The sequence below is a fragment of the Dermacentor silvarum genome, chromosome 5 (assembly GCF_013339745.2).
Source record: "Dermacentor silvarum isolate Dsil-2018 chromosome 5, BIME_Dsil_1.4, whole genome shotgun sequence".
NCBI lineage: Eukaryota > Metazoa > Arthropoda > Arachnida > Ixodida > Ixodidae > Dermacentor > Dermacentor silvarum.
In genome coordinates this window covers 128877852-128939166 of record NC_051158.1, presented here as the reverse complement: position 1 = coordinate 128939166, position 61315 = coordinate 128877852, and the positions used below count along the sequence as shown (strand labels likewise).

Genomic DNA, 61315 nt, shown 5'->3' with positions numbered 1-61315 from the left:
TCGCTCTAACGAGAACTGTCTGCAGAGGTGAAGCTTGCACCTTCGTTGTTGGACGAGGAAGGCCCAGCATTACGCGGCGCGAGTCCTAGCTCATTCATTATCTTGTTGTATTCTTTTCTTACGGCTCGACATTTCCTCCACTTGGACGGCATGATGAGCGAGAGGGATGAGTCAGATGCCGAAACCGCAACGCTGTAGCCCGTTCCGAAAAACGCAAGACGACGGCGAGGCGAAAGCGTGGACAGCAGCAGAGCAGTGGGACAGTCAGTCACAGCAAGGGGCAGCCGACCAGCGAAAGCATGAGCCGAATCGAATCGAACGGATTTTTTTAAAGGCCCGCTCGAATGCCAAGGTGCAGATCCGGTGCAGGCGTTGTGTTTTGTCCGACTAATGTGCACGGTGTGCGTTAAATAGGTCTTGAACTGCCGGTGTAATCGACTTCAGAGACGTTAATATACCCGCATTTGCAGATACCCGGCAAATACCCGTAAGCTGGGTTTAACGGCGCTTGCGCATGTGTGCTGTGTCGTCTGCTGCACTGCTGCTTCGCACCTGTACCGCAGTGTATTAGTATATAAGGTACATTCAAGGACACTGTAACTGCACGACTGCACCAAGTCGGCATCGACAGTAGAAAGGGTGCAGCAAAATCGCGAACCAGCCCTGCAGCTTTCCTGTACATTTTGAAACGAACGGTGTGTTTCACATAGAGTGTTCAGAAGGCGCCATTGCTGCACCGCTGAAACTAATGAACTGTTAATGCAGGTGAATCGAACGTGTCAAAGTGCGTTCGATTCACCTGTACCACCTGCCACTAGTACACTCTACAGCCATAGAAAGCTGGATTGCGGATCGGATTAATACAAACATTAATATACAATTTATTTTTCGTTTTTGTCATTCAGTGATTCTGGTGCGACCCGCGCAACTTGAACGCGCTTCCCGGTACGCTTGTTTTTATTGCGTATCATGTGCCGTAATTCATGAAATAATAATGTACTTTTGCACTGGTGATTTGAGAGGTGGCGCACAGTGATGCTTAAGGAATTTCGGGACTATAAAAGAGCGTCGGTTCCTCCAAATCCTCTCTCCTATCGCCCCGGAATTTGCGCCATCGCCATCGACGACAGCCTTGCTTGCCACCTGTAACCGAAGAGACCGAAGTCAACGTGTGCGTGAGTATGCATCTTTTTTTTTATCATACGAGAGTTTGCTTGTCGGGATTGTATCTTATGTGCATTCTCATCTACGGGTCAACGTCTTGTGCGAGTATTTGTGTAGTTAATGGAGTGTGCCAAATATGCAGCCAGCGCACGTGTGGCTAGGCATAGCTATGGGCTAGGCGATCGATCGCGTACTACGTGCGCTCGAGATGAGTTAAATCATGCGCACTCTGGAATGGCATTGAATAGACCGCTCTTTTGATGCACAGAAAGACGCTGGGCGTAGATTTTATGCACGACTTGCGCGATATAGCTACACTATAGATGTTGAATGAGGTGTGTCGGGGATCTATGCGCGTGATACCCGGCCACATGCACTTCATCTCCTGCATCGTTTAGAGCAGCGGAATCTACACGCAACCGTGCCGGCCAGGAAATAAATTAGCCGTTTTCGCGAGAAATTCCGACGTTGCTGCTGCGGTGGTGCCTGCGATAGAGCGAACAGGCAGCATTCCAACAAGCAAAAGGATGACCGTTTATTTCACAGTGCACTTATATAGACACGGATCACCTGATCCATAACACAAGGAATGCGCGCACTGGGTGCGCACTGATATGCGACGTCACGCTATAACACTTCTTCCCCCTTAGATTAACTTCGAAGTCACTGGGTTGGTATCTGTTCGGGGGATGTCGCACACGGGCACTACGACGAAGAATTGGCAGCTCGGCTGTAGGTGCAGGGTCTGGCTGGTTCGAAGAGCCGGGGGCAGCTGTTCCGGGCGTGGGCGATTCAGGTAGCGGAAGCTGCTGATTTGCAGACTCTTTCGCGCCTGGAACCCCGAGAGGTGGCACGGCGACTGGCCCACTAGACATCGGAGCAGACGGATGAGCTGTGTCTTCCGAGGCTGTAGGAGCAGTTTGTACTGGCGGAAAGCTTGAGGAACCCGAGCTTGCGTAGCGGGCTCTGATGTGGTCCACATGCGTAAATCGCACAGCCTGCGACACTTTCACCAGATAGGTAACGGGACTAACAACTTGCGTCACGACACCATCGTCCCACGACACGCTTTCACCTCGCACAGTTTTGACCCACACAGCGTCCCCCACAGAAAAACATCGAGGAACCCCACGCGACACATCATGGGTTTCTTTCATGCGCTGTTGCTGCTCCCGCATGGAACGCGTAAAATCTGGTTTAAGCAAAGAGAGCTTCACCCGTGGCTGTCTTTTCAAAAACAATTCTGCCGGGGTCTGGCCAGTGGTACTGTGTGGAGTATTCCGATAACTCATAAGATAGCTGTCCAAACACTCCAGGAAGGAATGATTCTTGTGGCTAAGTCCGTCATGTAAGACCTGCTTCAACAGAGCTTGTTTGGTTGTCTGCACTAAACGCTCGGCCGCTCCGTTAGAAGCGGCATGATACGGCGGCGTCTTAACATGCCTTACACCATTCACACTCAAGAACGTTGAGAACTCTTCCGAAATGAATTGCGGTCCATTATCACTCACCAGTACCTCGGGTAGACCGTAAGCTGCAAACACACAACGTAACTTTTCAATGGTTTTGTTAGCAGTAGTGGATGACACAGGCCAGACCTCGATCCATTTCGAGAACACGTCGACGAGGACTCACAACGCCTGGGAGCCCTTTACAGCATAGTCCACGTGCACGCGTTGCCAGGGTCTTGTGGGATAATTCCATGGCTGCAAGGGAACAGGTGAAGCCGCGTTATGAACGGCCTGACACACCCGACACTGTCGAACGTAGCTCTCAATCGAAAGGTCGAGACCCGGCCACCAAACAAAGCTTCTTGCGAGCGCTTTCATGCGGCTAGCTCCCGGGTGGTCTTCATGCAATTGATGCAAAACCATTAGCCGAAGCTTATCAGGTATGATCACCCGTGATCCCCATGTTATGCATTCTTGCTCTACTGATAGCTCATCGCGACGTGAATAAAATGGTCTCAACTCTTCGGAGCACTGCGAAGGCCAGCCATTTAGAATGAAGTGTGTCACGCGAGATAAGGTGGGATCACGTCTGGTAGCTTTAGCCACGTCATCAGATTTTAGTGGCATGCTGTCAAAAAGCAAGAGACACTCGGGAGGCTCGTCGGCCGCTACAATAGGCCGTGGTAGCCTGGACAGAGCATCAGCCACTTCAACGTTTCTTCCTTTTCGATATTTTAGTTTATACCTATATGCTGCCAACGTCATTGCCCATCTTTGCATTCGAGCTGCCGCAAGGGTAGGCACAGATTTGTCTTGGCCTAATATTCCGAGCAGTGGCTGATGGTCTGTGTAAAGAGTGAACTCTCTTCCATACAAGTAGCGGTGAAATTTTTTAGCCCAACATCAGTGCTAATGCTTCCCGCTCACCCTGAGCATAGTTCTCAGCTGATGTAAGTGTTCTAGACGCAAACGCCACTGGCCTCTCTTGTCCCTCTGCAGTCTCATGAAAAAGAACAGCACCCAAACCATAGGGCGAAGCATCACATGACAGCGCAATTGGTTTCGCTACGTCGTAAAAGGTGAGCACAGTACTCTTCACAAGCAACTGCTTCGTAGCAGCAAAAGCTTCGCTACACTCCCGTGTCCACGACCACTTTTCGCCCTTGCGCAACAGACGATACAATGGTTCTGCCACGCAGGCAATGTTGCTTAAAAACTTTGCGTAAAAGTTTAACATGCCTAGATAAGCCTTTAGCTCTGTTTGACAAGTGGGCTCTGGCGCTTCCGTGACCGCTTTTATCTTTTCATCCGTGGGATAGATACCATCAGCGCACACAGTGTGACCTAGATAAGTCACGGTGTCCTGAAAAAAACGACACTTTTCTTCTTTCAGAGTCACGTTGTAATCATTAAGCCGCCGCAGAACTAGTTCCAACGTCTTTTGGCAGTCGGTGAAGTTTTTTCCGGACACAATGACGTCATCTATGTAGCAACCTACGTGCGGTATGCCCTTGAGCACCTCATCCATGAATGACTGAAAAATGGCTGGCGCGCTGGCTACCCCAAACGGTAACCGCTGGAACTCGAAAAGTCCCATGTGCGTGTTAATGGTTAGCAGTGGTCGGGACTCGGTAGCGAGCGGAATCTGCTGATACGCGGCTGAAAGATCCAGCACATAAAACACCTTGCCACCCGCTATTGCAGAGTACAAGTCTTCCGGACGAGGCAATGGGTAGTGGTCGGTCTTTAGCGCGGGATTTATTGTTACTTTGTAGTCCCCGCACAATCTCAGTGAGCCATCTTTTTTCTGAATCACAACCACTGGCGTTGCCCAATCGCTTTGCATCACGCGGCGTATAACTCCGCTTTTTTGCAGCCTTTCCAGCTCCTTTTCTACGTTATCTCGTAGCGCATATGGAACGTTTCTGGCCTTGCCAAAGACTGGCGTACAGTTCTGTTTAAGAACTATCCTTGCTTGGTAGTTCTTTACTACTCCGGGTTGCTTAGAAAACACCCCTGGGAACTTTTGTTTCACTGCTTCCACCTTGCTAGCGTCGCTTACATTTACGGACAACACACTTTTGCAGTCAAGCCCTAGCATCTCGAGCCAATTTCGCCCCATCAGCAGTGGAAGCTGTTTGCCGTGATCTTTGACAATGATAACTGGCAGTCGTAAAGACTGCTTTCCTGTCGTAACGATAACGTTGCATTGCCCCTTCACCGGAATGGGTTCCCCAGTGTATGTTCTTAGGATGACTCGTGATGGCTCGCACTTGACATGAGGAAATGCGTTCAGCTTAACACTCTCAGGAATTAGGGTTACAACAGCTCCCGTGTCAATCTGCATGCAGATGTCTTTCCCTTCTACGTTTACTTGCACTTCGTATCCAGAACGAACGGTGTTAATAACATGGTACACATCTAATTCAGAGTCACTATCAGAGCAGTCCACCACGTTCGCAGTTTTTAGTTCTCTGCACTTGCTGGGACACATCTTCTGTAAATGGCCGATTTGTGAACAGCTGTGACACTGGACATTCTTATACCAGCAAACACTAGCGGCATGCGCCTTGCCACATCTTTCGCAGATTCGCTTGACGTCCTTGAATTTCCGAAGCTTCAATTTCTTTCAGTTCCCTGAACTCTTATCGCCATGGCATGCAGCGTCGCTTCCTTGCCTTCTGCATGCAGTAACGCTGTTTGTCGCGCAGCCTGCTCCCGGTCCAAGGCTATCTTGCACGCCTTTTCAAAGGTTAAACTGTCTTCAGCAAACAAGGCGAGTTGCGTTTCTTCGCGTCTTATGCCTGCCACTACTCTGTCTCGCAGTGCGTCTTGCAGGAACAGACCGAAATCGCACTTCCTTGCTAAATGCTTTAAGGCCACTATGAAATCCTCGACGCTTTCTTGTTCCTCTTGTGCCCGCTTGTTAAATTTGCAGCGCTCGGCGATCACAGAACAGCTTGGGCTATAGTGCTTCGTCAACAGCACTGTCACCTCTTCGAAGCATTTGTCCCCAGGAACGGCGGGTACTACCAAACATTTGAGCACCTCGTACGTTCGTGGTCCTATCACGCTCAGAAATACGGACAGCTTCTTTTCCTCTTTGATATCGTTTGCAGTGACGAAATGCTCAAAGCGTTCTAAATAGGATTCAAAATTCTGCTCCTTCTCGTCGTACTCGTCTAGCTTCCCCAGTCGCGCCATTTCCAGTGCAGTGACGGTATACTTATCGGTTCGCTCTCCCGATGACTGCGTTGACTCGTTGCTGTGGTACCGACGATTTCAACCGTTCCGGGCCAGGGCTGCCGCCGCCTTCCTTTCCGTGGCTGTCGACCGCCGACTGTCTACGATACTGCTTCAGCACTGAGCTAGTGGAAGCGGGCACATCCCATCCTCGTCGCCAGTGCGATAGAGCGAACAGGCAGCATTCCAACAAGCAAAAGGATGACCGTTTATTTCACAGTGCACTTATATAGACACGGATCACCTTATCCATAACACAAGGAATGCGCGCACTGGGTGCGCAGTGATATGCGACGTCACGCTATAACAGTGCCAAACAAAGCCACGTGGATTCTATGCGAACAGTGAAGCACCTGAAAAATAATCAGAGACTTCTTTAGTGCTCGGCGTGGCCTAATGGATCCCTGTTCGTCCCGTACGAGTGGTGCGTGTTAGTGCCACAATATGAGATCAGCATGTAACTCTTCGCTTCAGCCACGTGTTGTTCACAACTTAGCGTAAACTTTCACCGCCTTCCGCTAGCTTTGCTCTCCATGGGAGGCGAGCTTAATTGCACCTCGTGCGAAAGGATACGTGCTCTAATAAAACCGCCGATTTCGCATGCTTGCACAGAAAGCTCCAGCCTTAGGCAGTGGATCGACCACATGCATCAAACGGCGCATGTAAATAGCTGAACGCTTGTGACACACGAAGGACCTTTAGCAAAACCTCTGAAACAGATTCAGTGCATGGGGGTGGGGGGGGGGGGGGACTGAATTGCAGCGTGCCTCGTACTCGACGCGGAGATTAGGTGCAGAATGGCTCCTTATAGCGCGGCTATTCTTTGCAAACACTGGCACGCTATATAAGCTGCTGATGGCTTGCCAGCTTCCTTAGGCAGAAATTATGAGATAATGGGCAGGCAGTGTCAACCCGCTTCTCGGCAAGTCATGAGGTGGTTTATGTCAGTAGTAATAGCTCTGCACCTAACTTTTGCACCAATTGCTTATTCGTGACAGTCGCGCTTCCACACAGACGATTTTGTTTTTCGTGAGACCGACATTTCATTACATATACAAAATTCACGTGTGTTAAGTTGCATTAGAAGTATGGGCATACAATGGAAATTCATTTGCAGGACCAGCTGGCAGAGTGTAGCTAATACACCATGAGCACTATGCAAAACTGGCAAGTTGGCTTTCCTGCACAACAAAAAATTTCTTCCACCACCAAAAGCTCATTTGCAAAGCAGATTTTTGGATAGAGTGTGGATTGTTCAAATGTGGTGCTGGCTATTGTTCTGTAATTGGAGCCTTACTTGCTTCTGGATTTCATTATTTCATAAATCTTTTTCCCATAGTCTAATTCAGAAATTGGGTTCTCTCCCAAATCTAGCTTGGCTGCACTTGTCTGTCAGAATGACAGGGATTGTCTGTCGCGCTTTTATACCTCCTCCTACCTTCATGTTAACACTCAATAACAAACCATTAAAGATCTTGAATAAGTCAAAATTCAAAAGAGTAACCTATTTATGCAGACAGTGATGCATTCTGTCTTTTGCTTTCATAAAAGAAATGCAAAGATTGGTCAGTCAACAGGTTTATTTTGGTTAGAGGACAGTGTTGTAGTGTAGCTGCCTTCCAATTTTTTCAAATCGCCTATTGCAATGAGGATACGGTGTTACCCCATCTTCTAGCCAGAGTCAAGCTTTTTTCGCACATTTTTTAGTTGCCCATTAATTTGCTGCTGCTGTGATAATACTTGTCATCCACTACAACATATACAAACTGGATAGTATGTTAGGTCTGCTTTGAGGACTCACCCAGGGTAAGGGGTCTGCAGTAAAGGGGATCTCTAGGGGCTCATGGGTCAATATATGGAGATGCTGTTCACTATTTCTCCAACAAGGGATTACAAAGAGCCTCCTACAAATATTGCTCCCAGGATTTATACCTACATAGTATGTTTCCTCACAGAACATTATGAAGCCAACAGACAAATGGCTGTGGTTTTTAATTTAGATGAATAAATAAGTATAACGAGAAATTAATGTGGATGAAAAGGCAACTTGCTGCAGATGAGAGCCGAACCCACATCTGCATTACCAGCTGCCTACACCTAAGTTTCTGTTACTAAATGATGCCTGTTGTAAAAAAGCATGTGCTTCATCTGCCGCCATGACCTCAAGTGGTGCTGGTGCTGGCTAAAATTCTTCATTTCCAGATTTTGTACTCGCACAAATACCCAAAATAAGCGGATGGGAGGATAAGCGCCACAGCACAATTGTTGGAGCAGCGTATATGGAAGGTGTTGGGTTAGTTTCCAACAGGGGCAAATTGTTTTCTTGTCCACATTCATTTCCCTTTTCCATATTATTTGTAAAATGAAATTTAAAGAGACAATTTTCTCTAAGCTTTCACTCTTTTCTTCCTTTTTTATGCTTTATTGTCTGTTGGCTTTGTATGGTTGTAACAAAAAAGTGGGCCCTTTGGTTCCCCTTCTCATTATCTTAGAACATTGAAGTTTTGCTGGAAAGTGTTAGCCTGTCTGCTTTTGCAGCAGCATTCTCATCCTGGATTTTGACTAAACGGTGCATGATGAGTAAATGAAGTCGGTGCAACCTTTTGGCAACCTCCTCAGCTGCTTTATTTATGCAGGATGCCGAAGCCATACAGGGTCGTCAAATTTCCAATGGAGGACGACACCATTGCTGTGGTGCCATCCTCTTGGATGTCAGAGGACGAGCGTTATTGTTTCTGGCCCCTGCATACGAGGGGGTCTGAAGTAAAATCCTGGGTCCAGAAACAACGTCCCCCAAGTGAAAACTGGGGGACGTACCCAGCGGTAGTCCTGGCGAGGTGCAGTAAGTGACTACATTGTTAACATACTGTGCTTTTTTGCTTGTTTTAGTATTTTTTGGTATCATACTTTTTATCTTTGGACATATGTGACTGTACTCTAGACTGAAATCATGTAATAGCAGACACACTTCTAAATTGTTGACATATTGAAATTAAACATTACTAAGTGTACATTTGTGTGTGTGTGCAGATTGACTAGCACAATGCCTGTTTACCTTCTAAATAACACAACATGGGAACATGTCTCTTCATACAGGGTGCTGAATATTTCGCTATGCCTGTTCGAAAAAAGATTTTGCACTCATCACTGCACTGTTCTTGCTCAAATTTTGCAGAACTATCACATTTTGGGGTCGCCTTCGTTGAGTATGACACTTAACACAGTTAACTGCCTGGTTCTTAAGAAAAAAAGAAAATTTGCCTTTACTTGTGGGGATGTGACCTGCTGCAACAACAGTGCTAGCATAAACTTGTGTCGCTGCCTGCTGGCAGCGACACAAGTTTATGCTAGCGCTGTTGTTACAGCAGGTCACATCCCCATAAGGGAAGGCAAATTTTTTGTGCACGATACACTCTGTATAACTTAAAAATGTTGCAATTATTGTTGACAAGTACCATTGTTGCACATGCAGAAAAGTAATCAAGCCTTCTCTGTTTATTATTATGCTCAATTTTCCCCCACCTAGCTTGCAATGCCTGCATCTGTAAAATTAGCAATGGCTTGAATATTAACAGCACTCTTGTCATTTTATGGCCGCTATCTTGCAGGTGTAAAACTACCTTAGAAGTTTGCATAGTTCTAACTCTAACATCTAACTTTAAAAACTGTGCACCAAGAGGCTTGCACCTTTTGGTCAGTTTGAATGTTGCCATCCCAAGTTATACCAAATGCAATCTGCATTTTTGCATTGAAAGGGGCTTGTAACAATGACAAACTAAATCTTTAGTGCCATTCTACAGTTCCTGAGTTATGTTAACTTGTACCACTGATAGTTTGACGTCATCAAAGCTGTGCCAACTTGTTCACAATGTCTGTGCAGTTTGCTGTGGGCATTCACAGCAGTCACAAATATCTTCATTACATTTGTCTGTTGCAGAATGTAGCCTGCACAGCTTAACAGGTTGCTTGTCGTCCTAGTGTCTATTATAATCTGTTTTTAATATTATTACTTTGTTCAAAGGCACTTATGAAAAGGCGCAGAAGAGGGCCAAGAAGGCGGAATGCCATTCTGCTGTCGACACCACGGAGCTGTCGGGTAATTGCTTGTGTTTATTGTTTTTTTTTATACTTGTGCTTATGTGAAAGGGGAAGGCGAACTTGGAGCAAGTGGCAAGTCGAAGTGCATGCAACAAAGGTTACCAGGATACTGCACAGCCACTTCCAGATTAATATAAACTTGTGTTGACATGTGCTTGCCTCCTGCATAGCTCTCTATCTGTCCCCCAAAAATGGTGGTGTATAGTTGAGTATTTTAGACCAAAGTGTTCTTTCTTTTACTGCCGAACTTTTTTTTAAAGAAGCTGCATTCTTTTCTCTCTCTCTTTTTTATCTCCATGCTACCTAAACAGCCCACTTTTTCATTCATGACTATACCTTTGCCTTGAAAATTTCTGAATTGTTGATTTAGTATATAGTGGCTCAAAAATAAATGTACACGCATAAATGTTCTATTTAGGCATTGAAGCTGGCCATGGTGAAGAGGGGCGTGCTGCTTCACCTCGACTGGAGCTACCTGCACCCCGTAAGCTTTCCATAAAATAACCATGCTGTGTGTTTAACTGACCAGCTCTGGTCTTTTTATTAGGGTTCTCGAAACTGATGTGGTCACCATTAGGGCCAAACACGTGTGCAATGACCAGCCAAGTTTGAATTCATTTTAGGATTGGTATAACAAAAGTTGGTCCCATAGAAATCTATAGGCTTCAGCAGGAACCTTTGAATGGAATCGAATATGCTGGAGTCAACTTAGGGAGTAGGCTGTAGTAGCAATTTTATTTTGCATGTGGCTGGAAAGCTTGTCAATGCGTTGCTGTACTGACCAATATGCACAAGTCAGCATTTGTTGTGGCCTATCAGAATGAATTTCTAAAAGGAGGTGGCACTGAAAAATAAACCGAGACCTTCTTGCTATTTATGCATTAAAGCAGCACTGAACCACCCTTTGATCTTGGCAAGCGAACACATTCTACATGTAGCGGAAACAGCTAACAAGCAGTTTGTAAAGATGGCTTTCCAGAGGGCTGCTCCTCATTTTTTTAAATGCTGGCTAGCTTCCAGTAGGCATTATGTGGTCAGTTCTTTTAACAAATTACTTGTGTTCATACCCTGTCAGATTTATTATAGAGAATTAGCAAGTGGGTAATTGCCAAAGCATTGCCACTCTGTTATCATTCTTGAAAGTTCTGTCTGATACCCATCTTGAAAAGTTACCATAAGTTTGCTTCGAAAAAATAAAGGTGAGGTGTGATAGGCCTCTCATTGCCACTGGCACTGTTCCGGCTTAAGAGAACAAATGAGTTGAGGGGTATTAAGGAAAGTAAATATTATGCTCCGAATGCCTTCGCTTATGAGGCGTTTTCAAACATTTAAAAAAATTGTATTCCTTGGAACAACGCTGCACTCAACAGCAGAATGTGTTTCTCAAATCTTGGAAAAGGGTTCTCCAGGGCCCCTTTAAAAGTAATTATCAAAGAGGCTATGTGCTTTCGAATGACTAGAACTCTTCCAGGAAGGCAAGTTCAAGTTTGAAATGTTCGCAAGAAGTTTAGGGATATTTTAAAAAGTTTCTATTATCTGAAAAGTGGCCCATCGTATGCTGAGCTGTGATCCTTAGACACAGGCAAGTTAGGAAAGTGAATTTAATAGTGTGTTTTAGAAGGAGCATCCCCAAAAACACAAACTCCTTTGTACGCCTTTTGGGTTCTATTGTACTGATAGAATGGTGATAGACTACCCTAACTGAGTCCCCTGTTTTTATAACTCCCGGGTCTCCATCACTGTACAGAACTTGAAAGTTCTCAAGTAACTTTCCTTTAATATCTCACCATATTGGGTGTAATGCCATTTCTAGAGTAGTTAGTGTTCTCAATGTTCCATTTAGTGGAAAATTTGAACTTGATAAATTTATCGAGTTTTCAAGAACTGCACTGGGACACCACTGTATAGCCCCATTTGCTATCTGTGCATCGTGTTTCCTATCTGCACTCGGCCACTGTGATGTTTATACAAAACTTTTAAGGAGGGAAATAGCACTTCTATTGCAGCGTGTATTATGCATGGTCATTGTGTGGGGAATTGCACTTCTATTGGTATATTTCAAACTGGTTGCATGCTTCATTTATTAGGCTAAAGTTGCAAGGGCCACTGCACTACTATTACATTATGCCAAAACTACGCATAATGTCTGTAATTGTACAAAATTTAAGTGCTATAGAAATGGAGGAAATGTGTGTCTGTATGGTTTCTTGCAACCAATCTTGGCTGGGGTCTTGTTTATATAATGGTGGATGAGAAATGGGGGTTTGTTGCTCTGTTATCCTGGCACTAATTGTGGATTGCTGCTACTCTACCCTAGCTTCACCATGCCCTGCAAGGGCACCAGCAGGGGAAAGCGCCACCGGCACATCCCCTTTGGAGCCACCACAAAGGGAAGGTTCCGAGGAGATGATGTGTGAGTCTCTTTACATTTTTACATGGCCCATAAAAGTCTAGTAACTTCGAGGTTGCTTTCATTCTGCAGTTCATTCTTGACACCTAACGTATGACAGAAATGTTATCTGTATCATTCTGCAACAAAAAGCTCTAGGCTTTGAAATTGCTACGTTATTTGAAATGTCTCTCTGGCATCATTTAGTTTATGAAGAGAACGTGTTCAATTGCTATCATAAGTGGCACAGATATGGTGCAATGTTTCTACTGGCAGATTTTTTCCAATCCTGAAATGCTTAATCAAAAATGATGACGCAAAGATATACAAGGTCTGTCTCAAAAGTTCTTGCCATATGTTTTAAAGAAATAATTTCGCTAACTTTCAGACATATTGTGGTCTCCTTCAAAGTACTCCCGATTAGACACAATACATTGGTTCCACCTCCTTCTATTGCTGGAAGCACCCTTGCACTTAAGCAGCAATGTTCTTTCCTTTTGAATTGTAGTCCCAGCCCCGAAACCCCTGAGCGCCAGTTTGCATACGGGGAACAGAATAAGTCGCATGGTGCCACATCTAGCAAGCAGGGAAAGTTTTCCAGCAGTTTGCACACTAGGCAGTGGACACAGCCACATGCAAATGTAGCTCATTTGCTATGCGCACAGCAGGACTGGATTGCAGACTCGCACTCGTGTGCTCTATCTAGTCTGGCCATGCTACATGGTGCGGACTGGCTGTCCTGCAGTGATAGTACAGAAATCCAAACTACATTTTGAAGCTTTATCAAAACCTCATTACGAAGCAATGTCTGCCAAGGTGTCTAGCCAGGAGGGGCTGGAAGCAGTGTTTGCAGAGCCTAAGCGCATGCATCCACTCTAGATGCGAATTGCCATTTCATGTGAGGTGTGGCCGGTGTAGTGTACATGTAGTGTGGGCAAAAGTTCTGTCTTTCGAGGCTAGTTTAGTGTTCAAAACTGACCGAAATTAGCGAGATCGGACTGCGACACTCATAAGCAGTGTGGCTTGACTTTCCTTTGTACGAATGTGGGTGCAGCTGAGCTAAGCAGATAATAGTCTGCTTCTTCTGGAAGTACAGATTTTCGTGTATTTCAGCCTGTTATTTAAACTGTGTCAATAAATATACACAGTAGCAGCCGGGAAGTTCACTGAACCAAGCACCATTTTTTTTATTCATGTCGGATCGGCCAATGGCAGCGCTGTCTGGGAATGTTCCGACTGACGTCAAGGGGCAGCCGCCAGCAGCCCCAAGGGGTTGAGGAGAAGGCCTCTGTTGAAAAAAGGGCTTGAGAAAAAAGTGACTCCACACTCCACTTGCAAGCTGCACGTGCTGCTCACAAGTGCAAAATTCGGCTGAGATACAGTAGTACAGTGTAGACCGCTTATAACGTAAGCCACCGGAGTCTCGAATATCTGCACTATAAGCGGTACCGCACTATAACCAAAAACGATTTTCAAGCCCTGCACGTATGCAAACATGTAGACCAAGCATGTAGACACGCTTTGTACTATCGCGCGCACATCGCGATTACGTTTTCGCCAGTGAGCTGGCGCAAACATAATCGCGATGTAGCCGGTGCTCTTCAAGTTCGACAGCTTTGCACCGAGTCAAATCGAAACAACTGTTTGCCGCAACCGCTGCGAAAAAAAACCGTGACCGCTATCGATGCGATTATGAACGGCGACTTTGTGGTGCTGCATGAAGGCACGCGCCCGACGCATGCACCGAGTCGTCCAGTCGCAGCAACAACTGGCCGTCGAAACCGCGCTCGCTATCTATGCGATCATCGATGGTGACTACACAGTTTTCGAGGCACGCGCCCGACGTGCGTACCGAGTAAAAACGAAACTACTGTTCGCCGCTACCGCTGCGGAGAAAACCGTGGCCGCTATCGACACGATCGTCGATGACGACTACGCAGTTACGAAAGCCCACGGCCAACACGGTGTTATGCGCAGCCGTAAAAGCAAGAATACAGGATTTAAAGACACAAATAGGTCCGAATTAACCGATGTTTGATTGCATTGAATAATGCACACGCCAGTCGAGAGCATGCTTCTTGTTGAGAAGCGTGCTCGCTGCGGCCCTTGTCGGCGAGATTTTCCCGCGGAAGCCGCATTATAACCGGTATTTCGTCTCATGCGGCTGCACTGTAAGCGGTATGCATATACATGGAGTGCTATGGGAAAATTAACATGAGTCTGAAAAGACCGTACTATATCCAGTCCTGCACTATAAACAGTTACGTTATAAGTGGTCTATACTGTATATGTTAACTGCAGAATGTGTTTTTCACCAAGCCCAAGGTGTGGTGAAGGAAAATCTTCACTTTGAATTTTGATTGATTCAATTACTTCTGGAAGAAGTTGACCATTGTCTAGCCACACTGCTTATTGATGTATCTGTCGCGTCTTGCTAATTTCGATTAATTGTGAACACTCTACTTTCAAAAGTACATGTACACTTGCTAGCTCATTCTCACTCCTGGCCGCTTCTGGTTAGATGGCTAGATTGATTTCGCTTCTTAATGAACTATAGACAGTGCTTATAAATGCGCAATTTGGATGTGGCTACTACAGTAGGACCCCGCTGTTACGTTCCCGGGTGCTGCGTTTTCCCGGCTGTTACGTCGTTTTCGGCCGGTCCCGGCACAGCTCCCATAGAACCCAATGCATTGGTAACCCCGCTGTTACGTCGCAACGTCCCGTGAAAAACGTAACAGCGGGGTTCTACTGTATATCTGTTGGTCAGGTTGTTGCAGTTCAAAGCCTATTCGGATTACTTAGCACGGCCAGAATTGAGCGCAGGCACGCGCTCCAGCCCTGTCGTGCAGGGTAGCAAAAGGAATACATTTGTGTGTAGCTGTGTCTGTTATGGAACATTGGTACCGCAGTCGTCGTGATGAGCCCACTCGCTGAGCTCATTGTAGCTCGCTGAGGTGCTCCAAGTGGTTTCCTGGCAATGTGACTCCAGGTGCGTAGCAAGCCTGCCCGAATGCCAATATCCGACTGGAACACATAATCTGCTTTCGAAGTTGAACACCTTTGAAGTGTGTCACCATTATGGTCGGAGCTCATTACAAGTAAACATAAAGGCGACGTTTCATTCAACTGTCAGAAATTGTACCATTGTCATATAAATAAGTGAAAAGTTGCATCTAGCAGACCAGCACAGCAAAGGGATGGGACACTGGGCCTCTTCGATTATCAGTTCCTGGCAGTCCCAGACTGCTTGGGACTGCTGTGCCGCATTCGATTTTGCTCGGACAGCTTCCGAAGCTCCGCCCACTAGTCAGAGTTGTCGGAACCGTGTAAATTTTTTCACGGACCGGAAGTTCCGGACTGTCCGCAAACTGTTGGAACTGTCAGCAGATGTTTGGTCGGGCAAGCGCAAGTAGCTAGCAGACGACGGATGTCTTAAAAAAGATGCGCGCGGTGTTAGATGACGTGTGCGTCTGTGTACTTTGCACGCTCCAGGCAGCAACTACTGTGCATTGAGTTATTGCTTCTGTTACATCAGTGCTTTGTGTGCCATTATGCAAGTTTTTCACGAGCCGTCTAATTGCTGTAGTTTTAGTCTTCGTGTTTTTTAAAAGAAGCGCAGCAATCAGGCGCACATGCTTGCTTTTCGTAATGTGTTTCGTGAAAACTTTCATGCTCATTGCTGTAAGCAAGGAAATTTTTCTTTTCAGGTAAATAAAATTAGCGTGTGAAGAATCTTGTATTGCATGTGGCTATTACACGCCGGTAGCTGGGGTGGGATACAATAGGAGCTTAGGGGATTGCTGTTAGCATATATGCTGATCCCTTCTGTTACCAAGTTCGAGTGTTTGATTTTTGACGTGTACACGTGCTCTCTCCTAGACACGCGTCGGGCCTTTAATTAGCAGATGGTCTCGCGAGCTTTGAGGATGTCGGTGGGTGCTTTCTGCATAAAGACTGACGTGGCACGATCACGATATTGCTTATGTCTGTGTGGGAATTCCGCTTAAGTTTCTCAGGCTCACTAGCTAGCGCAACATAAAGTTCTATGCGCTCGGGCTACGATTCCACTGTGCAAGCTTTATGGTTGTGTTGGCGACGTGGCCTCTGAGACTGCACCATTTCTGAGGCCATGCTTATGAAAACGCTGGGTAGGGGGCTGTCTACGAGTAGCAAATAGCAGACGGCAGCCAGGAGAGACTTCCGGTTGCAGTGCTTGGGTCACGTGACTGTGACGTGCTCTTTTGTTGGGGCTAGTCAGACCGGAAGCCGTGGGCGGTATTCGAAGAGGCCCACTGAACTCCACCACAAGTTGAGAATAGCCTCGGAGCTTGGTGCATTGTAGGTGACAAAATCGGAAGTAGTCGGACTATGTGAACATCCAAAATAAAATTAAAGCTTCCCACCACGGTGATGTTTTATAGGACGAACGTTGTGGGTATGCCCGCCCCACTCTGCCGTAGCCTTCACAGTGCAAGTCATAGAAGGACCAGGAGCCTCGTGAACGGGATCAAGGCGCTCTTCGATTGCCAATAACTCTGCTTCTGTTGAATGCATTGTACTTTTTATGGGAAAGTATTTCTGAAATAGTCACTTTAACTTCAAATGCATTTCTTGACTATGATAAAATGTGGTTCAGAGCTCTTAAGCTGCCATTACTATATGCAACAAGCAAGGAATTTTGGCATAAATGAAGAAAACCTGACATTTGTAAACATGCAGCAGTTTGGCTCGGACAGAATCCTATGATGCATTCAGCCGCACACTTAGTCTTGTGTAGACATTTTGCTAGTATGTTTACCTGTGTTTTAATTCACCAGCTGGCTCGGTACGCTGCATTGTTGCTTTACTATGTCAAGGTCAAGCGCATAGAACTGGTTGTTTCTAAACACTTCGATAATGTAACTTCTTGTCAGGCTATTTTCCACATAAATTGTGGAAAACAACAACTACTTTACTATGAGCATGAAAAGTATAAACTAAGCAATTTCATTACTAGTCCTACTTATTTTCATGACATCTTTAAAGCAGATTTACGCAAATCAGGGTTCGCACACTTTCTTGAAATTGAAACATGTCTTCAAGACCCTTGAAAACATTTGGAATTTCTTGAGTGGGTACAATCTAAAATCGATTTTGTGATCCGCTTTATATGGCGGATCAGTGTGGACCCGGCAAACTTTCCACATTAAGAACAATGGTATAAAAAGCTTAAGCCACGGTGAGTGCCCAGGCAGATCCATTTCGCACGACTGCTGGCTTGGCTTCCAGTGGCCCGCTGTATGGCCTCCAAGATTGGGAGCGCGCACTATCCTCGTTGGCAAAGGCCATGTCTGCATTTCCTTGGCTGATAAAATGCTCCAGGGGACTGCACTTTTTCCGTTTTCTTTCTCTTTCTTTTATTTTTTTTCTCGGTCAGCACTATTGTAATAACCACTTATTGCAGGTCATAGAGGTTCTCGCCATATTAATATATGTGGCGAGTTCCTTTTTCTTTATCACCGCGTGGCAGCGCGCAGTTCAAATTAATGGAGAAGCTGATGCGCATGCGCAGTATTGAGTTGGTTTACCCATAGACGCCTACACTGCGTGGCCGGACCGTGACAGTCAGTTCAATTATCCAAAGGTTCGAATAAATGAGGTACGAATTAACAAGCATTTACTGTATAACTTTTTGTGTTTATAGTGCAATGAGGCTATTTAAAGTGTTTTGGAAGTGTTATAATAGGAAAATGATACACGGGATGCTGCTCTGCACACTGAAAAAAGCTTTGACGCGGCCTTGAAAGCATTTGAATACCTATGAATTTCTGCCACCGAGACCTGTACAAATCCTGATATTTTACATTCACCAGAGTGCTCTGAAACAACCAATCAAATGTGCCCTAAATGTACTGCTTCTGCTATGAAGTAAATATTTTTGTGTTTCAGCGGTGCTGCTGCGGGTGCTGCGGGTGCAGCTGGAGGTGCGGCAGCAGAACAGGGACGTCTTGCATGAGCTCCAGCAGCTGAGGCATGAGGTACGGGTCGTGTCCGAGAGGCTGGATGAAATTGAGCCTCTCGACAGGACCCGTGCAGTGTCTCAGCCTGCCCTGTCGACGGTGCCTCCAGTTCTTCCTCGGCTACCTGCCAACAATATTGAAGAATTGGAGGCAGCAGAGGCAGCCGTGCAGGATGAGGCTGTGGCTGCCACCTTGGTTTGTACTGCCCTTTTATTTTTAATTATAAGGCTATGTGTAACATGTGGAAGTTCTGTGCATGTTTCATGAAACATGCTGTGGGTTTTATGTGAAGGAACTTTGCATCGCACACACAAAAGAGTTCATGGAAATAATTTGTTCCCTGCTGTATAGGTTCTAATGATATATTTCGACTGGACCTTAGTTTCTTTAACATGCATCTTAATCTAAGCATACACTAGTGTTCTTGCAATGAGGCCTCATCGAAATGTGACCATGAATGCCAGAATCAAATCTGTGACCTCGAGCTCAGCACCGCAACGCCATAGCCACTGAGCTAGCATAGTGACTTGCTGAATCGTCGATTTCCAACAGCTCTCCATAGAGATACATTCATGAAGAAAGAGTAAGTCGTTAAGGTAATAAAAATCCATTGCTGATACAAAGTGCAAACTGGCAGCTCTCTGTAGAAGGACACAATGCAGAGCACTTGTGCGTAAATTCTTTTTGTTGGACAAGTTCTAGATACATCGTGAATTATAAATAGCAGTGCAAACAAGTGGGACACAGTACAGGAAAAGGGGTGCAATGATCTTCTGTATATACTGTATTTACCTCATTTTAATCTAGTTTTATTTACCATGAATAAGAGGCCTATCATGTGGCTTTCTATTAGTGTATGAGGTTCATGGTATTGTTATTGAAATGCAGTCCACATTTTTCTGTTATTTTTTTAACTTACAATATGCTGATAAGCCTTCATTTGTAGTGAGCAGGAAAGTGGCGCACAGCCTTTGTTTTTGATGAGTTGGCTTGGTAAGTCTATCGACAGAATGATAACGGGCGCCAGGCAGCCATGATGTAGGCGTGTACTTAGGGGAAAAACGCTGTACAAATGTAAGAAGGTCTGTATGACAATGCAAACTTATTTTACCAACTTGATATTTTCAAAAGTGGTTGAAAAGGCCAAAATGTGAGCAGGTAACTGCAGTTCCCCTCATCCTGTAAAAGCAGAATGATGGGCTGCTTTCGCAGTTTGCGAAGCTGCAGGTGTAAACACTGCTGAGGGCTAGCTTTTGGTTACCACAAAACTAGGTCTTTAAAAACTGGTTGTCAGTCCCTTTAACACAAAATGTGAAGGTCTGAAAATATCGTGTCGGTATGCCTTTAAGCTGTTTTGTGCCACACGTGTGTAGATCCGACTTTTCTGCAGTCTAATGTCACATCTCTTAATTATGCATTGGCAATTTGCATACAAGTAGAATTGGTGCACTTACATTAATTTTAATGCTGGTGAAAGCTTGGAGAGGTAGTTACTATGAAACACAGTTACAGTGCTAAGGGTTACGAAACACAAACATGAAATGCACAGAACAGACGAAGATCTGATGCACTTCGTGTTTGTGTTTCTTCCACAACACCGTTCCAGGTGTTGTGGAGCACATTTACAATTAAAGAGCATTGCGTCACAAACCTCTTGCAGCAAAAAAAGTCTTGCTTTGCACTTGGCTAAAAATTCACTTCTCTTGGCAATAAATTATATTCTAGTAGTATTGGGTAGATTTTTCAACTTGAAAACGTTGTCACGTACCATGCTCATTACCACATTTTTGTCTTTTGCAGCGCAAGCACCTCCTGCAAATAGGAGGGAAGTCGCTGCGCGAGGTGGCATCGAATGCCATGAAGGCTGTAATGGCACACCCCGTCCAAGTGCTTTACAGCCTTCATGGCAGGAAGGGGAAGAGGGCTTTCATAAATCTGAAGTTATGCCGGATAGTCACAGGTAAGGCCTCCTTAGTCATCCTTTTGCATTTGCAAGTATTGTGTATACAGCTGAACTCCTCTACAGCGAAATGGCTTGCCAAAATCCTGTCTTTCATATAAATTGTTAACTTCTACAACGAAGAAATTTAGGTGTCCCTGTTGGCTGATTTCATTTTTTACTATGAAAGCCACACTCGGCCACCAGTGCCCTTGAAGGCGTTGCGAAGGTGTGCTCTGCACTAGTGCCAATGGCAGTGTAGGTGAATTGCTTGACGAGCATGCCGATGAATTGCATCACACCAGGCAGCTTACACGTTTAGCATCAGCGGGTGAGATAGTTGAATATGTCTCGGTTGGTAAAGACATGGTGTGGTCATCACTGATGATGTTAACGCTATGTTAGGGTGGAAAAACAGGAATGTCAACGAAGGCAACAGGGATGAAGATTCTGTAAATGGATCAAGAATTTTCATGGCGGAGAAGGCGATAGCAGTATTTGATTCCCCACAGCATTACTTTGCGTATTCTGCATTTCGTTGCTGAGCATGCTGTGAACCTCGATTCAATATGGTTGGCTGCGGTTGCAAATTCTGTCAGATGAACTGTGTGTAAAGACTATGTTAAGGTTTTCTTTTGTTGAATGTGTTTGCCTGCTCTATTGTGCGTGCATGTTGAATGTACTAATTGTGTTCTTTGTATGTTTGTGTGCAGATGTCATCTGTGCAAAAGGGGGGGCCGACCTGACAGAAGCTCAGGGCTTCATTAAGAGGTGGTTGCCAGGGTCTGTGGACAGGGGTGGTGGCAGGAAGAGGCGTTTTGCAGAAACGTTAGCAGCAGAGCAGCCCGATGATCCCTCCCTTCGGGGCAGGGATCATTGCCTGCCCACTGCTGCCCTCTCCCTGCCCCACCCTTGGCCTCAGGGCCCTGGCCAGTCCACCGTTGGCCCCTCCTGTCCGGCTGCCCATGCTCCTTCCCCTGCTGCAGCCCCTCCTCCTGCCGCTCCTCCTGCCCCTGCTCCTGCCGCTCCTCCTGCCCCTGCTCCTGCTCCTGCCGCTCCTCCTGCCCTTGCTCCCCCTGCCCCTGTATGCATCAATTGAGGCATTGCCTAAAATAGGCAAAATAAATTATATTTTCGTTTATGCTTTGTGTGTTTCCTTCCTGCCCTTTTTTACATCACGTTTCCTTAGCTACTAATTTTATAGGCAGTAAGCCAGCATACAAGCAACAAAATGGCTGAGTACAGGCTATGCTTGCAACACACTGGATAGAAAATGGCTGAGCACTGGATATGCTGGAAACGCGTTGGATAGAAAATGGCTGAGCACTGGATATGCTGGAAACGCGTTGGATACAGAATGGTTGAGCACTGGGATATGCTGGAAACGCGTTGGATAGAAAATGGCTGAGCACTGGATATGCTGGAAACGCGTTGGATAGAAAATGGCTGAGCACTGGATATGCTGGAAACGCGTTGGATACAGAATGGTTGAGCACTGGATTCTTGAAATACAAAGTGGCTGAACACTGGCTCTATGCTCGAACTACATTGGATTCTACAATGGCAAACTGTTAGGCCAATCTTGGCTCGAACAGTGGGTGAACCTTGGATCGGGTTGCACTTTGCCATGATGCCAGGATTGGGCCAAAGTTCGTACCAATTTCTGCGAGCATTGGACCATGCTTGGCCCAGTGCTGTTGTGCTGCCTGGGTTAACTTGTTCTCGAGCCTCTTTGTTAACCTCCAAGTTTCTGCCCCATATGTTAGCACCGGTAGAATGCAATGATTGTACACTTTTCTATTCAACGACAGTGGTAAGCTCCCAGTCAGGATTTGGCAATGCCTGCCGTATGCACTCCAACCCAATTTTATTCTTCTGTAAATTTCTTTCTCATGATCAGGGTCCCCTGTGACTAATTGACCTAGATGAACATATTCCTTTACAGACTCTAGAGGCTGACTCGCGATCCTGAATTCTTGTTCCCTTGCCAGGCTATTGAACATTATCTTTGTCTTCTGCATATTCATCTTCAACCTAATTCTAGCACTTTCTCGATGAAGGTCCTCTATCATTTGTTGTAATTCCTCTCCATTGTTGCTCAATAGGACAATGTCATCTACAAACCGAAGGTTGCTGAGATATTCGCCGTCGATCCTCACTCCTAATCCTTCCCAGTCTAAGAGCTTGAATACTTCTTCTAAGCCTGCAGTGAATAGCATTGGAGAGATTGTGTCTCCTTGCCTGACCCCTTTCTTGATAGGTACCACTGAGCCTTAGAACCAAAATCCTGCAAGTTGACAGCACCAACATTCTGCAAGTTGACTGCCTGGAGCCTTAGGCTTGGCGGTTCCCATTGCAGTAAGTTTCAGGCCGGACAACCACTTTCATGTGCACGGACAGCGTGAAGCTTGCTAACAATATGTACTCTATCCTCATAATTTCTTTGCTCTGATCATCAGTGTATAAAAAATCAATAACTGTTCAGCTTCATTCTGATCAATGAACATCAATTGCTCACTAAGACGTAAATGAAGCTTTGGTCAAGTTGCTGCTCACTGGAGCAGAGGTAGAATACCCGGCCTCAAATCTGAAGGCCGTAAGTTTGAATCCTACTCCAGTCCACCACATTTTCAGGCATGGAGTGGTGCCTGACACCGGCAAGAAATATATGTATATATATCGCCGAGCGCTAGTGGGGCTATACTAGTTCAGGTGCAACCAAACTAGGAAGGCCCACTAAGCTTCATCACAATCACTCCCTCACCAGAACATGAATTGGCCTCCCTGGTGCAGTATTCGGCCAGTACCTCCCTCATGACTGTGACAATTAACCCATGGCCCTCAGTTCCCAGTGGCTGCGGAGCACCTGACCAAGGCGGCGGTCAGACCTACTACGCGGCAGCGGTTGCTAAGAATCTCTGGGCCAAGACAGGCCGCCAATGGAAACCGAACCTGGCAACGTTCAACACGCGCACCATTTCGAGTGAGGCTAGCCTAACAGGACTATTTGAAGAATTATCAGGCATTTCCTGGGATATTATTGGCCTTAGTGAGTTCAGAAGAACTGGTGAGGCTTACACAGTGCTGACAAACGGCCACGTCCTCTGCTACAGAGGTCTTCCAGATAAGAAAGAATCCGGGGTAGGATTTCTAGTGCATAACAACAAAGCAGGCAACATTGATGAATTCTACAGCATTAATGAGAGGGTAGCAGTCGTCGTAATAAAGCTGAATAGGAGGTACAAAATGAAGGTAGTACAAGCCTGTGCCCCAACATATAGTCACGATGATGAAGAAATAGAACAGTTTTATGAAGATGTTGAACTCGCAATGAAAAAAGGTGCAAACACAGTATACTTTAGTCATGGGCGACTTCAACGCAAAAGTGGGGAAAAAGCAGGTTGGTGAGGAAGCAATTGGCAACTACGGCATCGATTCTAGGAATGCAAGAGGAGAGATGTTAGTAGAATTCGCGGAAAGGAATAGGCTCCGAATAATGAATACCTTCTTCAGGAAGCGCAGCAACAGGAAGTGGACCTGGAAAAGCCCTAATGGAGAAACAAGGAATGAAATAGATTTCATACTCTCTGCCGATCCAATCATAGTGCAGGATGTAGAAGTGTTAGGTAAAGTTAAGTGCATTGACCATAGGTTAGTGAGGTCTAGGATTTCCCTCAATTTGAAGAGAGAGAGAGTGAAATTAGTCAAGAGGACGCAGGCCAACCTAGAGGAGTAAGGGTAAAAGCAGACCAATTCAGGCTGGTGCTTGCAAACAAATATGCAGCTTTAGAAAAGGAAGATAAAGACAACATAGAGGTAATGAATGAAACCGTAACTAGGTTGATCTCAGAAGCAGCAATTGAAGTGGAAGGTAGGGCAGCAAGGCAACCAGTAGGTAAGCTCTCCCAAGAAACAAATGACCTAATAAAGAAACGACAGAACATGAAAATGTCCAACTCAAGAGATCAGATAGTATTCGCTGAACTGTCAAAACTAATCAACAAGAAAAAAGTAAGGGATATTCGAAATTATAACGTGGGAAAGATTGAGGAAGCCGTAAAATATGGACGCAGCATTAAATCAGTAAGAGGAAAGCTTGGCATAGGACAAGGCAAGATGTATGCAATGAAAGATAAGCATGGTAATATCATCAGCAATTTCGATGACTTAGTAAAAGCAGCGGAAGAATTCTATACTGACCTGTACAGTGCATAAAACAGCCTAGCTACTTTCATTCAAAATAGTGATGAACCGGATACAGAGGCTCCTTCTATAACTAGCACTGAAGTTGGAAGGGCCTTGAAAGACATGACCAGGGGAAAAGCTGCTGGAGAAATGGAATAACAGTAGATTTAATCAAAGATGGAGGATATATCATGCTTGAAAAGCTTGCAGCCCTTTATACGGAATGCCTCACAACTTCATGTGTACCAGAGAGCTGGAAGAACGCCAACATTATACTAATCCATAAGAAGGGAGACGTTAAAGAACTGAAGAATTATAGACCCATTAGCTTGCTTTCAGTATTCTATAACATATTCACCAAGATAATTTCCAATAGAATCAGGGCAACACTTGACTTCAGCCAACCAAGACAACAGGCTGGCTTCAGGAAGGGATATTCTACGATGGATCATATCCATGTCATAAATCAGGTAATCGAGAAATCTGCGGAGTACAATCAACCTCTCTACATGGCTTTCATAGATTATGAAAAGGCATTTGATTCAGTAGAAATACCAGCAGTCATAGAGGCATTGCGTAATCAAGGAGTGCAGGAGGCATACGTGAATATCTTAGAAAACAGCTACAAGGATTCCACAGCTACCTTGGTTCTCCGCACGAAAAGTAGAAAGTTACCTATCAAGAAAGGCGTCAGGCAAGGAGACACTATCTCTCCAATGCTATTCACTGCATGCTTAGAAGAAGTATTCAAGCTCTTTGACTGGGAAGGCTTAGGAGTGAGGATCAAGGGTGAATATCTCAGCAACCTTCGGTTTGCAGATGACATTGTCCTATTCAGCAACAATGGAGACGAATTACAACACATGATTGAGGACCTTAATCGAGAAAGTGTAAGAATTGGGTTGAAGATGAATATGCAGAAGACAAAGATAATGTTCAAGTGCCTGGCAAGGGATCAAGAATTCAGGATCGTCAGTCAGCCTCTAGAGTCTGTAAAAGAGTACGTTTATCTAGGTCAATTACTCACAGGGGACCCTGATCACGAGAAAGAAATTTACAGAAGAATAAAATTGGGTGGGAGTGCATACGGCAGGCATTACCAAATCCTGACTGGGAGCTTACCACTGTCGATGAAAAGAAAAGTGTACAATCATTGCATTCTATCGGTGCTAACATATGGGGCACAAACTTGGAGGTTAACAAATAAGCTCGAGAACAAGTTAAGGACCGCACAAAGAGCGATGGAACGAAAAATCTTAGGACTAACGTTAAGAGACAGGAAGAGAGCGGTGTGGGTCCGAGAACAAACGGGGATAGCCGATATTCTAGTTGACATTAAGCGAAAAAAAATGGAGCAGGGCAGGCCATGTAATGCGTAGGATGGATAACCGGTGGACCATTAGGGTTACAGAATGGATACCAAGAGAAGGGAAGCGCAGTCGAGGTCGGCAGAAAACCAGATGGGATGATGAAGTTAGGAAATTTGCAGGAGCAAGTTGGAATACGCTAGCGCAAGACAGGGGTAATTGGAGATCGCAGGGAGAGGCCTTCGTCCTGCAGTGGACGTAAAAAATAGGCTGATGATGATGATGATGAATAATTTACAAGGTTCGTTTGTGAAACACTTAACAGATGTTTATTACTCTCAATCCACAATTTGTATTCTCAATGCACTTGAATGGCTAAAGACATAAGTTCACTGTAATACAGCCACTGAAAAGAGCCCTAGACTGCAATGAGGCGCCAAATAAATTTGCCTTTTGCTGGCTAATATTCATACACTATACAGATAGCAAGCTATTAGCATGCTGCAAATAGCCAAAAGCACCCCAAGTTCATAACATTTTGTGTGATGAGCTACATACTCTTCCAGATGCTGATCCGAAGAGCGACATTACCCTCGGACATCGCAACACTGAAGTAGAGGTGGTTGCATATGGATTGAATCCACCCGTTCAATATCGTACAACCAGCCCGTTCTGCAATGCCTTCAAGTTTTTTCCGCAGACCTGAAAGTTCACAAAAGTGCACAAGACTGCATCACTTGTCATGATACTTTGTTACACATTTAAACCAGCTAGTCATGAATGTGTACTGTATTTGGAAATGCAGGAAAAAAATTATGCAGTCATCTTTCTGCATAGGAGAATTGTGCAAGTAGTCCCAGCTACTACACAGTTATGCATAATTTTATGTGTACTTTATGAGGCTTCAGAGGCTCTAGATCAGCAATTATAGTGCAATAAATATTCTGCCTACTAACCTTTCACAACATGCCAGCTGTACAGCTCATGCTTGATGCCTGGCTCTTTTTCCCTGATATGGTTCCGAATCCCGGGGTGTCTGTCGGTGGTCACAGTTGAAGCCTTCAGGGCTTTGGAGTGCAGTTCACCAAGGCATTGCACGAAGCCTACTTTTTACATTTGCGACAACAATTCTACAACAACAAAGTAAGGCAGTAATGCTTCAGACATAAAAATTAAACTAGACTTGTGCGACCTTGCAGAACACAACCCAATTTCCAGCGAAGCTGTTTATTTCAAGCAGTTTCAATAAATGTTTCAGTTGCCTATAATTAAATAACATAGTTGAAACCTCGCGCGCATAGGACTTCTGAAACTATACACGCATGCTAAGAAATTTTGCCAAATGTAGTAAATAATCTACAATGTATTAGGCAGAAAATTGGTCACAGTACTTGTAAAAAAGAATAGTCATAAAGCTCCACAGGACTTGATCATGTAATTTATTGCAAAGGCATTAACTAAGCTGCACACTTCATATTTGTGCACAAATTATCCTTTGCGTCAGCCATAGTTTGTTTGAATACAAACGAGGTGCCTTGTTGAATTCATCGACAACACCGGAAAAGTAATTGCATACCACTTATCAGGTCTGGAAAAACTGGACAAACGAGCATTCACAAAATATTTGTGATGCTCCTCACGAAGTCATGAATGCGAAAGTTTTGTCACAGATTGCACATATTACGCACCTCACTTTTAACAAAAATTTTTTATAAAAGATGAAATTTAAGTTATTGATTATTGCTATCGCTTTTTGGCCGATAGGGAAACATGCAGAGAATGGCATTGTGACACTTCTGAGCAATTGGTGCAAACATTCTTTTTACATAGGCAGTACTTGAAGTGCATGCATATAACTTGTGAGACATTTGCAATGGCGTTCTCTTTAGAATTCGGTATTGCTTGCATTTTTAGTTACACCAGGGTAGCCGACGAACATTTGCGTTAATTGGAGAAAATAATTGTAAAGCTTCGGGGCACTTCATCAGTATTTTATGGCAAGAGTGTACTTAGCATTTGAAATCTTGTGCACACACTACCGATTACACGTGCCATAGCTGCTTCGAATATAAACAAGGCGGCTTGTACAGTTCATCGAGGACACCTGACAAAGTAATTCTATGCCGATTATGATATGAAGAAAAAGAGATAAAATAAGCATTCAAAATTATCATCAGCGCTTGTATTCAATACAGAAACATGACATTTTTTGTCAGAGTTGAAGTGACATTTCCTCCATGAAAATATTATTTATGACATGGAAAGTGCGCAGTGCAGAATTTATTAAAAGCTGTCTCACCTGGCCGACCTGCAGTTTAGTGAAATTCGGACTTTTCTCGTTTCCGCATGCATAAGTGTGTAGGTAAGGTATTTCGCCGAATGCCCCGGAGAATCACACCGCCCATCTCCTAGCAGGCATAGGTCCCGGCTCTTACAGGCTTCAACTAGAGAAGCTTGTTGTGTGCTCCAGACCTGCACATGCAACACTACATGGTTCCAGCTTTGCAGAAGCCTATGCTGTATTACCTTTGTTATGGCCGGCTCAAGGCAACCCTTTTGGTAGACATTGTATGTCGATGTCGTGAAGGCCTCGATGTTCACAGATGCCACCAGTCGCAAGACTTTCACAGCGCTGGCACCGCTGAACAAAATGGCCGCAGCTAGTAGGACGTTACCCGCTGCCATGCCATTGGTAGTGGGCTGGCTGCTGCAAACTTTCTGATGGCTTAAAGGGCATGTGGCTTTTACGGTCGAGGAGCTTCCCTGTGTGTGTTTGGTAATAGTACAGCTCTCTCCACACTTAGTGCAAGCACTAAGGAGCTCCCACAGGCAACTTTCAAATACAATGTATTTTTTTTTTTCAGTTTGGAGTGTTGTTCCATCCCTGCAAAGTGGATAATATGTTACTATAGTTCATGGTACTATCAAAAATGTGCCAAACTTACAGATGCATGCTGTCATCCGACATCAGATGGTAGCTGGTGTCCTTGGGGTCATTGACAGGGGTGGTGGGGCCACTGACGGGGGTAGCGGGACCAGACATCACGTTGCAGTCATCAGCACAAGACTTTCTTGAAGGCGTTGATGCGGAGCGAGGGGCAAACAGCAGCCCAGGATGATTACCATCGCCACTATACAGTGAGCAATTGGCACAGCACACACTGCTGTCCGTCTGAGTGCTGCAGCTCCTTGTGTTGATCCTGCACTGCGAACCTAAGGCGGAGGACCAAAACTCGTTTATAAATATATGGAAACGAATTTCGCATGGAACCGAAACGCTGATACTGAATGTAAAAGAAATGCGAAGACATGGAGATAAACAATGAAAATGTTAGTCATAAAGTAAACATACTAAGGACGGATGCCACTGTAGCTAATGTTGCGTCTTAGTTCTTAGATAGTACTAGTAATTTTGGCACAATTTACAAAAATCTTTATTCTAAACATCACACACAGACCAGGGTCTCTTCTGACAGACACAAATGCTTTGTTGGCACAGCTGGTACAATGCAATTCAGAAAATCTAGAAGAAATGCAGCGAAAGTAGGGGAAGGCAGTGTGCATTACAAATTACGTAAAAGCTATGACAACCTCTGTTCAGATGAGCCAACCCCATCATGAAGAAAATGTGTGCCGTCTCATGCATGGAGTCAAAGTGCAGCTGCACAACAGTGGTGTGCAGCTGCAGCAGTTCATGCTGCAGCTGGCACAAGTGGCAGTATAAGATAACGCAATACGATTTCACCGGTGAATCGAAGTGCCGTCCAGTAGCAGCTCAATTATCACGAACTCTCAAATCAGTGCCTTGGGCTAGAGTTTGCAGTTCAGTTTCTCATATGAAAATGCTATACTTCGGGCAGAATTAGTGTTGAGGTTACCAGGAGAATTGCAGATTACAGAGTTTAGGAGCGGCTCACAAAGAGGTGAACCAAGGTCGATCCAAATAGGTCGCGAAGCTTCGGGCTGAAAGGGGTTCAGAACCCTAAGAGCGCACATCGATAGCAGCGGGCGTTGACGCCGCTATCACTTGCAATGCAATGCAGCTCTTGAAGTGTGCAGAAACATGCGCTCGTAAAGTTCACCTGTTACAATACGCCCCCCTCACATGTTGCGTTGTTTTGCTTGTCCACGTTTGTCTGAATTTGGTGACGCGGGTAGTTTCATTGTTTCTTAACCTTTTCAGTCAAAAGTAGTCAGTTGCGATCGCCAAATATTTGTTTACTTTAGTTATTTTTTGCGACAGCGCTGGCCAACGGGCTTGGTGTCCGACAACAGGACGAGCACTTTACGCCCAAAGCATTCGTCGGCCTCCAAAGAAAGTATGTTCTGTGCAGGGATGAAATTTCGACACCCGTACGGCTGACCTTTTCCTGCATCACTTTCCACGCTGAAAGCGCAGAATGCCCATCAAGAGGAATGGTAGGGCATTTGAGTATACAGCTCTAATGGCAGGCCTCCGAAAACAAATTTTGTGCCTTTGAGAAGAAAATGACGTCGCTTCTGTTTTTAACGGATATGACATCACATAATTTTTTCTTCCGCGGGAAGTTTCCCTCCTCGCACAGATAGCGCTAAGCCCCATGAACCGGCGATGAGCCGCCATCTTTTGAACTTATGGGCTTTTATGGAAGCTTCGCTACCAGGTACATTTACCTTGGGTGAACTGTAGTACAAGAATAAAAACAGAATTCTACAAAAGGCATTGAACATCATCAAGAAATTCTGGAAACAGACTTTTTTTCCAGGACAAGGGTCGGAAGACTGGAGTGCCAAATTTTATTCACTGCACCCTCAGGTAAATGCTGTCACGCAAGAACAAATGAGGACCTTGGTACATGGTTGCGATTTGATTGGATCTACCTCAGTCAGAAACTCAAACATGTTTTCATGAATTACTTTAGGAGGGGCTTTAAAAAGAATGAAACGAGGGGTGATGCACTGTGAATTATGAAGAAGTGCAAGGACCTGAAGAAAAGATTACAGGATGGCGATGGATGCAGTGCCTCTGTAACACATAGCTGTCACCTCGTTCTTTTAGACTGGAACGCGACAAGAAAACATGCTTAGTGAAGGCATTAAATACGAATCAAATGTTACCAGTTGAAGCATATCTTGGAGTAGGTCCATGGGTAGGGGATGGGACATATTTTGATGCATAGTTGTGGTCATCACATTCCGTCTAAAAGATAATCAGAACAGTATACTGGGCGTGTTGGTAATCCATACTTGAAACTACAGCGCGAAACTAGACGACAAAAAGGAAGACATGATGGACAGGCGCTGTGCTATCAACACAATGTTTATTGAAAGCACAGAAATAAATGCCCATAAAAGATAATGCGGTTGTAGTCAGCGTTCCTTGTCTGCATAGCGTCTCGCGCTGACTCAAGAAGGTTGGGGCGAGATACAGCCTTAATGTCGTATTTTCCGCAAAGAATAAGTTGAGAAAGATATTTGCAGGGCTGAAAGTGTGACGCAGGAATAGCAGGGTTGTAACATTAAGCACTGTGACAAATATGTCCTGCGCACTGAGGATGTTATGACATCCTGTTTTCATATGAATTTTCTGTTAATAGTTCAGCGCTTGTTCGTCGCGCCTTCCATTATGCCTTGTGTGGTGGTGTGCTGCAGTTTCAAGTAAAAGAGAATAAAACATACTGCAAGACTGGCATTAGTGAATTATATAGGCTGCTGGCATTTATCACAGGTCGTCAAACACCTGCGCCACTATACTGAAGCGTTTTTATCTCCTAATAGCTTAACATACCAGCTCAGGATTATGAAGCGTACTGCAACAGGTGTCAACATCCATGTTCGCACCAACATCAACAGATACACAGCCAGACTGCACCACGCTATTATCCAGGACCTGCAAAGCACAAATGTGGTATATGCACATCGTTGACACACTGCCAGGCAGTGTTTAACGTTCCATGAGCAAGTGCACCTTTAGCAGCGTAGCAGCATTGCAGCTACAATACATACCTCACTGCACACCCCAACATCACAGGTTAGGATGGATGGCGCTGCCTCATCACTGCCTTGAAGATGCATGGTTGCAACACAAGCCCTCTTCAACCAGACACCAAAGAAAACACAGGTTAATTAGTCAAGTGATAAATTAGGGAAAGCCACGGTTAAAATAAAAACATTCAAACGCTGTGTTCACACGGTTTGCCCGTCAATGCTCAAATGGTACACGTAACAAAGAAAAAAAGAAATGTGTTACACAACTAACATCCATAACTTGAAATCGAGGCAACTGAATCATTTCGAATAAGCAGCTTAGAAACTGTCGGTCAACGCCGCTCGTAACGGCACTGCGGTGAGTTTCTTATACGGCTGTCACACGGCGCACTTTGGATCGCGATCGAGCCAAATCGGGATCGAATTTCTCGGCCGCGACTGGCTCCTTTGCGAAAGCTACAGGAGGCAGTCAGTCACGGTAGATAATTTTTAGCCGGATCGGGCTCGATCGTGATCGAAAGTAACCGTACCACACCGGTACGGATTGCGATTGAACCCGATCTGTACTGTATCTCTATCGAGATCGGTTGCTGCTACACGGACACTAGTGATCACGATTTTGCTCCATCCGGATCTAGTCGATCACGCATCGAGATCGTAATGTATTGTCATGCTGAGTGAGCTCAAGTAAGTCGATCCGAATTGCTGTACGTACAGTGACGATTCCTGATCGCTTTCGAAAGCGCCCGTGTGACATCGGTGTCTCAAGATGAAAATACCAATCATGCTCCTTACCGTGCCTCCGCTGTTGTCCAGGTCGATAGAAGGCACAGCAGTGATTCTTAGACGATGCCGAAGCCTACTCTTCAAGAATCCAAACTGAATGTAATCCGAAGCACGAAAGTGGTCGGAGCAGACGCGTCCATGCGGCGGTATGGTGAAGCCAACAGCGTCGTCCCATTCCTTTTTACGGCCGCGGTTCACAGGCACCGTGTGAAAGGAAATACCTATGTCGGTCTTTGGACGACGTCGGCAGCTCTTGATGGCGAAATTCAGGCCAGGCATTGTAAATCGATCCGAACAAAGCAACGATAGCACTTAGCACAACTCACAAACCATCAGTGCATGCAACCATTGCAATGAGGGCCATGAAGGCCGCTCATGAGCGTGGGATCATTACATCAAGCGAAGACAGCGCCACTCTTCTGCTCATTGCAAACGAAGGCTTATCTGCACACTGTAAGTTAGAAAAAAACTTATAATACAAATAATGCTCCTGCATTTAAATATTAATAAAAAGATTAGGAACCACGTACACTAATAGAAGGTCACGTGGTAGACCACTTACATAGGTTCATTTTTTTGCCGCTTGGGGCGCCAAAGGTCATTTTTCGCGACTTTTAGCGAAGAATTAAAAATATAAATCCACGTTTAATGAGAAAAACAGGGTCCGTTCTAGCCAATACGATAGACGATCTTTCCATCAGAGGGGTTATCTCAATTCATATTCTAAGCGGTTGTCTGTCACTTTAAGCTTTTGTAGAGCAGCTCTCAATTCCGCTTCGCTAATCTGTTCGTCTAAATGTCTGTTTTTGGTGCTTGTGTAATCTGGGTGAGGTGTTTGCTTAGCCCGAGATAAATACCGTCTGGCTATCTCACCGATAAAACCTTTTTCAGTTTTGTCATATGCATGAACGATTTATTTATGTTTTGTCTGCACGTCGCTTTACTTTCCTCAGGTTTCAAAAGCTGCCTGAGGAAGGTCCGCGTTCTGGATAATCCTAACTGATTATCCAGATTGGTGCATGTTGCTTCCCATTGTTGGTTACAGAGCTGTTGTGCGTATGCTTCTATATCTCTATAAGCCGGGCTAGCCTGCGTCGGAGCGTCCTGTTGTGTCTCTGGGTGTTATTCTCTTAGCATGTTATTCAGTTTCTGAGCAGGTTATTGCATTTTAATTTTGAGACTATAATTTAGTTTACTGCGTCATTTTCACAGATGTGTCATCAATACAGACCGGACGTTTAGGCACCTAAGCAGACAATTAACAGGAGCAAAATTTTATTTTTGTGTTTTTGATCAGTGATTACAATTTCTGTCATGGTGTAACGGAATGATAGCACAGATGCTGTGTTACACTGCTAGGTGCCAATGCTTCGTGTTATCCCGCTCTGGATATACAATTAGAACGTAATAGCTCTTACTATCGCATTACTGCCTGTATTTATGTTCGGTTCTTTTTCTTATTTTGATGTAGGCAATATATTTTTGTTTTTTTCCTTGCAGGCAGCATTCTTACATGCGCTACAGATCACATGTAAAAACAGCAGAATAAACGGTTCATTAGATGTGGCTGTCCACTTGCCATGAGGATGCATTGCTTTCTGTCATTTTTCTCTTTCCAGGTCTAAGGCTATTTGTGCATATTGCGTTTCCATGTCAGAGAGGGATCTTGAGGCATAGGCAACTGGAAGCCTATGACCTCCTGTCTCTTGTAAGAGGACTGCCCCAAGACTGTACAAGTACAAGGACTGCACATTAAAGCAAGAATAGGGATGCCAGCTTCGTTGTCAACTTTGCTATGTTTAGCGATGTCCATTTATTCTAGGCACTCAACCTATTTATTAACCTGCAATTTATCACATTGTAGTCTAAGATGTGGCAAAAACAAATGCATTTATTTGACCATGATCAGATCAAGTGAGCTGCGCCGAATCAGCTCTTGGCAGCTACTGTATAAAGCTCCTTACAGACCATGAGACATGTCCACAGCTCCCACTCGGAAATTATTGGAAATGTCTCCTGCTTTCTTACTTCAAGGAGGCACTTGCCTGCTTACAGCGTTATTATAAACCAGTGCTCAAGTACTATGGGTTTACATTTATCGAAAATTTGAACGGGTTTTGTAGGTGTTCATGTTTAACCCTTGAGGATCACATATTTTGTGGAAATAGGTCCCCCAATTTTAAGCGTTACATTTTTATTATGGATTTTTCTTCTGAGTGACTTTTCGAGAAAAAAAATAGGCAAATAATTTTTTAGGTCACAAAGTGACAAAAGTTTGTTAGTGTCTGCAGTTTTACACCATGTTTTTTGTAGCATGCTGGACGACCTAGCATAATCATATTTTTTAAATGTAATGACATTCACAAAACATTAAACTAGGTGAATACTCCCAAACTACAGCAGTGAAGGGCACCATAGAGTAAAGAGAAAGATCAGTTTTGGAAGAAGCCAAGGGGCGACAGCACAATCAGGATTTTTGTAGAAGCCACAGAAGGTTACAGAATCTGTAACGTGATGCTAGAGGACACTTCTTTCTGAAAAGGCATGCTTATTTATACGCTCTGTGGCCGCGCCATATCTATGGCCGTGACCGCAAGATTTCTTTCCGCCACTGTACATGCATGGCAGCGACCCTCAAAGGATTAGCAGAGCCAGTCCACTTGCATATTTCTCTTGCAAAACTGAGCATTTCTTCGTATAGCTGTCATGTTCTGCCTGTGTCAGCGTAACCAGGTTGGCGCGCAACTGCAATAAATCCTCGTTATAAGCTGTATTTTCTATAAAGTAGAGAGGCGTAAGAACGGTCATCACAATGCGAGAAGTTGTCACATGTAAGAGGCCGCCTGTGGCACGAAAAAGAAGAGGAGCACGCGATGCCCGGTGTTCCGAACGGCGCGAGCGCGCGAGGCGCACGAACCGAGGCATAGTCGAGGGATGAACGGCGCTGTCCGTGGAGTTTCAACGTGGCACCGGGTCAGGAAGGTCGCATCTCCAGCTACGTTCTGGCGACGGGAGACTTGGGGGTCTGGTTGAGTCCGCGACGCTGGCCGTCCAAGGTGTGGCCGTCGACCTCGGCAAGTTCGGGCGAGGCTCCTGGACGGGCTGCAGCTTCTCACGGCAGGACCAGGCACCCCAGAGAGGATCCCCCTTCTGCGGCAGACCGGCACGTTCGATTCTCCTCGGGACGCCACGTCGGCACTCCTGAAGAAGTTGCGACGCATCCCGACGCTAGGCCTAGGCAGGTGGGCCTAAGCTACGGCGAACGCCATCAATGACGAGCTGACGAGCTCATCACCGACGAGCTGACGAGCTCATCGCCGACGAGCCGACGAGCTCACCGCCGACAGAGGAGACAACGCGAAGCGTCGGCACCTACGGCACTCTCAACGCTTCGGACGAGCCCGACACGTGTGCGACAAGAACTTCAAGACGACGATCCGTAAGAGACGATCACGTTTTGTTTACGACGCAGTTAGGCCGGGGCCAAGGTGGCCACACTTTGACGAGTCAGCGCTAAGACTGACGTAGAGACTAAGACGGACCTAACTCCGAGACAGAGATAGATTATCTTCTGGTAGTGTTGTATTTAGCTAGTTTTGCATTTTCTGTTGAGTAAGCGTTTTAGTTTTGAGTTATGGTTTTAGTGTTGCGTGCCGCGTGCTTTTACCATCCTTGTAAATATTAAATCCTCGTTTGCTGTGCCACCGGTCGTGTCTCTCCTCCATCGAGAGTAGCGCATGCACGCAACTCTCCGCACTCCCAAGTAAAGGTGACAGAAGTGCATTCCAGTAGCATATGAGCTCGTAAAACAAATTAAAATATCCCATACTCAATTGTGGTCGCATAACCGTATTTGGAGCTACTTCTGCAAGAAAATGTGTAATGAAATGCTGCCCATTTTGATTATGCAAGTTCAGAGAAATAATTTTATTGGCCAGTAGTCTACCTGTAGGTTTTTTCACGAACAGTATGAAGTCTTTCTTCCGCCATTTAGTTCCTAAGCAAGCAAAGTTCACATTTTTCAGACCAACGATGTTTATGAAGTTATTCTGCCACAGTGGGCTTTCCCTGTTTGGATTCTGCATATTTTACTTAGTGGAGTCTTCTGGTGTCACTTCACTTTGAAAGCAGGTCATTTTATGGAAATAAACTCGCGAGAGCTTTGAATAAACAAAACAAATGAAAGTTTCATTATAACAGGGCGTACTGCATGTCGCACTCTTCCATGTGGAACATTTATCTTAAACCTCATGCTGTTTTTGCTTTTTTACAGGCTTTACCTGTCACAAGTTTCCTAGGACAAACATGAAGTGTCCAGAAGAGCCCAAGTCTGTGGACAGTTCGTGTTGTGCTCTTGTAACCCTCAACATTTTTATTATGTTTCTAGTCACCTGAAAAGCCAAGGTTGAATTTTTCAGACACAAGTACTGTGTTGGGATTATTAATGAATTGCACAAGTGCTGTGCTTTGTATTTTAGTAAGTTCTTACGTAAATGTTTAATATATTTCTACAAAAGATGGTGTTTCTTGACTATTTTATTTTATAGGTATCTCGGGTCATATCATGCCAAGACTGTTCTATGACGGCACACAATTTCAAGTTTGTTTGATAAAGTAAAAGGCACAGTGAGAGATTTTACGGAAAACTTCGCTTCATGCGTACACCTGAAAGTGGAATCTGTGCGATTGACAAAGTGGTTCTGTTTACGAAAACTACATAATATCATATGTTAGTAGTAATGGTTTATTTTGCTATTTCAAAACAGTAAGAATTAAGAGGTAAAAGGTTGCTTAAATTCAGAGTGCAACAGCTCTCGGGTATGGCAACGATGTGCTTTCTTTCCTGTATGCATGAAATTTGATTTCTTGCAAATTCTTTCATTCTAACTTCTTTTGTTGCACTGATGAAAACTTTAACAAAATTTTCCTCATGCCAGTTTCATTAAAGTCTTCCAGCAGGTAACTAATAGCCACGGTGTATCTGATAGAAATCTTAAGTAGTCAAAATTAGCAAATCGCTTGGTATGTAATGACCTGCCCAGGAACCTAGTAATCATGGCAGAAAACGGAATTAGAATGTGCAACAAGCAATGCAGGCCAATAAATAGGCGCCACGGCGCAGCTTATTGTAATTGTCATGTTTCGGAGATAGATAATGTTTGGTAAAATTGATTCACACCATTTCACCAATAAGAGTGTCTCAGTGGGCTCATGCAAAATTGTACCATGATTACCATGTCACTGGCTACCGAATAAAGCAAGAACATTTTAATGGTATTTACTGTCTGCTAGTCTGCTTGTATATTTATTTATTTTCTATTTATTTCAATTTTGAGAAATGTGTTTTAGTTTAGGGCCACGCAAACTTTACATCTCACAGTATTCAGTTTCGTTATTGTATCAAGCTGCTGGCAGTTTGTAGATTGCATGAAAAGTTTTTGATATCAAGGCCCACATGGCTGTAAAGTTAACAAGTGTTTTGCTACAATAAACAATTCAACTAGAAAAAATGATTTTTGTCCACATCAATATTGAGCTGTTGATTTCGTGGAGTATTGAGTTTGTGTGTTAAGCCAATTCAAAAATTGGCATAAGGTTCTGTTAGCAGCTCTAGAATATGGTTCATTACAGGCCATATCTAAAAATGTGGTTTTCATCCCTGGGTGATCCAGGTCGGCAATACAGAAGTGCCTGCATTTAAATGTGCACCTGTCCTCTAGTATGCAAGAACCATATCAATGTGGCATCAGTGGTAGTGGTAAGAGTCAAGGTAGCTCAGCGGTATTTTAAGAATTCTTGTACAGTTCTCAACACTACTCCACAAACAGCGTATTTCAGTGGGCTCGTAAGTGATTTCAATAGTGATGTTCAGCACTGCTTCAATAATATTTTGGCAGCAGATGCAGCAACAGGAGCCGACACTTACCTTTCGTCTATTCTGCAGGTTAGAAATTATTATTTTTTTATTGCTTATAGTCTGCATTTCTGCTCTGCTGCCCTGCTGCCAACTTTTGTCTGAGGTGCTCACATTTTTGTGTCTTTGCCGTGTGTTTCTGCTGCTGCTCAAAATGGGAAATGATGAACTTAAACGGGAAATTGCGGATCTCAAACTTGAGTTCCATAAGGAACTTCGAGAACTCAAGCAAAGTGTAGAATTCACTAGCGAACAGTATGAGGCCTTGAAAGCAGAATGTGAAACACTTAGAAAAGAAAATGCCAAGCAGCACAAGAGCCTCTTCTGCGAGAAATTGAGAAGCTGAGAGAAGCAAGTGTGTCACAACTCATTAAAGATAGTGACACAGGATCAATATTCGAGAAATAGGAAAATTGAGGTGAAAAGTGTTCCTTGCTTGCAGAATGAGAACCTTGGGAATGTTCTGCAGAAGGTCGGGGAAGTGCTTGGCGTGCCGATAACTCAGCAACATATTGATGCTTGCCACCGCGTTCCTGTGCGGAATTCTGATACTGATAAGAACATAGTCGTGTCTTTCAATCGTCGGTCGAAACGTGATGATGTGATCAAAAAATCACGAAAAGCAAGGATCACCGCTGAAGACATTGGTTTTTCTTCCAAGAAGTGTGTTTTCGTAAACGAGCATTTGTGCCCTCAACTAAAGCAACTGCTTGGCATGACTGTGGCAAAGAAAAAGGAAATGAAATGGCGCTTTGTATGGGTGAGGGACGGAAAAGTGTTCGCGCGAAAAACGGAAGAGTCTGGTGTGGTTAAAATTACATGCGAGGAAGACCTAGCTAAAATCTGCTAGTGATGATTGGCAACGAACACTTTTTGTATCGTATTTTCCTATCATCTTGTCACGCAACCTAGTTCGTCCTGTTTATGCCGACTCTCTTACCTTTTTGCACTTTAATTTTCAGTATGCCCGTAATAAACACGATCAGATAGATAGAAGCATTTCTTAACGAATTCACGTTCAGGTTTGACATAATAATGATAAGTGAGACGTGGTACAACTCGGAAGATGACGTTAATTATTTCCTTGCCCGGACACCAAAGCTTCTTTCTAAATAGACCAAACCGCCGTGGCGGAGGTGTGATGCAGATGGTGTCACAAAGGCTTTCATGTGACCTGATTGCAGATCTCTTAAAAAGCACGCCGGACTACGAAGCGCTTACAGTGCAATGTGGATCCTATGTTTTCGATGTTTTGTATCGACCACCTGATGGTAATAGAGAAAGCTTTCTAGTCTTTTTATAACAATTACTATGTTATGCTTACCAGAATAGACTGTGCATAAACATAGGCGGTGACTGCAATATAAACTTACTGCAATCGAATACAGTTTCCCGCAATCTGATCTTACTCCTTGATTCCTTTGGTTCTGCGAACGTGATAGAAACACCCACTCGAGTCACATGCCTTTCCGAATTCCTTATCGACTTATTTATTGCGAACAGCCCTATGCAAGATATCAATGCTGGTATCATTGTTGCTGATCTAGGTGATCACTTACCGATATACATGTTTTCTAAACGAAATAATACACTTAAAGCGAGACGAAACCATAGTAAATCTTTCGTCTTCCAGGAAATAAATCCAAGAACAATGAATGACTTTCGAAACCAACTTCGAAGTGGAGACTGGACGCCCGTATTTGAATGTAACGACGCTGATACGGCCTACAATACGCTTATGTGTATCATAAAAAATACGTACACTAGTTGTTTCAAAATAAAAAGGTAAAAACATCTAGAAATATACGCAAACCTTGGTTAACAAGTGAGTGTTTAAATTTAATTCGTAAAAAAAACCAATTATACTCTCACTTTGTGCAGTCAAGAAGCCCGGATGATCTTTTTGCATTTAAGAAATACCGAAACTTTGTAACTAAGTTTCTTCGAGATACAAAGAAGACTATCTGCAAAAACTGTTTAGTGATGCGGATACTAAAGGCGACCTAGTTTGGCGTGCGCTTAATAAGCTCGTAAATCGCGACAGAAGTCGTTATGAAGAGCTCGAGATTACAGAGAATGGGAAGCAGATAAAGGGTATAGAATTAGCAAATCGTCTGAATGAACACTTTACGAATTTAGTGATAAGCGCTCACAATATAGATGCTGTCAATTTTTTGGGTGCGCCCCGTGTAAATACAGCGTTTTTTGAGCCTGCGACACCTGACGAGGTTTACTCTGCTTTTATATCCTTAATTAACAGTAAGGCACATGACATTGATGGTCTCCAGTTTAAACCAATTAAATTTGCAATAGACTTGTTAGTGCCCGCTTTCACCGACGTATTCAATGTTTGCTTGTCTACTGGCGTCTTCCCTACAAAAGTGCAACAGGCAAAGGTTACTGCTGCGTTCAAATCAGGGGACAGAAATGACGTGTCAAGCTATCGGCCGGTATCAATGCTTCCTGTCATATCAAAAGGCTTAGAGAAGGTTATCTGTAAAAGGGTTGTGTCGTTTTGTGAAAAATATCAATTATTATCGCCGCATCAACTTGGGTTTCGTACGGGCCGATCGACTGAATGAGCTCTATTACCACAGAACGGTTTAATCTTGAACGGCTATGAAGAAAAACATTTACATTAGACGTATTTATTCATTTTTCCAAAGCCTTCGACAGGATCAATCATATCACTCTACTAAAAAAACTCGAACATTACGGATTCCGTGGATTACTCCTGGACATTCTAAGCTCGTACTCAACCCATAGGAAACACTGCGTTTGCATCTCGGGCGAATACTCAGACTCTCTGAATTTACAAGCTGGTGTTCCCCAAGGGAGCATATTAGGGCCTATACTTTTCAACCTCTATGTAAATGATTTAACAAACATCAGTAACTCACCACACTATATAATATACGCAGATGATACCAGTCTTTTCTTCCAATCATGTAATGTTGATAACTTATCACAACTAGCAAACACTGTCCTTGATAAACTATATTGGTGGAGTAAAGCAAATTCTTTACAGATTAACTCTAAGAAAACCAAAGCTGTCCTTTTTGAACCCGCCCAAAGACATGTAAATCGTAATCTAAACGCATTCTATCGATCAGAACGAATTGACGTCACCGCGGACGTGAAAACATTTCGAGTGATTTTTGATCAGCATTTAAGCTGGGACAAACACGTCGAACGCGTGGCAACAAACATGGCAAAAGCATGCGGTGCGCTTTGTAGGCTTCGGGATGTCCTTCCGTTAAAACTACGGCTATTTCTGTATAACACAATATTTATTTCTCACGCAAATTATTGTAGTCTTGTATGGGGGACAACGTCACAAAAAACATTCAGACGTTCTCTCTTTTACAAAAAAAAGCATTGCGCCATGTTGCTTGTATTTCTTACGACAGTCATACAAGGATCTTGTTTTCTAAGTTTAATGTTCTCCCATTTCATTACAATTATCAGTTTAATCTTGCTATGAATATAAAGAAAGCGTAAAACGAGGCCATACGGGATTTGCTGATCTTTGTAATCTAAGCAAACTTCATCGCATAAAGTGCGACATTCGGTATCGAGAAACTTGGGTCGTGCCTTTTTCACGAACTAATCATGGAAAGGACATACTATCGTGCCGAATATCGGTATTACTGAAGTCTTCAAAAAGAAAACGTGGATTTCGGACTGTTTCACGTCGAATTCTGAAAGAATACTTCATTAGCCGTGCGATTGCATATGAATAATATATGTTGTTATTTGCGTTTCCTTTTCTTGCTTGGAATAATTTATTATTTGTCTTGTATGTGAAAGTACTTTTATATATTCTTATGTACCTGAAAAAAATGAATTGCTTCATGAGGTTACATAAATCTCTAATTTCTGCTGGGAAAAGGCATGTATTGTTGGTAAAAAGTGGTTATAGTGTATGTTTTTCAAAATGTAGTTTATGTATTGTTGCGTGAAAAAAGTTCACAAAATGTATGCTGCCAAATACTGCAGGGGCAGGGGCCTTTGTCAAGCCGCTTAAGATAGCGGATTTTTGCTCCTGTCCTAGCATTTGTACATTCAAAGATGAATGCTGAAATAAAAGAATGGAATGGAATATTTAAATGGGGTTTCAATATTGATGTTCAACACTGCTTTATTAATATTTCAATGGGGTTTTAATATTGATGTTCAATACTGCTCCAATAATATTTCAATGAGGTTTCAATATTAGCTTTCAAAATATTTCAACAATGTTTCAAAGAGCTTTCAATATTGACACTCAACACATCTTCGACAATTCTTCAATGGGATTTCATTATTGGCATTCAACAAGGTTTAAACAATCCATCAATGACTTCTCAAATTGAAACGACCCAATGATGTTTCGACAAAATGTCGCGGGCCAATTTTAAACACCTGCCAACAATTTCCTCAATAATGTTTCAACAAAGCCTCGATGGGTTTTCAATGATGTCATTTGGTGACGTTGACCAATGGATTTTCAACAACATTTCAACAATTTTTTCGTAAAGGTCTGATCTCATGCACAGCACCGCATGGCCGAAAGTCAAACTATAGGGACCATCAGCCCTTTCCAAATCCCTCTCGAACACTTCGTACCTATTGTAATTCCACAGTGCCCTAATTTTCATCACAGCTGCCTTCCTGTTACTTTAAGTCGTATCTTTCGTGTTCCATTAGGTACTCAGCTCCATTGTTAATCCACACGCCACGATATTTGTACTTATCCACTACCTCCAGTGTAACCTAGCTCCTGTATCCTATGCTTGTCACCTTTATTTTAATTAAAAATTATGATTGCCGATGTTTCATTACTCCACTTTAAACCTAACCTACCTCCTCATCCATCCATCATCCATCAATTCCTGCAAACATTCCTTGTTGTCAGCAATTAGTATATGTTATCCACGTGCATTAGTCCTGGTAATGACTGTTCAATCCATTCCCTGCTTGACAAAAGAAAGGTTAAGCCAAGTCCGCTCCTCTCTAATTTAGCCTCTAATCCTTGTAGTACAGCGTGAACAACAAAGGTGACAGCCTTTGTCTAGGCCCCCACTGTATTGTTATAGGCTCAGATACCCGTTTTCCCATTTTATAAGCACCTTGTTACTTTCATGGATATCTTTTAAGAGATGAACTACTCCCTGTTCTACATCTAGTGTGCCCAGTATGTATCGACACGTCCTCTTGAATTACACTGTCGTAGGATCCCTTGATATAAAAAAATGCCAGCCATAGGGGCGTGTATTCGTTTTCTGCTATTTCGATGCACTGTGTGAATGTGAACAGATTGTCCTCTAAGCTCCCTTGTTTCCGGAACCAATTTTGCAGTTCCCCCAGCACCCCCTCACCCTCCATCCATGCCCATATAGACACGTGTGCGTAGTACCATGTCATTGTAGTCCCGCACACGACACTTCCTTGAGTACAAACATATAGCAAAAAAATGCAACATTTTATGTAAATTTATGACTGCAAGTACATTCTCCATTGTTAGTGTTCTCAGGTACTGAGGAAAACTGGAATGCTTGGCTTCAGAAAAACTAGCATGCGAATTAGGGCCTATATAGGCAATTTCATAAAGCTGTTTTGTTTACAATACCGTTTGATTATTATAAGGCTATATAATGGGCACCTGATCACAGTGTCTTTTAGGCATAGAGATGCATGCATGGCATCATGGCTATGGGAACTACGAATAGAATCCATTTACTTTTGGTGATCTGTGTAACCCATATTAGTCATTTCTCCTTGAATTCCACATTTATTGACAATTATTCCTGATGGGACTAATTGTTACCTATTTTATGACCAATTCCATTTTCCAATAAGAATTTGTTCCTATGTATTTCAGCCTTTGTGTATTGCTTAAACAAAGGGATTCAAAATAATAATTTCTAGCTGCAATACAACACGAGCAAACTCCCCATATACTATAATACTAACTTCTAACAATTCAATTGCATACATTCTGCTGTCATCTCCCAATAGGAGCCAGCATTCGAGAGTGGCCAGTAACGTAATAACTGCTCTCCAAGCCGATGTTAAATATGCTGCTAAATGCTTCATCTGAAAAAATACATATATATATATTACTACTAAAGTGGCAGATGACCCTGGCAGCAGTTTATCATATGTATACGTTGTTCCCTAGTGTGTTCCCTTGCACTTTGTTTCTTGTCAGTTAGCAGTGTGTTTGTTCCCAATAAATCTGCTCTAGGTAACAAATTCTATATAGTAGTCACCAGGTAACAAGCTTTTTTTATGTGTGTTAGATAAGGAAGGAAAGGCAAAAGCTAGTAGATCTCTTGTAGAGTTAAAAAAACCTTTCACTAAAGTGGTCTTGTTTAAGAGTTTTTTGGTGTTGCAGAACAAGGAGAACTACTCGTACTAGTCATGGCTGACAAAATGCTCGTTGAAAGAATTCGGTGATGTGTAGGGCTTTCATAAGGAAGGGCAGCAACTGTGTCTTTGCTTTCAGTTAGATCACACCAGACAACGCGAAAAGAGTAGGCTGAACTCAAACAATGCAGGCTGCTTTAGGAAGCAACTTGAGACAGCCCACCTTACCTCAGATGGGTTTGTACTTGACACTAGCAGTATATGATTAGTTTTAGCAAACAATGACCTCATGTTTCCAATTATAACATTTTTTATTGTTTCTAGATGCATAAAAATACATATGTGCTGGCAAGTTTTTTGAGAATGTGCATTCTCATTGTTCGGTAAGACTAAGGAAAGCCTATACATGAAAATTTTGAATGTATTGGTTTTAGCCAAGCGAAATAAAAATTGTGTCAGAAGGTACTTTTTGGCAGAAAATTAAGAAGATGGCTGTCATCACCATCACAGCCAACGTCGACGATAGGATCATGATACCTATGTCCCTCAGGAACTGCCCTGAATCTGGCCTTTGCTTATATACTAGGTGGTGTGAGTTTAAGTTAAGGAAGCTTATATTCTCTGGATTTTGTTGTTAGCCAATTTAGCCTGAGCTTTGCAAGATTGGACCAACGCAGCTTTGTTAATACCGCTTTATTTTATCTTAGCCAATATATTGTAATGCAATCTCAGGTTGATATAATCAAATGAACTTATCCTCGGGTTTTCCTAGATGAGGCAGGTGAGGGTACGTTAAGTTCAATTGGCTGGGCCTACACAGTAAATGTAAAGGCACAGCAAAATCATTAAGAGCATAGCAATGCAGCCATAATTAACACATTCATATGGGCGTTAATGTATTTGTTTTCTAAAGTTACAACAGAAAGACATTTAAAACAGAAGTGACGTTCGGCTCCTGTTGACTGTAATGAAGCAGACGTGTCTGGTGTTTTCGGTTTTAGCTAGAAGACGACGACGACCCGTTGTGTGTTTATCAGAGAGCTCGGGCTGTTCGCTCTGCTGCTAGCTGCTACTATAGACTGTACTGTTAAATGTTTAATGAAATCTCATTACATTTGGTGGAGTTTGCTGGGATCCCCCAAGTCACCCTGGAGCTCCGCACTCGTACTTTGCCCACCGACACCATGGCTGACGCGACCAACGCTCCAACTGAACCCATGGTTGCCCCTGTTACTTGCGCCGGCGTTCTCCATCAGCGCGATCCGACCATCTTAGCGGGACCCGAGAACATGACGTCGAAGACTGGCTGTCCTCCTATGTAGGTGTAAGCATTCACAATAAGTGGGACGACCAGTCCAAACTGGCAATCGTCATCTTCTACCTTGCTGACGTCGCCAACCTATGGTTTAAGAATCACGAACATGACATCTTGAGCTGGTCCACATTCAAGACACATTTCACCGAGGTGTTTGGCCGCCCCGCTGTCCGCACGCTACACGCCGAACAGCGTCTACTCCAACGAGCACAGCAACCGGGCGAGACAGAAGCTAGCAGCAGAGGGAACAGCCCGAGCTCTCTGATAAACACAGAACGGGTCGTAGTCGTCTTCGAGCTAAAACCGAAAACACCAGACGCATCTGCTTGATTACAACTGTTTTAAACAAGTAGAACTCTGTGTGTCGTCATGTCTGTAGACCAGTTTCAGTACAACATGTTCGATTTTGCTAGCGTTGACGCAGATTGAACTCAAGGACGATTGCGCACTGATTCACTGATTGACACTCATCTTCAAGCTCAGGAATATGCATGGTCAAGTAGCTTTTGCGAGCCCTACTTGAAATTTCCAATACTGAAACTCTTGTCCAGCAAAGAGTTTGATGAACCAAACAGGGTAAAAAGTGCCAATGTGACGGGGATATTACTGCTGCCACAGAAGCACTTTTGATGCTACATCAACAAACCAGACAACTCGCTCCTTGGTGCAGTGCTGCTGCACAGCTACTCAAGGGTATGCAGAGTAACTTGCAAAACACGCTCGACGAGGTGGCTTGAGTGACCAAGCAACATATTGCTCAACCAAACATTGATTTTCACCTGGATTGAATCATGCATGATTGCAGTGTTTTAAAGCCATAGGCTTAGCTTAGACTATGGTTATAACAGGTAGCGTATGTCAGTGCTTCATGTCTATTTGACAAGCTCACCTAAAGGCCTTTGTGTTAAGGTATAAGCTCAGAAGGTGTTTGTCATAACTTGTCATTCAGGAATTCAGTCTTCTAGGACAGCTTTGGGTGCCTGCTTTGTGCATTTGAGAATTGTTCATTGTATCCCAGTTGGCAGACTGACTTGTGGAGGTATTTTGGCTCACATTGTGCTCAAATCACAGTCCTGAACATGCAGAAAGCTGCATGTTCGGGACTGTGATGTGAGCACAATGTAAACGAACAATTATTGTAGTAGGGCGCACCAATAAGTTCTTCTAGCTCTCGCACTTACCTCATGTGCCTTGCTTCACGTGCTGCCTACCACCTTTGTATGATTTCAAGTGTTAGTGCTACCCACAACCAGAGCCAATGCAGTATCACTTCCTCTCACATAGTGAAGCTGTGCAACATGTCAAAGAGGAAATGAGCCGCATGCGTTTTAGCCAGAAGTCGTCATTTGTTTCAAGCAAGAACTGAAAGCTAAGTGACTTAGAACTGATTCACGCTGTGGGCTGTTATGATAAACACACGAACGAGAAATGAAAGCATGGATGACATAGACATAATCCATGCTTTCATTTCTCTTCCTTTTGTTTATCCTGCGACCTACGGTATGTATGCTAGAAGCGAGATTGTCCGAGGTTGTCTTGATGAGCTTAATGTACGGTCCTGGTGCTCCAAGTATTGTTTGATGAGAAGACGAATATGTTTCTTGGGAGATAATGTGCATGCAGCCAGGTAACTGTGGTCTTGTGATTGAGAGCTGTTTCTTTCCTCACTCCCAGGTTAAGTGGATGCTTCGTACACTTTTCTCAGTTACTAGCTAATTGCTTGTACAATTTCGTTTCTATATGATGATGGGATGCACTGCTTCCTAGGTTCCAAAGAAAAAATGGCATCTATTGTGTCATGTTTGGTTCATAAAGCTCAAAATAAATTATGCTGCCACTGAATACTGTCACATATTTTGTGTGCTTATTCACTTGTGTACTTTCTTGCAATAGAGGGATAAGGCAGATGTGAAGAAGGCCTGTGATGGCAAACATTACTTTTTTGTAGATTATTGCTGCTGGTGTTGCTGTTGTCTTCTGAGGTGAAGATGTTGAGTGCTGTTTCATACTATACTAGTTCAACGTACGTGGATAGGGGACACCAGTTGACTTAACTACTAGCTTAAGTGACATTAGCTAGAGCTAGGGGCTCTGAACGTGTACTTGGAACGTGGGGGCAAGAGCCGGACTCGTTTCTCCTACACACTTTTTTTCTTATTCTAAACCCAGTTAAGGCTTAATATTTTCTACATTTGAGGGAGCCAGTTACCCTCTGCAGTGAGCACCGCACAGAGTCCATTGCAAGTAAATGCGCTTAGCAAGACATAATTTTTGGTTTGGGCGAGCTGTTCGAGGTCACGAACATGACAAGGGATTTTGTCTATCGAAACTGCCTATTTTCTCCCGGGTATTTATTTATAACTGGGAGCCACATCTGAACTTTCATGATCACTCGACTGCAGACGTGTCCATCGCCCTGCAGTAAAGGATTCCTGGGCATACTTTGAAGTCTACAGAGCACCTAGCGTAGAGCTTAATATGAAGTTTTATAATTTGCATAACCAAAGTGGTTTGGGTTATCAAAGAGACATTTGCATATGGAAAGCGTCATGCCCAGCTTGTGTCATTTTGTACAGCTTTGGGGTTCTTTTATGTACATTTCTGGTATTCTTTTGTAAGCCTGGCGGTTTGTGTCCTCTCTTTGCGTACTAAAAACAACTCCCTATGGCCAAGGGCATGGATTTCGAGGTATTTGGCACAACTGGCAGGATTAAAGAAAATTCTGCTGTAGCTGAGCCGCAGTTACTCTTGGAGTTTAACAGGAGCAGTTCTGAGTTGAGATTGAGCTGTTGAATTACGTGCATGCATTTTCGAAGATTCAGCTGTAGCCACTAGTGACATCAAATCAACCATTTGTATGCCTGATATCATGGTAAAAGTAACACGTAAAACGCATGAATAATACACAGCCTTTGCCACTGTAGACGATATATAGCAGCCAACAGCAATCAGCGGCGCTTCCTTGATCAGCAGATGTGGGTGTTACCATGTACATTGCGTTTACACTGGGAAGTCAAAGTGCTACGTAATTTCAGAGCAGCATGGTTTCAGTCTTGAGCCCGTGCCATTGTGGCTCCCACTAAAATAAGTGATGGTTGCTTTTATTTAATGTGACTATTAGCCACTGTTTTGCTTGGTAGAACGTGTTTGTGTCTGAAAATACGTTTGCATTGGAGGAAATATTCTGTAAACCAACATTGATGCTAATCAAATTCCATAGCTCCTCAGCTGCATGTATAGAGTTGCATTTGTTTGGTGAGGAGCAATTATACAATGGTATAGCGACCGTGAAGCAGTATGTTGCAGACAATGGTATGTATGGCTGCTTACGTAATGAATACAGCCTTGTGAAATCTGCTGTGGCAGCAATAAAAAAAACAATAAGGGAAAGTTTGCTGATGAAGACCGGCGATTTGAACCCATGTCGGAGTATAAGAATGAGCGTTCCGAAGTGCTTTTTCTTTTCTTTATTATACCAGCGTCACACGGCCACTTTCGATCGCGATCGAGCCCGATTCCGTTCGAAATTCTCGACTGTGATTAGCTTCCTCTCACAGCTTGCGCAAGGGGGGCAACCGCGACCGAGAAATTCGATCCTGATCGGATTTTATCACCATGGAGAGTGCGCAGTGTGACCCCTGGGCCGGTTTTTGGTGCGATGCCTTTCCGGTGCTAATGCATTTTCGCGCTTATCGTGCTTTATCAATGGTCACAGCGACGGTCCGCTCGTGTTATCAACGGGATCAGCCGGCCGTGACTGGTGGATGATAAGACTAGTATACAATAAGGCATAAATCATCGCTACAAAATACCGGCCCTGTATTACACTACTCGAAATACGAACTAGCGCTCGACAGGATCACACCTATATTTCTAGTGCGTGAGGCTGTCCTCTGACTGTCGCTACAGCTAACCAACGTATTGTATCTTTTGTGCTAAAGTGGGCCGTGACGATTCCGTTTATGGCTTCAAAGTGGACAATAGACAGCCGTTCTCTCTCTCGTAGAAGCATGAAAAGGTGGGCTTGTGCTTGGCAATTAACTCTGGCCTACACGTTTGCTTCCGGCCGGCGTAGCAGACGCGACAACTCGCGCCGTTTGTAGGCTGCCGGCCCATGGCGGTATTCCTCACGAACGGCAAGATATTTCCCTGCCGTGGAGAGGATGGGTCCAGAAACGATTTTTGAGTCGATTTTTTTTTTGTCGCTGAATGCGAGCATGGACGCGCCGGTTCGCCGTGCAGAGCGGAATCGCAACATTATTTTTCGATGAGTTCGCACTGACGCAATGCACTCGTTTGGCTCTTCGGTCGTGCAACGGGCGTCGCGCCGGCAGAAAGCTGCGTCCACTTGAGACACCTCGTACGCGACGTACGTACATACGTTCCAAGTTTTCAACGTTCTGCGGTTCCGTTGGTATCCGGTACACCCCCACGGCATCGATTTTTGTCATTTTTGCCGTGGCCGTGCCTGTCGCCGAGCGTAGGCTTAACTGGATGGGGCGGAGCTTGCAATGATCGAGACCTTGCGGCGTACAATGGTGCTATTTAATCAGGTGATGATGAGGTTGATTCCAGACCACGTGGTTTTAAACTCTCAATAGATGCTTTTTAGTCACGTGATCTAAAACACTGTACGTCGTCAAGCCGGCTCATGACATCCTTTTACTACGTTTCTCAGAGATGGTAGTAAAACGATGTAATGTAACGCACTTTACTGCCGCATGCCCCAGTAATTTTGTGGTGCACGGTAGTCTTCAAAGCTCATGAGTCGCAAAACCCCCCATCTCGGCGAACTTTTGCTAACAGTGTACGTCTACTTCAATTAGGTTCGTGTTCGTGAGGAGCGTCAACGGAGGATTTGGACAAGACGAACGTGATGCAGCGCTACCTCCAAGAGCTGCATGGCCTAGTTTTCCGTCCGGCGGGTTGACGAGGAAAAGCGCTGAGGTTAGGGGGAGCGACGGCTGTCAGGGGCATCAGAAGTAGGGTACAGACGGCGAGGTGAATAACGACGACCGTCTGCGTATGGACGTGGAGCAGGGAATGAGCTCCAGTATGGCGGCATCCAGGGGGTGCGGCAGTGGCTCGATACATGACCAACTCGGTGGCAGCGTAAGCACATCGGTTTGTCGTCGGGGGTTCGCCATTCAGCAGAATTGCGTGGTCAGGGAGGTAGTTAGTGGCCATGACAACGGGTGCCGAATCAGGTCGCGAGACAGATCATGCGGTAGGGATGTCAGGGTTTGTAATTTCTTGCTGCACAACTGCTTGAATAACGGAAATAGCGAGGGCCGCTTGGTCAAAGGTAACGTCAAGGGGTCGTGGATAAGTGGGGCCAGACTCGCCGCTTCAATCTCCCGGCAAACGATACCCGTGACGTTCTCTTGAAATGATCGTGTGGCGGTAAGAGCGGAGCAAGAGGACGTAGCAGGTGTGTTTGGGAGCCGGGAAAACTGTGGGACGACGCGGCGGCTTTTGGCTTTGAAGCGGTGGCATTCTTTGACGATGGCGTCGACTGTAGAAACGTCGTTATAGACAAGAATATTTCAGGCGTCGTCCACGATTCCTTTTAGGATATGGCCCACCTTGTCAACTTTGCTCATGTGCTCGTAGACATTCAGGCAAAGCGCGGGCACTTCCTCTATATAGGAGACATACGATTCGGTCGACGACTGGACACGGGTGGCATGCTCTTTTCGCGCAGCCTTTTGGCGATCTGACGGGTTGCCAAATAGGTCGCGATGCCTCTCTTTGAAAAATTCCCAGCCGGAGATCTCGGCCTCATGCGTGTGAAACAAGACACGCGGTGTCCCGTCCAGATAAAAGATCACATTGGCAATGATGATGGTAGGGTCTCAGTGTTTGCTTTGGCTAACATGCTCATACATAATTAGCCAGTCGTCGACGTCAACGCCATTTTGGTTGGAGAATGTCCCGGTATTACGGAGACTGGGAACCGTAACTTACGTTGTGGTTGGCGCCGCAGGTGTAGGTGGCAACAGGGGGGGGGGGGGTTCCAGCGGAAGCCATGGCTGAGACGACGACGGTGCGGCCGCTTCGGAGCTCTTTGGCGAGTACAGAGAACGTTCCACCTACACCACAATGTCACACGAAGGACGAGTCAATTTGTCGAGCAGCTATTTCCAGATTATATTTACAACAACGGTTGCAGTGCTGAACGGTTGGATTCACAGCGCGAGTCAGTTCTTTCTTCCCCCTCTTTTCTCGATTGATGGCGCCCGCGCATATCGCCTTGTTCACACAACCAAATAGAAAACGCGTGCAGCAATAGTAACGACATCGCTGAAGGAAAGGTGTCGGTACTCTTAGCTCGGCAAGTCTGGGTCACCCGCGGCATTATTCATCGGAACCGCAGGATGATCGAGCTTTTAGTGAGGAACTTCTGTGGTGAGTACCAACACCTGGCGAAGCGAACCGCCATTGCACACTTTGAAGATATTGGGAATGTTATAGGTTCGACGCTTGCTAAGCTTTCTGCAGCCGTCAAGAGTTAAACCGTGGATGTCAGTACAATCGATGTAAGTCCTGAGCTCTCAACCACACAGAAAGAGTAAATACGAAGTATATGCATGTTCAGTGACTCTTTGCATCCACGTCAAAAGTAACTAAGACCCCCATCGCGAAGCACCATATTATAACGGACCCGACTGAACACCCCGTGTGTCAGCACGCCTACCGAGTGTCACGAGTAGAGGAAGAGGCAATTCGTTGTCAAGTAAAGCAAATGCTCAACGACGACGTAATTCAACCCTCAAGAAGCCCATGGGCATCCTCCGCTGTACTTGTGAAGAAGGACGACACTCTTCGGTTTTGTGTGGATTACCACTAACTGAACAAGGTTACGAAAAAAGATGTCTACCCGCTTCCCCCATAGATCACTCTCTAGACCGCCTTCGACATGTCCGATACTTCTTCTCAATGGATTTATGCAGTGGATACTGGCAGATAGAAGTTGATGACCGAGATCGCGAAAAGTCTGCGCTCGTAACTCCTGATGGCCCTTATGAATTGGAGGTGCTGCCCTTCGCATTATGCTCAGCTCCCGCGACCTTTCAAAGGATGATGTACACCGTGCTGACAGGTCTTAAGTGGGAATCATGTCTCGTCTATTTAGACCGCGTCGTAGTTTTTTCTCGGACATTTCAGCAACATTTACAGTGACTTCAATCCATGTGCGTGGCTGCAAAAGATAAAACGGAAAAGGGGCCGAGCACCTGAACCTAGTTTTGATAAACCTGAAGTATCCCATACTTACGCAGCGTGTTCCACAACCTGCCAAGTATTGCCAGTAGATATGACACTTCCCTGTTCTTCTCGGTGCCTCAGAAGTTTCAGCGCATGTACTCACGCATAACAATAACACAAAGAAGTTTATGGTAGAAGTTGCTCCGATCTGTACGCCTATTGTGCATTTGGCGAGGTATACTAAATCTCCCTCACAAGTCGCAGTTCCTGTAGCCCGGGCCGGCCGGTGTATATATGACAGAGCGAGAGACCACCATTTGACAATGAAGAACGATCAGCATGCGCAATTATCGGCTCACCGTTTTGTTTGTGGTGGTCAGCTGCAATTTTGGTCTGTGAGATTAGTTAACTAAAGCAGGAGTGCTGTACCAGGTGAGTTACTTGAAGCATTGAATACCAAGAAAAAAAGGCTACATGTTTAACTGAGGCCTGAATATTTTTGTAGGATACTGAAGTCCGTCTCTGTAAGCGGTTGTTGAGATAATCTGCTTACTGACCACTTTCTCCGTCTATCAGCCTTTGTTGTCACCTCATAGCTTATTATATACCAACTTTAATAAGATGTATGGCTTAATTTTTGTTTCTCCTTTCCTTCCCTTCAACACGTTTCCGCATCTTTTAAAATGTAGAACCACGTTTTGCAATGTTGCTGCTTGCCGGAAGAAATAAAAAAATGTGGCTTTTCGAGGGGTCATTAGAGAGACAACAAATCGGTTAATGGCCGTGCAGCCACCATGTGTGCCGAGAACAGAGCACCTGTGGATATGATAATAGCTTCTATATGAACAGGTTTTATTTTCGTTTTTTAGACGGCTTATATGTCCTGACGTTATGACACTGAGTGATAAAGTAGGAGCCCGACATCCAGACGTTTTCTCATTTGTCTAGCTCGCGCGGTGATCGCTTCTGCTGCTAGATTGAGTCGTGCAAGGAGTTAGCACGGCGTAGCGAGTGCGAAAACGTTGTGATGCCCTTCTTCCACGTGAACACTTTTCTTTAGTGGCGCCACAACCTATACACCCCTGAAAAAGAAAATTAAATTTGTTTGCAGAAAACATAATATAGTAAACTGTCTGCTGTGCTCTGAGGCAAGCAATTATTTTTTATTGTTTTCACTTCCAGGGCGTTAGCTTAATGCAAAAATCACGAAGGGAAAGAATGTCACATTATTACTCCTTTAAATGGACACGCTGTGCGATGTGCCATAAGAGTTCCCCGCTGCTCCAGTTTTCTGCATGCCCCATGTAAGCGTTGGCGCCTAGTTCTCCTTGCGGCGAACAAATTTCGTGGGCGCCACTATCGGAGCACAGGTGGAGGAGACGAGCATGTGATGATCAGTGTGAATGCAGCAGCACCGATCACTGTTCGGAGACTGGCTGACGGTGTTCCCGAGAAAGAGCCCGCCAGTTCAGGAAAGAGTTCTGTCTTGATCTTTCTGGAGGGTATGGTTATGGTGCAGTTGACCGGTACACTTGGTTTTGACCTGTTGGTGTGCCAGACACATTATATTGTTTTAGTTGAGCGATTCCGGTCCGCCCCACACAGACCGGCATATGCGAACAATGTACACACAACCTATTAGCAGCAAGGTTAATTCCCTTGCGCACAAGGCTCATACCGGCCTGGGAACGAAGGTTGCTTCCATCGGTCCGGTAAATATGTCATTGAGCGGAGGGCGAGACCGTGTCTTCTGGGCTTTTTAGTCGTTTTGCAGCCGAGCTGATGGCGCATGGCTCATATCTCGGTCAGATGTGCTTATGAAACGCGAAATCTACGCAGTTCCCTGCAGTGCCTAAGCCATACAGTTTCCTACAATCCTTACCAGGCGAACTCTGGCGCTGCAATCATTCAACCACCTTGAGAATGATGAGTAATACATGGATTTGTCTGATGTTTGTGTTTCTGGATTGAAATGTTCTTGTGGCTTTGTTTATTGCGGTTTATCTGCCTTGAAATTGTCCTACATTTCAGAGCAATGTATATTTTCTAAGTGCAGAAGAGTGCACCTGCAAAATCTCTGCCAATCGCAGCGTTTCAGCCTGCCGAGATTGCCAAATCGAAACGCACCAAGCGTCTCGGCAGGCTGGCTTGGCCGCGAGAAATTCATAAGGGCGTTCTGTGCCGCTTGTCGATGCATGCTTCCGTGGCTTAACAGTTTCAAATTCGGGCGTCTGTCCTGGAAGTACTATGTTCGAATCTGGTCATGTGAGAATTTGTATAATGTTTAATTACATTATATTAGACTGTAAATTGTTGAAAATGGCGGTGAAGTTACTAAGCCGTTTGAAACCTGAAGTACGATGCTCAGACAAATCCACGTACTACTCATTATTCCCATGCTGGCTGAATCGCAGCGTTTGTACGGTTCCCGTAGATACTAGTGCCACAGTTACCTCCTAGTAATTATTGTATGAAACTCTACGGTCTCAGCGGGTGAAATCTTCGCGGAGAGGGGCGTAAGCGGCGCACGCATAAAAGTGTCTATTATAAACAGTGTTAGAAACGCATTGTACTGTTAGAAACATACTATTGTAGAAAGCCTACAGAATACCGTAATGCACAAACAGAGAAGTGTGCGTGGGTGGATGGGCCCATGAAACACACACAAAAAAAACTAAAAATGTCTTGAAACAGCCACAAACTGCTATAGACGTCTTGACGATGAGCAACACGAAATCAAGGTAAGAGCAAGAGACAACGTTTCTACAAGTGGACTTGTCTTTTTCAAAGGGACATATGCTCTCCTCGGCACAGTATATAGAGGTAGCGTTCTTCTAAAGGGGAGAGAAGACAAGGCGGGTGGGCGAGGTAACGAGCGAGACTGTGTTAGCGGCGAGGGTGTAGATTTGAAAAGACAGATAATGCGCTACTGATTATCGGTGGACGAATTTGAGGCAGCGCCGTGTGCTATCCGGTTGACGTGTCATTGTAGGTTCCTCTTTTCGTGAGGGAGGGTGTCTGCTCCCGTTGGTGGTCAGTGAACTATCATGTCTCAAAGAGAGAATAAGTAACGGTAGCAAAATGGTGCTTGTGGATCTGAAAATGGGGAGGGGGGGGTAAATATATAAATGAAAGAAAGAAAGGAGTGAGTGAAAAGAAAAGAAGGTTGGAATATTATTGATAATCAAATAATAAAAACACTAAGCAACTCAATCAAAAATAACTAAGTGCATGCTGTGGCCTATACCTTGAATTTTAGTATAGCCAATAGACTCTAAAACTTCCTTTGAAACATGCATGTCTATTGGTTGCAATGTCTTGCATTTATGGATGAGGAAAATGCGCTAACCAAGCTAATTAGCCATTTCCACCGGTTCCACCCGAGTATTAAGTTTACTGCTCACAACTCTCCTAGTCAGATAAACTTCCTCACCACGACGGTTTACATAGAAATCGGAAAACTGAGAACAGCACTATACCGGGAACCTACGAATAGCCCGCAGTATTTCGACTACATCCGTCCCCGTCCTCACCCGCGACGCTGCAAGCGAGGAATTTTTGTCGGACAAGCGGCACCAATAAGAAGAATCTGTGGGGATAACAACAATTTTATCCACCGCCTAAATGACCTTAAAGTAACGCTAGCGTACCGAAACTATCCACAAATTCCTCGCGACCGGGCTCATGACGTCGCGTTAAGGTTAGAGAGGCAGTCGGCATTAGCTAAGAAACAACCTACACCAGAATCTGATAGACCGTCAGCTTTTATGACAAAATATTTTAATGCCCTCCAAAACAGTAACAACATCATATGAAAATACCTCCCAATATTATCAAGTAACGAGGGTCTGAGAAAAGCATTCCCGGATGCACCGAGGGTTACTATCGCGGCAACAGAAAATTTGAAGACATGCTAGTTAATGCAAAAGTCAGCCAACAATATTCCCCCGTAATAAAATCATGTTCTCGCTCCAGGTGAAAAACCTGCAGGCACCTTCAAAGTGACTTTAAATTAAAAGCACCGCAAATAGCTATACATACGAAGTGAAAACTGGCTTTACTTGCACTAGTTCGGATGTAATTTATATGCTTGAGTGTTCCTTCTGTAATAAGGAATATATCGGCGAAATGGGACAATCCATCAACGTCAGGTTAAAAGAACATCGTCCAGACACAGCTAAAAAGTTTCCCAAAGCTGTGGCGAGTATTTCAACGAACCAGGTCATAACGTTGACGAACTTAAACTCTGCGTACTAGAGTCAAATTTCCGTTCTGTGCGAGACAGAAAATATAGATAATCGCACCTCATCCATAAGTTCATGAGATTGCAACAAAAATTGCAATAAGAATTAACGTTTCAAAGGGAGCTTTAGAATCTATTCTCTATGCTGAACTTCAAAGCATAGGCACTTTATTGCGACAGCAATTATATGGACACTTGAAGCGGATTTCTGCCGTCGTAGTCGCCGTAGCCATGAGGTTCCGTATGAAGTCCAATGGCGATAAAATCGTCTCCGCGCACTGTATGTGCGAGTGAAAGCGCGCGGGGGACCGCGCACTATCACGGAGAGCGAACGCACGGCGGCGAACAAACGCGACTTCCGCCGCACGAAAGGCCGTGGTGGTATGGGAGGGAGGGAGGGGAGATGTGCTGCGGCACCAAATGCGTATCTTGCAACCGGGCGCAAGGGCAACTGGTCACTCAATCTCCCACGCGAAAGGAGGAGAGCGGAAAGGCCGCGCGGGAGAGAGGGGGGGCAGCTTCTACTCTGCCAAAAACTGCGCTTTGCGCTGTTGCGGCCGTCGGGCGCACCCTATCTTGAAAGCAATCTCCACACGGCTCTGACCTTTGTATGCGCTGTGCATTCGCCGCTCAGTTTCCGTTGAAGCGTAGACCACACGAACCTTCGCTCGCTTCGGCGGCTGCGCTTGCTGCCACCGTTTTGACAGTGGTTGTCTGGGGTCACAGAGTCTGATCTATTCATGTTTTCTTGTGCGCGCTAACACCACGCTTTTTAATGCAGTTAGTAAGCGAATGTGTCCAAGTTTATGCAGCCGATAAAACTCCCTATCCGCACTCCGAATAGCTGTCTACTAATTTGCTATCGCAATTGATGCTTCGCGTTTCGGGCAAAACTGCGACGTTTTATTTATTGAGTTGCTTAGTTTTTTTTCTTATTCGATTGCCAATATTATTCCAACCTCCGTTTCCTTTCACTCATTCCTTTCGTTCGTATATTTGTAGATTTACCCCCCCCCCCCCCGGTTTTTTTCCACAAGCACCATTTTTCTGCCGCGACTTTTATTCTCTCTTTCAGACACGATAGTTCACTGACTTCTAGCGGAGCAAATACTCCCCCTCCCCCTCCTCGTCGTCCACACCACTTCCACGAAAAGAGGAAACAAAAATGACGCGTCAAGCGGCTAACACACGGCGCTGCCTCAAATTCCTCCACCAACTATCAGTAGTACATTATATTTCTTTCTTTTTAATTTTACACCCTCGCCGCTAACACACTATCGCTCGTCACCTCAACCACCCGCCTTACCTTCTCTCCCCATTAGAAGAACCCTACCTATATATATATATATATATATATATATATACTGTGCCGAGGAGAGTATATGTCGCCTCGTGTTCTTACCTTGTTCTCGGGTTGCTCATCGTCTTGAATTTCCATCTCCCGCATTCCCCGCGTTTTCCTTAGACATCTCTGTAATACATGGATAACACTGAAAATAGAATTTCTTGTAAACATAACCTGAGCGCCAGAAATATACAGTATATATTTCCTCTGCGGCAACAACCCGCTATTAGTGTCACCAGTGTCTGCTTCTGGTAACACATTCAGAACGTGCAACTCAAGAACGCTTTTAGATGTTGCTCTCAAAAAGTGCATAAAATTGCAAACAGCATGTTGAAATTGCGCTCACTGACCGTGGTAAGGAACAGAAGACGCGGCATACTCATGAACTGAGAAGAATCAACATAATAAGGCGGCTTCAATGTTGAGTAATTTTACGCTAGAGCTTGAACAATCAAGGGTGTGTTATCGTTTTCCACCCGGGGTGCGTACACAACGCCTAGAAACCATTGTTCCATGCTCGCGCAGCAGGGATTAGAAGCAGGAGCGAAACGCTTGGGTCAGAGTGATCGCAGCGCGGTGACTAGTTGGCTAGCACTGTGATGGCAGCGGTGTCACAGGGCTAAGCACCGCGCTGCGACCACTTCGGTGGTATTCAAGTAGACTGTATCTAAATTTGGGATGTGTTCCACTCCGTGCGGAAAACACTTAAGCAGTAAGTTTGAAAAAAATGTCCCAGTTTCACCCGAAAGGCGAAGCATCAATTGCGATAGAAAATTAGTAGAGAGCTATACGGAGTAAGGATAGTAGTTTTATCGGCTGTATAAACTTGGACACATTCACTTACTAACTGAATTAACAAGCATGGTGTCAGCGCGCACAAGCAAAGATGAATAGATCCACAGACAACCGCTGTGAGAACACTGGCGTGTGCAAGCGCAGCAGCACCAGCGAGCGAATGTTCATGCGGTCTATCGCTTCAACGGAAACTGAGCGGCGAACGAACATCATCTACAAAGCTATGAGCCGTCTGCAGATCACTTTCGAGATACAGTGCGGGTAACCGCCACATCCGGGCAAACAACAAGTACGCAGCCAGGTCGATTCAAATGGTCGCGAAGCTTCGCTCGAAAAGCGGCTCAGAACGAATTGTCACCGACATCAGCAAGGGCGGTTATGGGAGCAGCGATTGAAGCGCGGCTATGTTTGGAGGGAACAAACATTGGGAAAGAAAAAAAATGTCGCAGTTTCGCCCCAAAGGCGAAGCATGAATTGCGATAGCAAATTAGTAGAGAGCTGTCCGGAGTGGGGATAGCTAGCTTTATCGGGTGCATTTCGCCCTAGCCCATATTCTTCCCGCTGCTCACATATCGACGCGCTCAGACCATGTTCATAAAGTAAAACCTATATTTGCCAGTACTAATCTTTATCAAAATTCGCCTCTAGTTTTATCTATTGCCGAATGAAACTCAATCCCTTCAAACATTGTCTCGCTTACGGAACCATCATCATTTCACGCAGCACTACTTACCTTCTTAGAGTGGGTCAACCTGTCATAACCCACGTATTAAGCTTGAATATTTACTTGAACATGTTACGTGCTTAGTATTGTATAATTTCTTCCGATATGTACTTGCGAAACATCTGATCTGTATTTCTGCCGACTTTCTTTTTTCTAATGTTTTGACTGGGACTGAACGTCCTCTTCGCGTTTTCAGTTCTCTTGCGTTTTTTACGCTACCAGATAGTGTATAAACATCGTTATTGTTGTTGTTTTCGTTTCTTTGTATATGTGCCACGTTTTGATAATTTTACTGTACCTAATAGCTTGCCATATTATTTATATTCAACACAGTGCACGTCCATTTGACCTTTTCCATCCCCCCCCCCTATGTAATGCCCTAGCGGGTCTTTAGGGTACCTAAATAAATAAATAAATAAAGTAAATAAAATAAACTTGGACACATTCGCTTACTAACTGAATTCACAAGCGTGGTGTCGGCGCGCACAAGCAAACATGAATAGATCACACTCGATGACCGCAGACAACCACTGTCAAAACGTTGGCAGCAAGCGCCGCCGCCGCAGCGAGAGAAGGTTCGTGCGGCCTACGCTTCAACGCAAACTGAGCGGCGAATGCACAGCGCATACAAAGGTCAGAGCCGTGTGGAGATCGCTTTTAAGATATGGTGCGCGCGACGGGCCCCACCTGCGCCAAGCGCAGTTGTTGGCAGAGTAGAAGCTGCCCCCCTCCCTCCCGCGCTGCCTTCCCGCTCTCCTCCTTTCGCGTGGGAGATTGAGTGGCCAGTTCCCCTTGCGTCCGGTTGCAAGATACGCATTTGGTGCCGCAGCACAGCGTCGTCCCCCCTCCCTCCCTCCCATACCCCCACGGCCTTTTGCGCGACGGAAGTCG

The 61315-nt window shown here is 44.6% G+C and overlaps 2 protein-coding genes across 2 annotated transcripts; one reads left to right on the top strand and one right to left on the bottom strand.

The window, feature by feature from the left end:
- Positions 1 to 5234: 5234 nt before the first annotated feature.
- Positions 5235 to 6052, bottom strand: LOC119454418 (uncharacterized). The gene has a single exon (XM_037716361.2). The coding sequence runs from the start codon at positions 5817 to 5819 to the stop codon at positions 5235 to 5237; it is 585 nt and encodes a 194-aa protein (XP_037572289.1). The 5' UTR covers positions 5820 to 6052.
- Positions 6053 to 8495: 2443 nt separating this feature from the next.
- LOC125945766 (uncharacterized) lies at positions 8496 to 22624 on the top strand. Its single transcript, XM_049668054.1, has 8 exons — positions 8496 to 8700; positions 9880 to 9954; positions 10375 to 10440; positions 12274 to 12369; positions 18277 to 18542; positions 20148 to 20307; positions 21000 to 21370; positions 22547 to 22624. The coding sequence occupies exons 1-8, from the start codon at positions 8496 to 8498 to the stop codon at positions 22622 to 22624; spliced, it is 1317 nt and encodes a 438-aa protein (XP_049524011.1).
- The last annotated feature ends 38691 nt before the right edge of the window (positions 22625 to 61315 follow it).

Coding starts and splice junctions, on each gene's coding strand:
- LOC119454418 (XM_037716361.2), bottom strand. CDS start 5,819: ATGGCGCGACTGGGGAAGCTAGACGAGTACGACGAGAAGGAGCAGAAT.
- LOC125945766 (XM_049668054.1), top strand. CDS start 8,496: ATGCCGAAGCCATACAGGGTCGTCAAATTTCCAATGGAGGACGACACC. Junction 9,955..10,374: donor CGACACCACGGAGCTGTCGG/GTAATTGCTTGT, acceptor TGTTCTATTTAG/GCATTGAAGCTGGCCATGGT. Junction 18,543..20,147: donor AGGCTGTGGCTGCCACCTTG/GTTTGTACTGCC, acceptor TGTCTTTTGCAG/CGCAAGCACCTCCTGCAAAT.